Source organism: Trachypithecus francoisi, unplaced genomic scaffold (genome assembly GCF_009764315.1).
Source record: "Trachypithecus francoisi isolate TF-2019V2 unplaced genomic scaffold, Tfra_2.0 Lachesis_group9, whole genome shotgun sequence".
In the NCBI taxonomy this organism is placed as follows: Eukaryota; Metazoa; Chordata; class Mammalia; order Primates; family Cercopithecidae; genus Trachypithecus; species Trachypithecus francoisi.
The window spans coordinates 13,617,536-13,689,624 of NW_022681474.1; the positions used below are offsets into that span (position 1 = coordinate 13,617,536).

Genomic DNA, 72,089 nt, shown 5'->3' on the forward strand with positions numbered 1-72,089 from the left:
GGAGAGGTAGCCCTACTAGACCTACAGGAATTAGCATTCTGCAATATTGGCAGAAAAATAAAGAGCTAAATCATCAGAAAAGGTTCGTTTTCCCAGAAGCAAATGCTAACAGAGAAAAACTTAGTGAGTAACAATAAAAGGACAATTAATTCAATAAATGATGTTGAAAAATTTGTAGATTCGGCTGGAGGGGAATAAATTAACATCCTTAATTCATGCCATATACAAAAATAAACTGAAGAAGAATTAAATAGAAAATGTAGACAGCTAAAACATTAAATATAACAATTTTTTTTTGGAAAGTGGAACATTTAATGGATGTGAAGAAGAAAAAAAGACTTTCTAAGCAGATAATTAATGGAAGAAATTATGAAACAAAACACAGACATTTGGTTACTATTCAGGATCAGCAGCAATATCACCAAAGCACTGGCCTTCTCCTGGTTGCAACTTTCCTTAGTGCTGGTCCTGGCAGCTCGTGCAGTCAACAGCCACTGAGCTCGGCCACAGGAGCAGCCGAGAGAAAGCCTTGTGCATCCTGAGATTTCATACACTGAGGTAAAGTAAAAAGCTTAAGTCTAAAAACCATTATTGTCAAATAACTAAAAGGTATTACACATAAAAAACTGGGAAACTATGTGCCACAAAGATTATAGGCAAACTGTTTCCAGTGGAAAGGCAGCCCAGTGATTACACACAGAAAATGAGAAATGAATAAAAAGTTCCTCAACCTCACCAGTAAGGAAAGGAAACTCGAATTCTTACAACATTGAGATATCACTTTGTTTTCTTCTTGCCTAACAAAGGGTGCAACCCTTTATTCTCTCTTTCTCTCTCTCTCTCTCTCTCTGTGTGTGTGTGTGTGTGTGTGTTGTTTTGTTTTCTTTTAATAAAACTCCCCATTGCTGCCAGAATTTGTGGTAGATGGACAGTCTCATTCACTCCTGGTAGGGGCCTAACTTGGTGCAGAATTTCCAAAAAACTGATGTTCTAATTTGTACCAATAGATCTAAAATTATCCATGCCCCTTCATCGGGTAACTCCATTTCTAGGAATATATCCTAATAAATAACATGACTACCTATGAAGATGTATGGGCAATAATGTTTGTTCTAGCTACACGGAACTGTTAATATCAGAAATAGTCAACACGAAGAGAATGACTAAATAGTTTTGGCATATTGTTAAGATAAAATATTATGTGGTTGCTAAAAATTAAAGTTTTGAATTATTTTTAATTATTGGGAAGGCTAGGTGAAAAAAAGACAAGCTCTAACACTGAGTGGGCAGTCTGTTCACCCCCATGTCGATATAATTTCATATCGAATTTTCACACACAGGGAACAGCTACTCACTTTCCCACAGCAACGAGGGCTGGGGGTACCTCCCACCCCGAAATAACTGAGCGGTTGTTACGGCTGAGTTTACCTAACACATGTATTTTTATTTCCTCTGTGATATTTTGTCTGTATTTTCCAACTTTTCTCAAAGGCCATTTATCATTTACACCAAGAAGTCAATCCATAGGGTTTTCTAAAGAGGTATCTGTGATGAAGTGACTCAGGCCTATCCACAGCCCTCCTCCTCCTCCGTCCTGTTTCTGTCCTTCTCTAAAGGGTGCCAGGGGACCCTCTAGCTTGGGCATCTCCTTTTGTGGATGTGGGCGGTGTCTGTGGAGAAGACCGTCAGAGATGAGGGCCCTGTGTGTGCGGGGCGGGAGCGGGGTGGGGGGTCTGTTTAAACGACAGTACAAGACCACGTATGGCCTACAAGTATTTTCCCAAATTCTTCAACTGAATAAAGTTTTTTGAAGATGTAGTGAGAGAATGCACACACACACACACACACACACACACACACTGTTAAGGAATAAGTTGTGTCTCCGGTTTTCATGTGCTGAAGTCTGAACCTCCTGGGAAGGTGAGCACTGTCGTGATGGGGTCTTTCCAGCGTTAACTGAGTTAAAACAGGGTCACTAGCATGGGCTCCTGTCTGATCTGACTGGTGTCCTTGTAAGAAGAGGAGATGGGGACACAGAGGATGATGGTGTGAGGATGCCGGGAGAAGATGGTGTCTACCAGACAAGAGGAGAGACCTCAAGAGGAACCAACACCTTGATCAGGATGTCCAGCCCCAGGGAGTGTGAGAACCTTTGCTCCCACTGTTGAGGCTGCCTGGTCCGCGGTGCTTGGCTGTGGCAGCCTTGGGAGATGCGTGCACCGGGCTTCAAAGGCAGCTAGTCCCTCAGCACCTCTGCAAGACAGAGTCTAATGTCAACTGCTAAGGGGGAGTTTCCAGTTGCATTAACTCCATCTCTTCCTTCTTGGTCGTCACTGTGAATACACAGCTCCAAGCCTCTGGTCCGACCCTTGACATGAAGCATGTGGCTGTCCTGTGAACATCTCTGTGGTGAAAAGTGTGTTATCTCTGCATGGCCTATATTTCCCATGTCCAGAGTTGAAGGAATGGGCATTAAACTTCCAGCTCTCATCTCCTCTCTCTCCATGATCCGTTCCAGATTCCACACCAAGGAATGTAGGGAATAGAGGCAAGGTTAGTGTAACTCGGCCTCCAGGGACTGATGTGCCCTGGGTCAGCAACTGACCCTCACAATGATGCTCTGGATGGTGCTGAGGGCCTGTGCGTGCTCCGGCTTGATTTTCAGAATACTGTGGGGGGAAATAGCCGAGAACACGCTGTTTTCCTTAAAATCTCAAAGGACTGGTGGCCGCAGACCCTCTGAAGCTACCAGGAGTCTTCATGCATGTCTCCAGGAGTGTGACATGTTTTCATGCCACATCTCCGTGCTCCAGTGGACTCATGAAGTTGGGAGTCCTCTGCCACCGCCTCTGGGACTGCCTGGGGAGATGGGGCTGGAGAAAGTGAACTGCACCTGGCCTGTGCCTGCTTGGAGATTTCTGAGTGTAGATGAAGTGTGAGAGGAGTCCATGTGGGCTGAGCTCTGGTCACCTAGGCACCAGCATCTCATTTCACTTACAGCACAGTTCCAGGAAGCGCACGGGCACCACAAGGCCCATTCCTCCTGCTGAGATCTCCCCTTGTATTAGCAAGTGTGACTCATGGCTTCCAGCTCTGACACAAAGCCTCTAATGAATGCCAGCTAACAAGAAGCAGAGTGATGGCTTTCTTTAAGTATATTCCAGAAAGTTCTGGCAAGTTTAAGAAAATTGCAATGCCACTAAGTCATTGGCTCTGACCGAGCCAGAGAACAAGCCAGTGAAGAGAGGCAGGGGTCACGAGCCTGCTGTGGCACCCAGGCCACACACTGGTTCCCAGAGACAGCTATCCTGCACGGTAACAAATCATAGACTGCTTTCCACTGAGAAGGTCCACCAGGCAAACCTGGGGCCCTGATCTGACCTCCTCATCGGCTGAGATCACAGTGCCTGAATCCCCGTTCTGCAAAACCCACGGTCCACAGCTGACACTGTGAGAGAGGCTCCAGGATCATGGGAATGGGAAGACATTTTATGTAATCGGAGAGCAGAAATCTTCCTCCTGTGTTTGCATTAACTGAGAATGCCTGGAGGGTTTTGTAATTCGAGTAGGTTGTTAAAAAGAAAACATCCATTTTGCTATGTGTGTCACCCAAATTCAAATCTCTGTCTTCTTTTCTAAAGAGAAAATAGGCTAAGAAATGATGCCATTTCTCTTACAATGCCGTGTTTAGTCAGGATCCACTTCTGTGAAGATCCAGTGACGTAATCGACAAATATTTACTTAAGAACTAAATGAACATGCGTGGAAAATACTGTATCTTTGATGTATAATAGTAATAAAAGTGAACAACAATGTCTTTGCTCTGGCATTATTGGATAATGATAACAACAGCATTGTTACACTTTGCAGTTATGGCCAATGCCTGCCCACTTCACAGGGTTTGTTTTTGTCTCTGGAGTGAAATCATGGGATTGAGAAGCAGAAGGCTCTGAAGTCGGGTTAGAGCAGCTCAGGAACATGGTGGAACTTCAGATACACATCAAAATAGGGTCTCTGTGCAATGAATGATACATTGCACGAGACACACAGACAGCAGCGACAGACAGGCTTGTCCCCTCACAAGCAGCAGACATACAAAACCAACACTGACCATACAGAGGCTGCTGCTGCTGCTGTCATCCTTGAGGGTTTGTGATCCCCAGTTCTGTCATCTGCCCCTCCACACCCCATCTGAGTGGTTGGGGAAACTGGCAGCCTCACCTGTGCCTCAGTTTCCTCATTTGTCACGGGGTGGGAACAATCCTACCTCTCAGGGGTATTTATGAGCCAACCATATATGTAAAGGGCTAAATGGTGCCTGGTGTTTAGGAAGGCCTCAATTAGCTATAGAGGGAATGTACAGAAACAGAATTTAAGGCTGCCCTGAGGTCAAATGGTGAAGGACGGGAACTGTGATGGGAGGCCACCTGGCCGGGTGTGGAGCATGTGGAAATAGGTAATTCAGTCAATGGCAGGGGCAGGTGTCTGCTGTTAATGGAAACCAAATAAGCGTCTGGTCCATTTTGTGCCCAGCACGGTGCCAGACACTGGGAGGATACCAGAGCTTTGGGACGACACTTTTTTACAACAGCCCAAGGCTAAAGTCAGGAGGACCAGATCTCTTAAATGATGTCATGCAAATACAGTAGAAATGCAGGAAAGAGCTTCATGCAGAGGTCAAATTTTAATGAGGTATTAAAATATAGATAAAATATTGTGAAAAAAGTAATTTGAATAGGTGTAAGATCAGAAATTAGAATAATGAACCTAGACAGCACAGAGAATTAAATTATGAAAATGCCTAAGAACCGTCAATCCCAAATTTGAGGCTCAAGTTGAATAATTTGGTCTTAGAAAAACATAAAGTTCAAAATATTGTACTGAACTTACACGAAAGCAGAATTTTTCATAGTATCTTAATTTCTTTTTTCGAATTCTATTTTGTCCCCAAATAGATAACTGACACAAATGTGCTGCTTCTCTTTTTGACTAAGAGTGGAATATTTTTAAGCCAAGATAATTCAGTTTCGAACTTTCAAAGTGTAAATTTGAAATTATCTTGGTAGTAACTCCAAAAAGCACATTAAATTATACAGCAGCAACTATAGGCAGATTAAGGGTAGGTATTTCAGACTCTAAATACTGCTATTGTTTTTTGTTGTTATGGCTTCATTGTTAGGGGACTATACATGATTTATATTTTATTTTCTTTATGGGAATGTTTTTGGTTCAAAGGATTTCTGTGTTTTCAACAAAAGTCATTTCATTTATTCTTACAGCTATCTCTGGAGGGTCTTGAAGAAAGAAGAAATTCTGTATTATCCTAACAGATGGTTCAGAGGATCTACTTTCAACCTTCCATGTTACGTGCTATGAATCAAGTCATCTTCACTCTACCATTTACCCATTGTCTCCAAGAGCTTTTGATATATAAAGAAAAGGGGAAGTCCTACATATGGAAAAGTGTAAGGATTGTAGTGGTGAGATGTGTGTTCCAGACCCTTCGGATCCAAATCCCAGCTCTGCTACTTATGAGTCAGCGACTTAATTGCATTCGCTTTCTCATCGGTGACATCGGGACAATAATAGTTTCTTATTGCCAGGGCTGCTATGAGGATTATAAGCAACATGCAAAAGGCTTTTGTAACTAGACTCTGCTTATGTCAAGAAGGCTACAAATACAAGTAATCTGGGTGCAGGGAAGTTAGGAGAGAACAGGGGAAGACTCATTAAGAGAGAACAGGGCAAGACTCACTGATGTGTTATTTTCATTCTGCAAAAGTTTAATGAGTGATTACATAGCAGGAGCTACATTAAAGGCCCAGAATTTTAAAAGAATTAAAATACCTTGTGTATTTGAGTAAAATGATATATGCAGTTCCTTACAAGGTAAGGTACAATGCAATTAATCCAGTATCTTCAAAGCACCCTTGCAGCAAGGAGAAGGAATCCATGTTCAATTCACATAAAAGTAAACGTATGTTGCTACAGAGAAGTGAATGTTTGATTATGTTCTGTAGTCCAAATTCAGTATCAGAAAGATCCAGATAAAAGGGTACAAAACAGGCCTCAAATGGTGGCCCCGGGGCAGCGGTGGGTTTCTGCAGCAGGAATAAGATGCACAGGCTCCTGGCAATGGAGGGCAACACGGCCTGGCTGGCAGGGGTTTACTCACAATCAGGTGAAGCTTCTACGACAGCACATGGGCAGGGGTGTGGAAGGCCCTGGGAAGGGCACAGGAGGCCCCATGGCCCCACATTTGGTGTCCTAGGTCCCACCAGCCCACAGCCACCTGAAGTGCCTGCTGCAGCCTTTCCGCAATTAAGCACAGTATTCCCAGGCCTGTTTTCTGTAGGATTTCGGCCCTGCCCTTGCCTTGGTGTGAGCTCTGAGGTCAGTGTGGGTGGGGGGCAGTGCCAATCGTGGGGACAGAGCCCGAGACCTGGTAGAGCATCTCCTGCCCAGGCCACTGAGAAGGTACTGTTGGATGAGAAGGAAAGTCAACCAGAAATCTAGCCCATTTCAACTTCTAAGAGCAAAATTAGAAACAAAGTCGCTTGAGACCTAACACAGGACAGACCATGAGGCCTTTTAGAAGGCTCAGGGCTTCTACAGACCGAGGCCACCCTGGGGCCTCTGCTCTGGGCCCACGTGGGCTGCCGAGGAGCCCAGGCCACTCTAAATGCTGTAAGAACACATCAAGTGTTCTGCAACGGTCAGGGTCCGGTCCACGTGATTTGCACTCTTCCCGGGCACACCAGCTCAGAGCTAAATCCAGCTTCAGAGTGCTTACCTGCAGCCATTAAATAATTATCAGTGTGCAAGCTTTTAGAGTTAGGCTGTTGTGCTTTTATATTCTTTTTTTTTTTTTTTTTTTTTTTTTTTTTGAGACGGAGTCTCGCTCTGTCACCCAAGCTGGAGTGCACTGGCCAGATCTCAGCTCACTGCAAGCTCCGCCTCCCGGGTTCACGCCATTCTCCTGCCTCAGCCTCCTGAGTAGCTGGGACTACAGGCGCCCGCCACCTCGCCCGGCTAGTTTTTTGTATTTTTTAGTAGAGACGGGGTTTCACCGTGTTAGCCAGGATGGTCTCGATCTCCTGACCTTGTGATCCGCCCGCCTCGGCCTCCCAAAGTGCTGGGATTACAGGCTTGAGCCACCGCGCCCGGCCTGTGCTTTTATATTCTAAACATACTTTCTGATTTTTTTTTTTTTTTTTGCATCAAAGCAGATTAGGAAATGTTAATTTTTATACCACCCATGGGATACTGGGGTGTGGCTGCTCCTAGCAGGAGGTCACCAGCTGGAGGTTCAGCTCCCAGGCTCCCTCCAGCTGCCCAATGGCTGGGGCTCAGCATCTCTACTGCCTATAACCCACTCACAGCACACAGCACCTGGGCAACACGGCAGGAAGGTTCTGACCTCTGCAGCAGACCCCTGGACACAGAGCTCCACTTCTTCTTATTCTCTGTTAATCTGTGCTGCCCTGTTTTATTTTAAGCATTGTTACCAGGTTCTTAAGACTATAAAAAATAAAAATTAAATAGCCCCAAACTAAAACTCACTTCATCAACATGAAAAGAGATATGTGTGTCCGGAGGAAACAGGATCCTTTCTCTCCAGCTTTCCCATTTTTGAGTGATAAAGAAATATGTCCGTGGACTACGTTTGGACCCCTCTTTTTTATTAGTGAAGAAATGTAACCGGAGCACAGCTGGTGTCTGTTTAGGATACGGTAACTAGAGGCACTGGAGCGGAGCCAGGGGTTAATGAACTTCCAGGAAGCCGAGGAGCCCGTGGTCAGAACGTGCAAGTACCATTTCTGTCTTACTGATATTAGAGGAATGGACTGTGGGTGAACAATGGGTCGCAATATCCACAAAGAATCCGTGGGAGCTGCCGCAAGTCTGCGGTGAGCACTTTGCCTGTGGGACTTGAGTGGCCAGGCAGCTCTTCAGATGCACAAGGCCTGGTGACCCAGGCAGGAGTGATGACGCCATCACTTTCTTCTCGCTGTGTTGTCATGCAGCGGGTCACAGCGGTCACTGTTGCCCCAACTACGGGCTGTTTACATTTTGGGGCAATTCAATGAGCTAAATACTGTTAAGGTTCAAGTCCTTGTCACTCTGAGAATCCCAAACCTCTCCAGAACCTTAAACAATTAAGATTCCTCTCACAGGCTGCTGCAAAAGTCAGGTTTCATTTCTAACATCTTAGAAATAACAGTCTTCTGGGGGTGGGTCAGTTTATGATTTTAGGAATTCCACTCCGCTGTATTAAAGAAGAGGTGGTTACCTTTTAAAGCTTGAGAATTTTTTTTTCTTGGAGTACAAATTTAGGAGCTTATTTTTCTTTATTTGTGAAATTTTTTCTTTGACTATACAATGCAAATAAAACTTGGTAAAAAGTCAACTATTAATCCAAGTAAATGAGAGTTTTCGGCATCTTATTACTCGTTCTGTGAATACTTTGACTCACTACATTTATGGAACACCCAGCAGGGGCCAGGCCATGACAGGTAATAGGATGATGGGGAGAATAAAATGGGTTAGGGTTATGCTTAGGAGAGCGCACAGATTCCATCAGGAGTGCACAGCCCAAATAATTAGATTTTTTTTCAGTAAATTGTCTCGTTAGAGTACTACCATGATACATTAGTCAAAATTCTTAGTATCATACAGACTTAACCTTTTCTTTCGTTTTCTAAACTGTATGTCCATGTGTGAAGCTCTGGGTGAAGCACAATGGAGGAAGGTGCAGGCGGGCAGCGCATGGACTCCATGAAGAGGATCAGGGAGGGAGGGGCATGGACTCCATGAAGAGGATCAGGGAGGGCGGGGAGTGGACTCCATGAAGAGGGTCAGGGAGGGAGGGGCGTGGACTCCAAGAGGAGGGTCAGGGAGGGAGATGCGGGGACTCCATGAAGAGGGTCAGGGAGGGAGGGGCGTGGACTCCAAGAGGAGAGTCAGGGAGGGAGATGCGGGGACTCCATGAAGAGGGTCAGGGAGGGAGGGAGGGGGACTCCATGAAGAGGGTCAGGGAGGGAGGGGCGTGGCTCTTGGGGTACGTAACTATGACTCAGATGTTTACTTTTGTCTAAACATATGCAAAAGGAAGTCAGGCTCCACCGAGTAAGAAGCACTTCCAACCCGACAGTGTCCAGGTGTGGAGAAAGCGCCCGTGGACACTTTCTAAGAGCTCCTTAGGCATGACCTTCAGTGCTCTCCCCTTCCCTCCAATCACAGACAGATGCCTGTAGGGAATTCCGTGTCCTCCTGTCTTGTGCGAGAAACGACCATTGGTGGCCCTTCCCTGCCACCTGCCCACGGCAGGCATTGGCCACAGCATCGGGGGAGAACTTCTCGTGTCCCCCCAGTGCCCGGGCCTTATTGGATCAAAAGCTGTTGTTTCTCACTCCCTTTAATTTAACCACCTGGGAACGGGGCTCTCCTCTCTGCCTCCCTCTGTTATGGAGACTGTTTATAGTGCCTGAAGGCTTTCCTCTCTGAACCTGACTTCAGGAATGAGAGAAGACATCAAGACACTGAGGAGGCAGAAACCTGTCCAGGTCCTCCAAGGAGCCCAAATCCCTTGTAAATGCGTTCCTCTCAGGAATGTTCCCAAGAAGACCAGCGTGAACAAGACAGGGCACAAAAGACATCACAGCGTACAGCCTGCTCCTGGGACAGGAGCCATGCTAGAGTCTCTGGCCAAAATGTGGGTGATAAGAGTCAGTTGAGGAAGCTCAGCTGGGCAGCCCATCCCCTTCACACACAGTGGCAGCTATGCCAGCCACAGAGTCCTAGGGAGGATGGCAAGTGATTACTGTGCACGACCTGAAATGCACCATCCTGGCCAGGGTGGGGAGGGGCAGGTAGGGAATCAACTGCTGGGTCTCATGGTGCCTGCACTGTGGTTGCCCTGGAATCCAGTCAACTCTCAGCAAACCAAGGAGACAATATCCACAGAAGGGTATTAGTATTACAGTATAGTATATGCTATAGTATAGTATAATAGTAGAGTATGTAGTGTAGTATAATAGTATAGTATACCATAATATTATATATAGTGTATATATAAGTGAATAGTATTATAAATATAATTCAAAAGATGTGTATCCATTAATTCCAGTTTGCTTAGATCTTCCTGAGATCAATTGTGCAGCCTTTCCAAAGAAGTGAATATTAAGTCTCCAGTCCATACAGCAACTGCAAGATTAGAACAGCCCACCAGTGTACATCAAACATTTATCTACCTTAAGCTTCTACAAAAGAAAACCTTATTTTTTCTCACAGCGGTACATGCTGCCCATGCATAAACAATCAAAATTAAACTGAGAAAAGATGGATACACATGGAGCTGCTACTGATTGGGAAAGGATTTGGTTATTTTATTGTTTCATAATCCTGAGCTGTGATGGACCTGAGGACATCTGAGAAAAAAATTGCCCAAATGAAAAAATAAATAGCTTTAGAAAAAATGCATAAGTTGTGTACATCCAAATGCACACACACGCACATGCATGTATGCACATATGCACTGACATCCATGCACACACATGCACAACATGCATGCACAACATAAATGCACACATATGTGCACATGCAAAGAGATGCCCACATATGACACACACATGCATGCACACAAATGTACACACATGTATGCACACATGCAAACACATCCATGCACACACATCCCTGAATACACATGCACAGCATACATACACAACTTGAGTGTACACACGTGCACATGCACACACATGTGCATGGATACACATTCACACATGTGCATACACTATTTCTGTCTCTGGAAAGCAGATTCCTCTTTCACTATAAAGATACAGTGAAGTGTTGGTGGCAGCACTCTGGGTGCAGCAATGTGTGGAAACAAAGGAGAGACGGCAGGTATAATTTATACAGCAGAGGGACAACTGCCTTCTCTTCTGTATGAGTCCAAGCAACAGGGAGAGGGCTGTAGTAAGATATTTTTTTAAAATGATGAGAGTGATGTTGCCTCAAACAGGAGTCAATGCTGTGACTAGGCATCAGAAAAAATAGAAATCTGTAGCTGTTTTCTCCCACTTGACAATTTCAGATGACGTGTTCGACTCGGGTCCTTGTACATGGGTGCGTACAAACTTGTTATGTGCACAAATTTATTTTCAGTTGCATGAAGCCTTGTATCCTGTGCATCTCAGGTGTCCAGTCACAACTCTCAAGACTGGAAGAGCCCACCTCTTCTTCTCGGGAATTAACCACAGCGGTGAAGGGTCTAGAAACTTCTCTGTACAACTAACAAGAGAGAGGGCAGGAGGATGTGCCAGATGAGAATGAACAGGCTTAGAGGGAACTTAGTCACCCTTTTCAAATATTTTAAGTGATGCCAGACAGGAGAGGAGGCAGACTGATGCTTTAAATCACCAAAGGAAAGCTCTAGGAGCCATGGATGGAAGCTCCTTGGAAGTGGATCGTCACTCAGCAGAAGGAAGAATGTTTCAACGTGGAAGAGCCCCAAGGTTTTGGCAGCAGTGAGCTTCATGTCCCTGTGTAATGCCTTGGATGATCTCATCCCCAAGCAGTAAAATTCACTGGCAAGCTAATTGAATTAGGATCAAGTTAACACGACACATAAATATTTGATAAATGCATCAAATCTAGTTGATAAAGTAAAATAATCTGACTATTTTCACAGAGCCTGAGCATTAACTGAATCCAGTGGACTATATCACTAATACATAATAGCAGATGACTAAGGCTGAATCCAATGGACTATATCACTGATATATAATAGCAGATGACTAAGGAAGTGTTGTTGATGGATCTTTGAGTCACACCTTGAAAACCCAAGCTCATTGTCCAATTCATGAGCCTGGCCTCTACTCTCTCCGGCTGTGTGGTCCACACCCCACATGCTTGCTGGCTGATGGCAAAGCTGTCGCTGTGCTGTGAAGGGGCCAGTGTAGACGGCGGGGATGGAGTTCAGACCACTGCCTTGCCTTTCTGCAAGGACACGAGGCCAGTGTGAATCCTGGGGTAATAGCAGCATCCCGGCTCACGTGCCCATCTTGATGAGAATTCTCTGGTTAAAGGCACCAGTCAAACAAGTGTGTGGCAAGTCAGGTGTTTGAAGTGAGAGAAGCCTATTGCTATTATCTCTGAATGTGAAACCAGAGGCCTTATTCTTAAACAATCCTACTTGGAAAAATATGACCTTAAAACATCATCACAACTGAAAGCCAACCAACTCTTGAACAAGTGCTGACTTTCCCAAATGCCTGCTTCATCAGCTTTCTTGAAGGAGAAGCTAAGAAGTGGAACCTTGGCTATACATGATTGATGGCAACAAAGCTAAGGAAACCCTCGCTCTCTAACACAGGTGCCACACCTAATTTACATGGCCCGGGGAATCCAGCTACACTGGATTCAAATACAAGATCCATAGTGATGGCATCTGCTGTGCTCTCTGCATTTTGAATTCACCAGCATTTGAACGCATTCTTTGGGCCTCTGCTAAGATTTTCTTGTCTGACTGAGGGGATGCCAGCCTAATCAGGGAGAAAACGAGAGAGAGAGTCAGCAGGTGCTGTCCTGTGGGTCAGGGCTTTAGGTGAGAGGCTGAGAGAGCAAGGCCAGTCAGAGGAAGAGGAGGAGCGAGGAGGACTCCCCAGGCATTCTAAGCTCTACCTTCTGCTCTCCTGGGCCAGAGAATGAATACAGGTCTATATTAACTTCCAGGAATAACTTGGACCTAAATCTGGGAAGAGCTCGTTTGTGGTGATGGTGTTTTTAATCACTTTCACTGTAACAGTTGGTTATTTTTAAAATAGAGCTTCCTGCTGTTAATCTTGGAATCTGCAGGAGAAGCAAGTTAGAAAACCTCTAAGAGAGGATACAATGTTTCAGAAGGAAAATGCAGCAAAGACCAGCCAGTCAAGCAAGGAATTCCCATAAGTCCTATCTTATCCTTTTCCTCTGGGCTTGGGGACCTTTCTGCTATTCCGTTCTTATTCTTTTTTTTTTTTTTTTAATGAGGAAACTGATCTCACAGCCACGTGCATTGCAGTATGGAAGGGATATTTGTCTAAGAAAGAAATGGAGACCTCCCTTGTCCAGTGAGATCACTTAGTGATTTATGCTCATTGAACACTTCTCCCTGATTCCAGGACTCTTGTTAGCTCCAATGCTGTGGTGGGTTTGACCCTGAGTGAGTCCAAGAAGCCACTGACATCACCATGATCAATACCCCATGGAAAGTTCCTCTGTCCCTTAGAAGGAAGAGAGAGAAGCCCGGATGTGTGGAAGGAAGCTGGGCCACTCCCACTGGACACTGCTACAGCCTCTGAGCTCACCTGAGAGTTAACTGGGAGGGAATGTTCCCAAAAGTCTCATCAGCATGAGGATAGAATTTTATCACAATGATAAAGCATATGATATGATTATTTGTCCTAAGGCACTGCTTAGAAATTGTCACTATCGGCCTGGCGTGATGGCTCACACCTGTAATCCCAACACTTTGGGAGGTTGAGGTGGGCAGATCATGAAGTCAGGAGTTTGAAACCGGCCTGTCCAATATGGTGAAACCCCATCTCTACTAAAAACACAAAAATCAGCCCAGCGTAATGGCAGGCGCCTGTAATCCCAGCTACTTGGGAGGCTGAGGCAGGAGAATCGCTTGAACCCGGGAGGTGGAGGTTGCAGTGAGCCGAGATCGTGTCATTGCCCTCCAGGCTGGGAAACAGAGCAAGACTCCATTTCAAAAAAAAAAAAAAAAAAAGAAATGGTCATGATCTAAGACTTCTGTCACTTGAGTTCTATAACCCTTGTATAAATGATCAGTGATGCCAGCCACGGGCATTCACAGCTTGCGTTCTGCCTAAATGTGCTACTGGCTCTGGCTCTCTTTCGAGAGAAATCTCCACCCCACCCATGTCATCATCCCCATCTTTCCCTTCAGCTGCCTATAAATAGAATATCCTAATCCCATATACCAGCCGGGTCACAAGACGTAGTGAAGAAATCGTTTGTAGTCAGAAGAAAAGAAATGTTGTATGCAAAAATTAAGGATAAAAACAAATTAGGGAAAACATACGTGTTTCTGCCTGTCCTGATGATGCACTTGCAAATTCAGAAAGTCAGCACACCTAAGGAAAAAGAAAGAAAAAGACCACAGAGTGATTCAGGGACACATATTTTCAAGTGGAGAAGCAAAAGAAAGACAGCTTTAAATGTGTGATTGCACTTGGACTCAAAAGAGCACAGAATATTGGAAAGAGGAGGCTCCGACTTCTTTCTACAGATGGGAACACGAAACCCCAGTAAACCCAGATCCTTATCTCAACAATTCTAAAAGAGAAAACCATATGGAACCCCAGAGGGGTGGACACACCCCGGGGCTGCTCACATACACAGATGCTGTCACACACATTCTCCTAGAATCTGTTTGTTTTGTGTTCCGTTTTTCCCTTTAGTTAGCTTGGGGTGTATGGAATGGAGGATGAAGTCAGCATTAAAGTAACGGTGAGAGAGGAATAAACCAACAGCCCTGGAAGAGCCACTGAGTTTTTAAAGTAAAAGTCGCTTTAGTTTATCTTGCATTCACTTGTAACCCCCTTGTAGACCCTATCTTATTGCAAAAATGGTGGGAGAAAGGGTAATACACTCATTTTTTTTTTCGTTAGTTTTTATGTATAATTAATGCCTCCAGCTGCCTGTAAAATGGGTTTGAGGTCCCATTGGTCCTGGTTAGTCGACCAGCTGGGAACTAAATTATTAAATAATCATTTGAAAATTAAAAGAACTTCATTTCATTTCTCCTTGTACTAGGACTCGTTAGTACTTTCCACAGCATTTCAAATTTTGATCTAAACAGCAGCAATAACTATCTTCAGATTCCCCAAACACTGTAAACGCAAAAAGTTATTTCATCCAGACATGCTGGATACAGATGAGAGAAGTCTCACGTCTAACGTTTAACAGGCAACTGTCCTCCCAGGGAGGGGAGCATCTGCACCACAGCCCTCACAGGCACCAAGAAACATTTAGCAGTGCAGGAAGGAAATCAATCATAATGATAATAAATTTAGGTATGTGTTTGTGGTATTTGAGGACAGACTTATTTTGAGAAAACATATACTGTCATTGGTGGGATATGAAGAAATGGAAATAACAGGACTTAGAAGTGTTTTAAAAGGATAAAAGGATAAGTATGAGGTTAGGGGTTTACCCTGATACTCAAAGTTTGCATCAGTTAAAAAAGCTGGAGTCAAGATAGAAAAAAAGAGAAGGTATTTGAAACTGGATAGAGCAAAGTTTGATCTCAAAAGCAAAAAGCCAGTTTTGAAAAAGATTTAGAAGTTGCTCTGGAGTAAAAAAAAAAAAAAAAAAAAAATCCTTCTTCTTTGATTTTGAAGCATTTGTTTTTCTCCAGGGAAATTAGAAATTTCTTAGAAATGACCTCTGTTGGAGCAGCACCATGGAAAAATATCTTCACCACAAACAACTCCATTTCTCAAGTATGTAGAGCCATTGATGCAAAATGCATTTGACTCATTGTTGGAGGAGACGTTATATTTAGTGGTGGAGCTGGTAGGATATTTTTAGAAATAGTAAAGTTCATAGAATTGTTAATGTGTTGAATGTCTTTAGAAGATAAGGTTTTTAGGGGATGTGCAGAAGTGGCCATTCCCCATCGGGACTGGAAGGCCTAATTCCTGTTCCATAGTCACTGGATGCCTTGATAGCCAGACCCTGAGACCTGCCTGCAAGTCATCTCGGACTGGATACAGGGTGAAACTCAAGCCCATCCTTGGGGTGATCTGGGGCTGGGTGTGTAAAATCCCAGGCCGCTGCAGACTTCTTTCAAGAGCCTCCAGGAACACTTAGTTCTTTGGAGAAGAAACTGTCCAAATTTCTGAGCCAGAAGGACATTAACAATCCATACCATGGGCACTCATCTCAACTGGGGCTCAAGGACCCCAAGGTACAGAGACCCAGTGGCCTCACGTCAGGCAGCCCAGAGCACTGATGGGCCCCCCAGGCACATTCCTCACATTCTTCACAACAGGGCTGCTCTTGTTTCTCACCAGATGAAGTGAAGGAACCAGGGTGCTGCGGAGGGTGGGCAAAGTCCTCACCACATACAAGAGTCATGCGTTCTTGGCGAAAGCTGGGCTGTGGCTCCCTGAGCCTTGTGCTGTCTGGTCACCTTGCAGCTTTCCACTCAGAGTCGTGCAATTTTCCACGGTACAGATTTTAAAAAGCATCCCTCTTCTGAGGAAGATGAGTCAGATGCCCCCCAGTTCTACCCTTCTGGGAACTCGTCTGTCCACCTTGGCTCTCTTCTCCCATGGAGTTTCCCTGTCTCTCCTCTCTCACAGAACTTCCCTGGCTCTCCTTTGTTTATGACTCACCATCGCAGTTGCAGATGTACTCTTCCCGGACCGTAAGTCACTCCATGTGACAAGTCACCATCCATGTTCTCCTGAGGCCACCTATAGCCGCTAGCATGCATGCAGGACAAAACCGAGGCACAGCCACGTGCAGAATCCACCTTTCTGTCCTTTAAAAAGAAAGCCCTTATTTCTTTTTTCTATTCCGATAGCTTTAGATATGGAATTGGTTTGTGATTACATGGGCAAACTGTATAATGAAGTCTGAGATTTTAGTGCACCCATTACCCTAACAGTGTAAATTGTGCCCAATATGAAGCTTTGTATCCCTCACCCACAGCCACCTTCCCCACTTCTGAGTCTCCTATGTCCATTATTCCACTCAGAAGCCCTTGCATACCCCTAGCTCAGCTTCTACTTAAAAGGGAGAACATACGGTGTGTGGTTTTCCATTTCTGAGTTACTTCGCTTGGAATAATGGCTTCCAGTTCCATCCAAGTTGCTGCAAAACACATTATTTTATTTCTTTTTATGGCTGGGTGGTATTCCATCATGTCCATATCTCACATTTCCTTATCCACCCATTGGTTGGTGGGCACTTAGGTTGGTTCCATGTCTTTGCAATGATGAATTTTGCTGTAATAAACATACACGTGCAGGTCCCTTTTTGCTATAGCAACTTCCTTTGGGTAGATATCCAGCAGTAGGTTGCTGGATGAAATGGTAGATCTACTTTTAGCTCTTTAAGGGATCTCCATACTATTTTTCATGGGGGTTGTACTAACTTACATTCCCACCAGAAGTGTATAGCTGTTCCCTTTCCACTACATCTGCACCAACATCTATTGCTTCATGTCTTTTTAATTATGGCCATACTGGTTGGGGTAAGGTGGTATCTCATTTTGGTTTTAATTTGCATTTCCCTGGTGATTAGTAATGTTGAGCATTTTTATGTTTGCTGGCTGTTTGCATATCTTCTTTTGAAAAATGTCTATTCATGTCCTCTGCCCACTTTTTGACAAAATGATTTGTTTTCTTCTTGCTGATTTGTTTGAGTTACTTGTAGATGCTGGATACAAGTTTTTTGTTGAATGAATAGTTTGCAAATATTTTCTCCTATTCTGTGGGTTGTCTGTTTACTCTGCTGATTATTTATTTTGCTGTGCAGAAGCTTTTTAGTTTAATTGGTCCCATTTATTTATTTTGGGTTTTGTTGCATTTGCTTTTGTGGTCTTAGTCATAAATTCTTTGCCTAGGCCAATGTCTTAAATAGTTTTTCTTAGGTTTTCCTCTGGAAATTTTATGGTTTCAGATCTTAGATTTAAGCCTTTAATCCATCTTGAGTTGGTTTTTGTCTATTGTGAGAAATAGGGATCCAGTTTCTTTCTGCTCCATGTGGCCAGCCAGGGAAACCCTCATTTCACTCTGATTCAACAAGAACTTATAAAGCCAGAAAGTAACAATGAATTTAAATATTTGATTCCTCTTATCAATGTTTCACTCTCTGCAAATTGACCTTTACAGAGGTAGTTCTTTTAAGGTACATAAAAAACAGATCCTGTACAAACGACTGAGCCACCAAGTTACACTGGAGATGTATTCTAAAGCCATCTCTAGGCCAAATGGCTTGCCCTTGGTATTTTGAATTTTTTTTTTTTAAGATGGAGTTTTGCTCTGTCACCCAGGCTAGAGTGCAGTGGCACAATCTTGGCTCACTGACTGTAACCTCTTCCTCCCAAGTTCAAGCAATTCTCATACCTCAGCCTCCTGAGTAGCTGGGATGACATGTGCGCACCACCACGCCCAGCTAATTTTTTGCATTTTTACTAGAGATGGAGTTTCGCCATGTTGGCCAGGCTGGTCTCGAACTCCTGACCTCACGTAATCCACCCACCTTGGCCTCCCAAAGTGCTGAGATTACAGGCATGAGCCACTGCATCCAGCCTTTGGACTATTTTTTCCTTACTTGTTTCCCATTCCATTGTAATCATTTACCGCACTTTATTTATTTATTTATTTTTTACGCAACTAAGATATGAGCATATCACTGTATTTTAGATCTAATTATTTATCTGAGATGTAAATAAAGGCTTTGATTATTAGGACTTGGTAAGGAATGTCTGAAGATTCATAGAACGTGCTTCATCATGAGAGCTACAAAACAAGGAATGTGAAATTGCAGACATACAGTGTGTTCACAGACGTGACCCATCCAAACCAGAGTCCTATTTCCAAGTGGGATTTGGAGCTGCTGGTCACATCTGAGTTCTGATCAAATGCAGACTGAGAGCTGGCCACCCATCTGCAAGTTCCTGGTTTCTCCAACCATGTACTGAGCACAGCGTTAGATATCCTGGCATAACTCAGGCTTTTGAAAGTTCAGATAGTTAAATAACATATATTTCAGTTTTGTTTCCGAAAATAGATTCAGGAAAAAAAAATCACTTCCAACCACCACCACAACAAAATTTACCGTGCTTAGTTTCCTGATGTACCTCAATAGTGAGACCAGCGTCGTTTTATGTGACTGATGGTTTTGGTTTCTCATCCTATGGGGTAGAGCCACTTTATAGCACAGAGGACTCAGCCGTGTGAATAAGCATCAAATCCATGAGATCCATTTCTACACCATGCCCAGACCCCACCGAAATCACGCTACCTCACCCCACCTCCCAGGTGGTCTCATCAACAAGTCACAAAAAATCCCTGGGAAATTTGGGGATTGGCTAGTGTTACCTACAATCTTGAGAGGTCATTTAAATGGACGTACACCAAAGAGTTGGCCTGGGATCCTCACTGCATTCAACTTCAAGTCGTGATATGCAGGAGAGAATGCAGATGTCTTTAGAGTGGTAGGTTCAGGACCTGAGGCCTTCTTCTCATTTGTCATGAAGCCCCCTCCCTGGGTGATGGGATCCAATCTCATGGCTTAAAATCCTCTGTCAAACTTACATTTCTCTGTTAGACTGTCTCCTACATTCCGGATCACACATCAGACCACTGATTTCACACTCCCAGGTGGTCCACTGGCGTCTCAGAATCCCTGAGCTAATGATCATTTGCTGCCACTCTGTGCACCTTCCAGCCGTCCCCACTTGTACCAATGGCAAGTCCATCCTTGCAGGTGCTCAGGACAGAGACATGGAGTCAAGGATGACTCTGTCTCCGACGCCTACATCTGAGCCATGAGCAAATCCCGCACATACTCAGATCCCAGCACGCCTTCCTGTCACTGCCAGAGTTACTGTAGTGGTCTTCTGCTTAGTCTCTCTGCTTCTACCCTGTGGCTCATCAGTCCATTCTTGACACAGAAGTCAGAGTGGTTCTTTAAATTTAAAAACAAGTCAGCCAGGTGTGGTAGCTCCTGCCATAATCCCGACACTTTGGGAGGCCGAGGTGGGAGGCTCATTCGAGCTCAGGAGCTTGAAACCAGCCTGGGCAACGTAGTGAGGCCACATCTGGACAAAAATATAATCATTTGTAGTAGTTTGGGAGGCTGAGGCGGGCAGATCACTTGAGTCCAGGAGCTGGAGACCTGCCTGGGCAACAAAGCGAAACCCTGTCTCTACAGAAAATACAAAAATTATCCAGGCGTGGTGGCATGTGCCAGTAGTCCCAACTACTCAGAAGGCTGAGGTGGGAGAAGCACCTGAGCTCAGGAGGTCGAGGCTGTGGTGAGCCGTGATTGTGCGACTGCGCTCCAGCCTGGGTGACAGAGTGAGATGCTGTATATATACATACATATATACACACACACACTATATATATAATATATACTATATAATATATAAAATAATATACTATATATAGTGTATAGAATATAGTATATATAATATAGTATAAAATTATATATTATTTTTTATATAGTATATAGTGTGTGTGTGTATATCCAGGCATTGTGGTGCACACCTATAGTCCCAGCTACTTGGGAGAGAGAATTGCTTAAACCCAGGAGGTAGAGGATGCAGTGAGCTGTGATCATGCCACTGCACTCCAGCCTAGGTGACACAGTGAGACAGTGAGACCTTGTGACACAGTGAGACCTTGTCTGTCTTGCTCTTTTTATACATGGTAATTGGCTGATGAGAGCCCTCCTTTCATGACCATCTCGCACCACCAGAACACCAGCGCTGCAGGGTGGACACCTTCATTTCTCTTGTTCGCGGGTGTACCTCGAGTGCCCGGAACGGGCAGCAGGTGCGCATTTAATATTTGTGGAAGGGATGCATGTTTCTATATGATCACAAAGGCTCTGAAGGATGCAAGGGATTTCATCTCCACTCTGGATTTTGCTAAAGGTGTTTGCCGTAGAACAGAACTCCCTCCTTTTTGTGCCAGAAACTGATGCTAAAACAGCTCTGCTTTGTGCTATTCTCCATGGATAACAGTTTTCCTCAAAGACTTTCAAAAACTCAAGAAAGCAGAAGACATTGTGAGCAAAATGTGAGCAGGACTTCAGGGGAGGGGCAGAGCGGGTTAGAGCCGCAGCCTGGGGTCTGCAGTCCGCTGCTGGGTGCAGAGGCTGCTCCGCCCTTGTCTCCCTTGCTGAGCAAGTTAATGCCTCTCTTTCCTCATCTGTGAATGGGCCTAGCGGAGCACTGTGTGGGGATGAAATGGGAAAACCGATATAAAGCCCTTAGCCGACTTCCCCAGAGTGCCCAGTCGCATGAGCTACCTTTCTTATTTCCGAGGTTAAAAGACACGGTTTTTATCGCAGAAGAAGCCTCTAAGCTGAGTATCGGAGCTGAAGCAGCGTAAAGTGGTTCTCCTGCAGGAAAGATACTTGAGTGGTTTCTGTGGAGATACACGCCCCTCCCAGGGTCCCTCTGGCCTTCCTGTCCCCTACAGGGCACGTGGTTGGATGTCCTGCTCTGCCAGTCTGGCCAGGCCTTGACTCACCTTCTCAATTCTCAGCAGCTCAGTGCAGATTTTCATCCCGTATCATCTCTCTAGGCCTAAATACAGCAAGTGCTTTAGATGAAGACTTTTCCTGATGACTGGGAATTTCTCCTGAATCCCAGAAGCCAAGGTCAGAGGCACTGAGTATCCCAACATTCAACCAAGTGTTCTGGAACATTCCAGAGAGAACGCTCCAGAGCAGCCAGAGCCATGCCTTCCCCGGAACTCTGGAGGCCTGTCTTGAGCTGTGGCTCCCCTCACCCTGCAGCCCATTCGGCCAGAAGACACGAAGCCTGGAGCTTGAATTCATGTAACTGAGTTGAGGATTTTGCTCATGTTTCTGACCTCTTGGGGGTGTTGTAGCCAGTGGGTGCTCCGTGACCCCAAGCCAAAGGCCTGGGGTCTCCAGGGGAACCGATCGAAGTCAGGGTGCCTGGCACCCCACACCCTGGCTCGAGCTGGCTGAGCGCTTGGGGAACAGCAGAAGGTTAGAGACCTTCCTCACGTGGCCCCGAAGTTGGAGCAGGGAGAAAAGGTTCTGTGAAGTCCACACGGACACAGGTGCCAGCTTCTTTGCTGAAATGGGAAGCTGGCAGGGCACGAGGAGCGGGCAGCCATGGGCTGGCTGTGTCTCCCCGCCCCAGCGTTTGGGGTGGAGGTGGGCATGGAAGGACGGAACTCGGAGGGTGGCACTGAGTGTTCGTCTGTCTCCCCTGGGAATTCTCCGCGCAGATGGTAGAATTCTTTAAAAGAGAGAGAAGGGCGGATTACCGGCCATGTTTTCATAACCCACACAAAAATACTTCCACTGTTTGATGGGGTTCTTCCCAATCTTTGTTAATTCCAAATATATCATACAAAAGAGTGAAAGTGCCTCTGAAAACTAAAGCTCCCCAGTCAATGGACGCATGACAAATTGCTATTTGCAGGTAACAGGGCAGCGCCCTCTTTCTTTTCATCCATTTCCCTGCCGTGCTGGAGTGGGATTTCTGCAGCACGGTATCATCTCCATGATACAATATTTCACAGAAAAGACGCTTCAACGCTGATCAGTCTTTACACTCGCCACTGTGTAAGTACAATGTCCAGAAGTTTTATGCTGGAAGAAACGGGTCTTCTGCAATACAGCACTATTCATAGGACACCTTATCATGTAGGCATCCAAAGCGTCTAATATAAACACCAATAAATAAATAAATAAATAAACAGCTCTGTCACCAGGAAAATCACACACAATGAAGTCCAGTTTATTTAGAAGATTAATGACATCAAGGGTAACATATTCTCTTTATGTATAAAATTTTGTAGATAAACAGTATGCCCAGAATAGCTCCAAATGCCTAACAGAATAAGAGAGTATCTGTTTTCTTCCAGAGACGTATTTCATAAGACAATGAAGGAGTAAATCATTTTTAAAACAGTAACGTTGTTGGGTGAACCTAATTGAATTATTAAAAGGAAGCCCATTTTGAGTTGCTTTAAATGCTTTTTTTACCCATCACTTCACCATCTTCTACAGTCTAATATAGACTCCATTTTCAATTATGTCTCCTGCTTGAACTCGACTTTTCAAGCAGAAAGGAAACTGCAATCACTTGACTCAATCCATTTTTCAGTTGACCCAGAGTTTACCTTGTTTTCTCATGTTTACAGAGCCCATAAGTGCTGGATGCGTTTCACTTGCTGTTACTGCTCTTCCTTAATGCCCTCAGTGTTCTGTGATTCTTATTAGTCTCCAGCCCCTGTCATTTGCTGTTTGTGTGGCCTCGGGTTTTCTAATGGGTTGGATGAGTCAGTTACAAAATCTCTGAGGCCTCCAACTCTAGAGTTGAACTTTGTAGTGTCTCTCAGACTCGCAAAGACCCTTTAAAAAACAAACTTCCCCTAGTTTAATGGAAGTATCTGATTCAACCAAAATATTAGACATTAATCATGGCAGGTATTTCCTCTTTTGTTCTACTTATCAATCAATTACTACTTCAGTAATATTTCTTGCATTGTTTTTGGTGAATTCAGCATTGTTTTTTTGTTTTATTTCTCATCCATCCAAAAGCACCTCTGGAGTGGTGTGATGTGCTGTCTACGTGGTCCTGCGTCCTTACTGGCTCAGCTCCTGGATATTTTAGAGGGCCCTCTTTGTCCGGTAACAGCACAAGAGTTCATTTCTTTCCTAACGTCAGAGTGCTGTATTGGTTCTTTGGCATTCAATATGACAATTAATCATTTGCAAGGCTGACATTGATTGTGTGTCCTTACTTGCGTTGTGTTTTTGTGTGCTGCCCTGCGTTTTAACAGTGGCCGTGAGATGGGGAGATGTGGCCTTATTCACCACGGGGCACCTACTTCAGTGCTAAGGAAAATCAAGCATTAGTCGAGTGGATGGTAACGTCGCAGACGCAGATGCCTGAAAGGAGGGTGAGCGGAAGGTGTAGACTGCCCAAGGCGAGGCATTCTGTGGAAGAGGCTCGAGTTTGGCGTCACCCTGGTAATTTTTCTGTGATTCACGTCTAGTTTTCAGCCATTTCACCTGGGAATTTATCAAGAATGATGACTATAAAACACACTAGAGACTTCTAGCTCTGAATATATCTCATAAAGAAAAGCACAATTTGATGACTTAGATATTAGTGGCTGCAAGTTATGGCTATTTTTACTGAGAGTTGGGCAAAATGCCAAGGTTTCACATACTGCTTTCTGCAAATCAGTCTTATGCTGGAAAACACAGAAGAGGAGCACTCTGGTAGGGCTAGATCTCTAGCACCAAAGCTCAGGCTCTCTCGCCATTTTGCCACAGTGGATCTTCCACCAAAACTACCAATAGAAAACTCACACCATCCCAAAGAAGGTAGAATAATATTTGTGAGCATGTCATGTGGGTGAGGAGATTTCATATGCATTATCTAATTCAGTTCTCTTAGGAAGGTAACATCTTCTCCATTGTAGAAATGGGAGAACCTTCTCAAAATTACACAGTTAGCAAGTGAGTTAATACAGATACATGAAGGCAGCCTTTCCCGAGTTCTGGATATAGTCGAAGTGAGCCATGAGAAGGTCACTAACAGAACTTGTGCAGTAATTATATCAACTTAAAATTCAAAAGAGACAGACTTAGAGCCATCTATTAATGTCCTTAGAGAAAACTCAGACTGCGCGCGGTGGCTCATGCCTATAATCCCAGCACTTTGGGAGGCTGAGGCAGGTGGATCACCTGAGGTCAGGAGTTTGAGACTGGCCTAGCCAACATGGTAAAACGCTGTCTCTACTGAAAAATACAAAAATTCGCTGGGCGTGGTGGTGCATGCCTATAATCCCAACTACTTGGGAGGCTGAGGCAGAATAGCTTGAACCCGGGAGGCGGAGGTTGCAGTGACCCAAGACCACACCATTGCAGTCCAGGCTGGGCAACAGGAGTGAAACTCCGTCTCAAAAACAGAAAAAGAAAAAGAAAAAAGAAAACTCATGCTGCCTGCGAGACGAGAGCAGGTATCTAAAGAAGAAAAGCCTAGAACAGGCCCTGGAGGACGTGTTGCTGTTCTGCTCTACACATGCAATGTTGCTAGGGATGATTTAAATTAAACTCCCTTTACTTTGTGCCCAGCCAGGAATGTCACTCTCAGCCTCTCACTGGGCCTGGCTGGGAAACATGGAAACTGCCACGGGGGCCACCCCTGCTATTTATGGACACGGATGGGACAAATCACACCGGAAAAACTTGGTGTCTTCTCCCAATAGAATTGTAGGATTGCTAGAAATGCAAAAGACAACATATGACATATATGTTTGTTTTAGTAAAAAAAAAAACAAAACAAAGCATTATTTTCATGACATTTTCCTTTATAAGGAAATTCCAAATGGTTTCAGAACAATCACCATCACTTGTGTTTGAAAGTAGCTACATTGCAGTGAACAAAGAGAAATAATGAAAAAGCCAATGGAATGATGCCTCTTCCAGGTAGTGAAATACGATAACAATGAAGGGGTTAAGCTCCAGGATGCAAGCATTTAATTGAAGACAGGAAGAGGAAAAAGCACAAGATAATTTAGAACAATGATTTCAAACAGAATGAAGAGCAGATAAACTCAAGAAAGGAAGCTCAAGAGACCGAATCAGAGATCATTCCCTAAATAAACTCAAATCTAAAGGTTCCTGAAGACACCAGCCAGGTTAAAATCACATGAGTAACGCAGGAATACAGGATATTTCTCATTTCCATTTTAGATTTTCTGTTTTCCTAGCAGTGAGCCCTGCTGCCTCTTGCTAGGTCAATCTCCAAGGCAAGCATCCAATACAATAAGCCATCCTCCTTCGAGTCACGGGCTGGGCATTCACTTGCCTGGGACACTTCGAAAGTCTCCAACCCAGGCTTTCGTCACCCTCTCGCCATGCCACTGTAAACACTGAGTTTTGTTTTTTATTTTCTGCCACTAGTTTCATTTCTTCTTGTTTATTCAGTGCCAATTTTCTCTTTCTACTAGAAAAAATGTGTTGGAAGGCTCCTATTCTCTCATTTAAAAAAGAAAAGTAATTGTCCTTTACCTTCAGCAACTTGTTGGGAATTAATCCTGATGAAATGTCAACAAAGGTAACCTCATCTTTTAAAAAAATGAGACAGGGATTTGTTTTTAAGCCAAAAGCCATTTATTTATTAAAATGCCTACTTTTTTGTAGTTTGAATAGGCTACTCAACACCTCAGCCATAATCCTTTGAAACGTACCGCAAAAGATTTAGCACCAGGAGACTCCCCAGCTTTCTCTTCCCAAATATATGAAATTAGAAGATAGTCATACCAATTTAAATCAGAAAGACTTCTCATGGATTACAAGCCAAGTGATACAACTTTCTCTAATGGGTCAAATCTAAGAACTTGGCTGTCTCTGATCTCATGTCAAAGAAACTTCATGGAGACGACCACCATGTTAGCAGGAGCCCTGGCTAAGTGGACACAGAGGCTCACAGGAGAGAGAAGTCTACGCCCCCTCCCATAGCAGTCCAGAGGCAGCCCGGCGTGTGGAGGGACTGCTCCTGGAGGTCACCCCGAGACCTCAGCCCCTACCATCTGGTTGCCCCAACCTCCTGCAGGATGTCTTTTCTGTTTTGCAGAGTCGAATCTGCCGCCACCACCATGCCTGTGACCTAGTCTGCGGCCAGAGGAAGGAAAACGTAAAGGTGTGTGGAGACTGCCTGAGCTCTGGCCTTGCTCCTTCATCTAGAAAGCAGCTGTATTAGTCTCTTTCACTCTGCTGATAAAGACATACCCAAGACTGGGACAAAAAAAGAGATTTAATTGGACTTACAGTTCCACGTGACTGGGGAGGCCTCAGAATCACGGCGGGAGGTGAAAGGCACTTTCTTACATGGCGGTAGCCAGAGAAAATGAGGAAGATGCAAAAGCAGAAACCCCTGACAAACCCATCAGATCTCGTGAGACTTACTCACTACCATGAGGACAGTATGGGGGAAACTGCCCCCATGATTCAAATTCTCTCCCACCGGGCCCCTCCCACAACATGTGGGAATTATGGGAGTACAATTCGAGATGAGATTTGGGGGAGGACACGGCCAAACCATATCAGAAACCAGGAGCTCCTACCCAGATGTACCTGCCAGCATCCAGCGGGGTGGAGTGGAGGGGGTAGCAGTGAGAGGGCAGGGTCTGTTACTAAGAGAAAAACAGAGGGACACTCTGGGGTAACAATTACCCCTCCAGGTGCAAAGGCATAATAACTTAAGATCAAGATGATGCGGTCAGGACCACTTGGAAATGAGTGAAATGGCCACTTGAAATAAACTTGTGTTTCATTTTCTAATAAACACAGGAAGTTTACTAAAACTAGGAGGCAGCAGAAAAGTGGGCATTCATGCCCCAGATTTTCTTTATCAGTGTTGCCGAAATGCATCTGTTGCTCTCCAGTCTGAAGACACCACCGGTCACGTCTGGATTCTCCTGAGCGAATGCTGGATGCAGCAGCCACGGACTGTCCCCTACCCTTCGGTTTCTCCCACATCGAATTTCTTACTCAGGGCAGGGCCAGCTCCCCTTCCCAGAGCCCTCCCCAAGCTGTGTGCAGCTTCAGGGCTTCAGAGTCCCCACCAAGTCCCAGAACCCCTGCACTGCTGGGGGTCCTCCCTGTCCTCGCCCCCGCACGGACCAGTCATGGAATCTCCCCACGTGGCTGCTCAGAGACTGCAGGCAACACGCACCTGTGCACGCCTTTGAACGCTTAGGTCCCTGCGTCTTTTAATCCTTTGTTAAAAATGCTTTTCCTTTCTAATTCCTCTATACTTTCTGTTTGTGTTTGAAGTCCTTTTCCTGTTAATGACCTCACCGTAGATGTTTCCCTTAATTGAAGACAGAACAACAAAGCCTCGCACACTGCCGGCCTGCATCTCATGCCTGTGAGTTTCTTATTAAAGTCTCATGCGATGCACAAACAGCTGTTTTTAGGGTGCTTTTTACTTTAGCTCCTGACACAAAGCAAGTATAATGGCAAATCACTATTAAGCACCGCAGCAGGGAGAACTAACTGCTTTCAAAAATAATCACTCCTGATGGGGTTCCAAACAATATATATGTATATTTAGGGGAAAAAAATCCACCAGGAACATTCCTTTTTGACCAGTTGGTGAGACGGACCCAGCATAATGGCTTTCGCCCTATGAACGGCTCCACATGACTTTGCCCTCAATCGGCTACTGCACCAGCCCAGGCAAGAAAACAAATGCTCCTTTCAGAAGACCGCGTTGGAGGGCAGAAGGTGCATTGGTAATTGGAAGCCTCTCCAGGCAGAGGCCTCACTGGGGAGCTGGCTGTGGGCTGGCTGGGGGCCGGCTGACACTGCAGACAAGGACAGGTTTGTCCTGCAAGCATCCCTCTCCCTGTGCTCTGCTGAAGAACCCTGCACAGTCAGCTATCAAGGCACATCTTTGATCTCTCTCTCTCACACTTCAAAGAGCGTTTTGTTCCTTCCCTCCTAAAGTCTTAGTAATATTTCCTAGGAAAGACCCAGGATGGAGGCACATTTTACTTCCGGGTGAATCAAATCAATCTACCACCTAGACGACAGCTTTGTTCCTGAAGCCCAACCTGCCTTTGTGAAGCAGAGGCTCTGGTTCCAGGCCCACAAAACTGTGGCCACCTGTGAGTTGGGAGTAAGGTATTCTTCTAGGTAGTAATGGGAGTAATAAATAAAAGAGTATCCCTGTGTTACTGTATTAGACAAAAGTGACATCACGGTCTATAGCACGTCTAGAATAATATTAAAGTAATCAGCAAGGCACAGCCAAGCAGGTATGATTTTTTTTTTTTTTTTTTTTTTTTTTTTTTTGAGACGGAGTCTCGCTCTGCCGCCCAGGCTGGAGTGCTGTGGCCAGATCTCAGCTCACTGCAAGCTCCGCCTCCCGGGTTCACGCCATTCTCCTGCCTCAGCCTCCCGAGTAGCTGGGACTACAGGCGCCCGCCACCTCGCCCGGCTAATTTTTTTGTATTTTTTTAGTAGAGACGGGGTTTCACCGTGTTAGCCAGGATGGTCTCGATCTCCTGACCTCGTGATCCACCCGTCTTGGCCTCCCAAAGTGCTGGGATTACAGGCTTGAGCCACCGCGCCCGGCCAGCAGGTATGATTTTTAAGAAAGGTAAAAACACACCAGGCCGGGCGCGGTGGCTCACGCCTATAATCCCAGCACTTTGGGAGGCCGAGGCGGGCGGATCACGAGGTCAGGAGATCGAGATCATCCTGGCTAACATGGTGAAATCCCGTCTCTACTAAAAATACAAACAATTATCCGGGCGTGGTGGCAGGCGCCTGTAGTCCCAGCTACTCGGGAGGCTGAGGCAGGAGACTGGCGTGAACCCGGGAGACGGAGCTTGCAGTGAGCCCAGATAGCGCCACTGCACTCCAGCCTGAGCAAGACTCCGCCAAAAAAACAAAACAAAGCAAAACAAAAACAAAAAAAACACCATGAGTAAAGATAAGAAAAAATTGAACCATAGGAGCCATGTTCATTGTGGGTACTGGGAAACTGCCTTTCCTCTCCCTGGCAGAGCTTCCAGAAGTAGGTGAAACTCCAGGTTCATTCTGCGAGCATTCGTGGAAGGGGCTGAATTGAATGGAGAAAGCCGTGAGGAGGACCAGCTCTCCACAGGATCCTTCCATTCCTCTATTAGACGCCAGCAGGGCAAGCTGCCTGTCACGCAAAGCCCTTAGTTTCTCGCTTGTGTGTGTGTGGCGGGGGGCAGGGGGCGGGGGTGTTAACCATTGAAAAGCATTACAAAAAATGGCACCTTGCAGTGGTGTTGAAAATCACATTTGTGGATTTACACTCCCTTTGTGGACAAGGATAGCAAAATTCCCAGAGGCCAAAATAGGAAACCTTTCATGTTAGCTTTTAAATTTACCTTTTTTTTTTTTTTTTGGAGTAGCTCAGGATATAGAACAATAGAAAACTATGCATTTGTTTCCTTGTTTTTTTGAAAGTTCACTGATAACAGAAACATTTAATCCATTAAAACTCGAGGTCTAAGCCCATTCCTGGCTAAGCAAAGCCACCTGTAAAGTTCGTTAACTTTGCATCATTATCTTGCTGCTCCCTTGGTCTGCAGGGATGGTCCACTCTTCCTGGCCACGCCCCCACGGTTGCCCAGGGATGGTCCACTCTTCCTGGCCATGCCCCCACGGTTGCCCAGGGATGGTCCACTCTTCCTGGCCACGCCCCCACGGTTGCCCCGGGATGGTCCACTCTTCCTGGCCACGCCCCCACGGTTGCCCAGGGATGGTCCACTCTTCCTGGCCACGCCCCCACGGTTGCCGAGGGATGGTCCACTCTTCCTGGCCACGCCCCCGCAGTTGCCTGGGCCAGGCTTTCTCATTCTGGAAGAACCTCTGCAGCTCGCAGCTCTGGCAAGTCCCGCCCTTTTCCCTTCCCTCTGGCTTCCCTGCTGGGAGCTCCCTTAAATTCAACACCTTGCACCTAACACATCCTCTCATGTGTCCAAGTCTGCGTGTGTCTCCACCGAGAGGCTGTGTCTTCTTTATCTTTCTGTTCTTCACACCTGGCATGGCAGTGCTGGAGACACATGCTACGCACCCAGGTAAATATCCAGGCACTGATGGGGAACTCTGCGTGAAGCCTGCTGTCTACTTAGCTGGAGAGGACGTGGACAAGGCATCTCACGCTGGAACCTCGCGCAGACTCCAGAATCTGTGGCTCACAATCTGGGAAGCACTGATCAGGACGGGTCTAGGAAAGCATGGGATGTAATAAAAAGAGTATTGCTGCATTTTTGTATTAGACAAAGGTGATGTCATAGCCTACAGCACGTCTAGAATAACATTAAAATAATCAGCAAGGCACAGCCAGGCAGGTATGATTTTAAGATAAGAAAAAACACCCATGAGGAAAGATTGAGAAAAAGTTGAACCACGGGAGAGGTGGGTCCATGGTGCATGCCAGGCAATTGCCGTTCCTCTCACTGAAAGAGCTTCACAAAGGAGGTAAAAAAAGAAATACAGAGCTTCAGCAGAGGCTTCATGGAGGCTGAAGATGCCCCACCCCAGCCTGAAAACACCAGCACAGAGTTTAGAGATTGTATAAGTCTGTACAAAACAGCACTTTTGATTTTGTCTCCTGCTTGGAGTTGACTTTTCAAACAGAAAGGAAACTTTGTAATCACTTGGCTCAAATCACTTTTCAGTTGGCCCAGAATTTACCTTGTGTGTTAGTCCATTTTCATACTGCTGTGAAGACATACCCGAGACTGGGTAATTTACAAAGAAAAAGAGCTTTAATGGACTCACGGTTCCATGTGGCTGGGGAGGCCTCACAATCATGGTGGAAGGCAAAAGGCACACCTTATATGGTAGCAGACACGAGAGAATGAGCACTAAGCGAAAGAGGAAACCCCTCATAAAACCGTCAGATCTCATGAGACTTGGCCACTGTCATGACAACAGCATGGGAAAGACCTGCCCCCGATTCAGTTACCTCCCACCGGTTCCTTCCCACAACATGCGGAGATTATAGGGAGCTACAATTCAAGATGAGATTTGGGCGGGGACGCAGCCACACCATATTCGAGGTTCCTCCATTATTTAGGTCAGGAAACTGGTTTTCTTTCTTTTTTTTTTGAGACGGAGTCTCGCTCTGTTGCCCAGGCTGGAGTGCAGTGGTGCAATCTCCACTCACTGCAAGCTCCACCTCCCGGGTTCACACTGTTCTCCTGCCTCAGCCTCCCGAGTAGCTGGGACTACAGGCACCCGCCATGTCATCTGGCTAATTTTTGTATTTTTAGTAGAGACGGGGTTTCACCGTGTTAGCCAGGATGGTCTCGATCTCCTGACCTCGTGATCTGCCCGATTGGGCCTCCCAAAGTGCTGGGATTACAGGCGTGAGCCACCACGCCCGGCCGGAAGCTGGCTTTCTAAACATGCATCTGGGATAGCTGCAGAACCCTGGAAGCTGCCACACAGCTCGGACTGGAAGCTCATGCGTAGAGGGACTCATAGCTCACTCACAGCTACTGGGAGCTTCCTGTAGGCTAGGAAGGTGCCTGATGTGCTATTTTATGTAACTTTTCCAACAACCCTATGACACACGTGTTATTATTCTACCCTTTTTATATATGTGGAAACTGCAACTCAGGGGGGCTGAGTGACTTAAGTTCTAACATTGGGACGAGAACTTCAATGGGTGTTTATCCGTCTTAAAATTCCATCACCCTCTCTAGGAGGAAGAACATGGTCCTGTGAGAGCTTCCAACATCGCATCCCGGTGCTCCCAGGAGCATTTTGTGGATATCTCATTGATGCCTTCACACCAGGCAGCAACTTCAAAACACACCTAAGTCACAGCAGAGAGGCTGCACCATTTTCTCTTTCAGCACCTCTAGCAATTGGTATCCTCAGTTCAGGGGAAGATAGCTGGGGGAGAAGACAGGCCCCATCAGAGCCTGCCTCAGCTGTGGTGTGGGAGATGAGCCTGGAGCAGTCACTGAGTCCTGCTTCCCGAACATGAGAAGAATAGCTGAGAATTATCTGCATGGGCCATTTAAGAGCTAGCATCTTGGGGTGGGGTGTGGTGGCTCACGACTGTAATCCCAGTACTTTGGGAGGTTGAGGTGGGCAGATCACGAGGTCAGGAGATCAAGACCATCCTGGCTAACACGGTGAAACCCTGTCTCTTCTAAAAAACAAACAAACAAAAAGTACAAAAAATTAGCTGGACGTGGTGCGGGGCACCTGTAGTCCCAGCTACTCGGGAGGCTGAGGCAGGAGAATGGCATGAACCCAGGAGGTGGAGCTTGCAGTGAGCTGAGATAGTGCCACTGCACTCCAGCCTGGGCGACAGAGTGAAACTCCATCTAAAAAAAAAAAAAAAGAAGAAAAAGAAAAAGAGCTATCATCTTACATCTTTTTTTTTTTTTTGTCTTCCTGAGCAATTGAGAAAAATGGTGGAATTGGCTCTATTTTTAATCTTAATTTTGAAAAAAAAAAAAAAAACCACCAAACAGAGCCCAGAGCTGACTGTGCTGCGTGTTTATAGGAAGGTGTCTCCAGGTGTTGTGTTGCATGTGTCACGGCACATATGTGTGTGTCATGGTATATGTGCCATGTGTCCTGTGGCGTGTGCCTTCCTGTGAAGATCCAAGGGCAGAAGAACACAGGGTCCCTCTGGGCTTATCACTGACACCTGAGCTAGGAGGATGACCTTGACGCACTTACAGTTTTGGCTGTTTTCCAGAAACATACCCAAAATCTCCACGGCAGATGCTTTTTCGATTCCTCTTCTCGACAGCTTTCACTAAAGCAACGATCCCCCATTTGTGATTTTTCCATCATTAAGCGAAGACATATGGCCGTTTCTACCTGCCGCACTTCTGTGTAGGTGCCTCATGCGCTGATAGCTGCGTTTGGATCTTCATTTCTCAGCCCTGCATGATTTTTAAAATGTTGTAGCTGCATTATTCATGTCTACATTATTTTTCTTACTTACCTTTTCTAATGTAATCCTACACATGTATTCTGCCCTTTCACGAACAAGAATATAATAGGCATACTCTGTTTTGATCCTGTGTCAGGCTAAGAAAATTAGAAGATACCCTCTCATTCTAAGAATAATTTTGTATTAATAGGCAAGTATTTCAGGTAAGTCTATCTTTGGACCTGGTCCATAGTGTTTGTTCCAATGCAGAATCTTAGTTTCAATCCATTTTCTCCATTCAGTATGCGAGGAGATGACCCGGAAGTGATTGTGCTATTTCCCATGGTTCCTTGCATGGATTCATTTGTCTTCAGTCACTCATGTCAGCCCTCTATTGCATTCATCACTACCCAGTTCTCAAAGTCTGGCAGGCCTCAGGCTTGAGCTGAGATGTGCAGGTACCCGGGACAGCTCAACACTGACCTAGAAGTGCCTTCCAGTCCTCTCCCATCTTGTATAAAACTCACTGCCCTTAGCTGCCTCCAAACTATTCAAAATCCCTTCCAATACTTCGGTTGGTCTAAAAGTCGCTTATTAAGAGGAATTGCTTCTTGCATATAAAACTTAGGACTCAGTAGACCTGTTTTAAGGCAGAACAGGGGCAACGCTGGCATCCGTATGCCCAAACAGCACCGAAGGTTATGAGCAACGCTGCTTCAACAGCCTTGTATTTGTTTCTCATTGCGAATATAACAAAAACTTAATGAGTTCCAGCAACAAGAATTTATCAACCTATAGTTCTGGAAGTCAGAAGCATGAAATGGGTCTCAGGGGCTAAAAGTAGGATGCCAGCAAAGTGCATTTCTTCGGAAGGCTCCAGGGGAGGATCTGGTTTTTGCCTTTTCTAGTTTCTAGGCACTGCCTGCCTGCCTTGGCTTATGACTCTGAAGGGGAGAAAAATTATACAGTTTATTTTCTCAACTCTCATTCATAAGGTCTCAGTCGGGACACCTCTGTAACAAAAGGTAGGTTAACAGGGAAAAAAAAAAGGCATACACATTTATTAAAGTGCGTGCAGACATGAAAGTCGTACACAAACTACGAAACACAAAGGAGGGCACAGAGGGCTGAAGCCTTTACACCATCCTGAAGTTACAGGAAGAAGCAAGGCTTTTGGCGTGAGGTGAAACAGGCTATGGGAGGGCGGGAGGAGGAGAGGTGAGGCCAGCAAGGTAGTATGTGACACAGACAAAACCTCACCGGAAGAAGCAGCGCTTGGGAAGAATAGATGGTGTCCTAGGGTAGAGGTCCCTCTGTCACACCATTAAGAGTGTTAGACGTCTGGTCTCCTTTCCTGTAGTTAATCCTTCCTAAATCTGGGAAAGGGGTGCCTCAGAGAAAGCCTGTGTGCATTTGGTGTTTGTGTCTCTGATGTAGGCAAAACATTTTCCCTACAGATGCAAATCTCCCCACACAAGACAGCTTGTCAGAGCTGCTTTTGTTTCATGCAGCCCTTCTGAATAGCTGTATCAAAATACGCCCAAGAAGTCTATTTTAGGGTGAAACATTCTGGGTTTCCATTAACTCCATCCTTCCATCTTCAGAGCTAGCAGCAATGCCCAGCCAGTCCCTCTCATGCCAGCTTCTCTCTGTTTCTCTCTATTTCACCTGCCTGCTGCAATTTAAAGCACCACTGTGATTCCTTAGGACTCACTGGGAAAATCCAAGGTAATCTCCCCACCTCACGATCTTTAATTTAAACACAACTACAGAGTCCCTTTTGCCATAAAGCAACACGTTAATAGGTTCCAGGGATTGGGGCATGGACATCTTAGTGGGGTGATTATTCAGTCAACCACAGTCTGTCCTCTAGCGCCTAAAGATTCAAAATGCATTCACCACCCCCCCGTGCAAAATGCATTCACCTGTCTCAAGGTCTCCAAGTGTCTCCACCCAACACAGTGTCTCCTCAAGTCCAAAATCTCATCTGAGTCTTATCAGTTCAAAAGTCCCACATCTCATCATCTAAACTAGGTATGGGTGAGATGCTGGGCATGATCCATCCCAGGTCAAAATGTCTCTCATCTGGGAGCCTGTGAGAATTGCATTTCTCACAAAATGCAATAGTAAGACTATCCAACGTCTTCCCATTCGAAAGATACAGGCAGGAAAGAAAAAGGAGTCCTCACCAGTCCTAAGCAATTTCAGAATCCAACCAGGCAAACTCCATTAGGTTTCAAGGCCTGAGAATAATGCGCTGTGGCTTGAGTCTCTGCCTCCCGCTGAGCCCTCGGCTTCACCCTCACAAGCATCCTTCCATTTTTGCAAAGGGCGGTGTGAGTTTGCAGCTGAGTAGTTTTGTCCACCTGTTTTCTGCCTGTGGAGTTTGGAGAGTCTGAGAGTTTTCCTTCATTTCATCCCCTCTCTCTTCTGCTCGTTTCAAGGTGGCAGTGTTTCTGCTGATAGAATGTTCTCAAAAACCTTGTGGATCTCCTGCAAAGGCCACAGTAATTGGCATCTGTAGACTGTGAGAACTCTCCGCAGGTCTATCCCTGGTGACCCCATCTCTACTCCCGGGCTCTGCTACAGGGGCTGAGGGAGCTCATGAGTCACATGTTTAATTTACTCAAAGCGCCCTCGGTATGAGTGAACACTTTGACCTTTTGATCTTTCCAAGGCAGTAATGAAAGGCTGTCCAGCCATACCATACCCTTGACTTTCTCTCCGAAACATGCTTTCCTGACAGCAAGTCTCCTAATTTTGGCAGGTTTTACAGACTGGACAGGCTGAAAATTTTCCAAATCATCAAGTTCCAATTATTTTTTTGCTTAACAGCTATTCCCTGAGTTTATTGTTTTCTTCTCACATTTTACTAGAATCATTAAGAAGAAGCCAGTCCATACCTTTAACATTAGGCTTGGAAGTCTCTCAGCTGACCATCCAAGTTCATCACTCATATGGCCTACTTTCTGCAAAACAGTAGGACACAATTCCTAAACTTTCTGCTGCTGTAGGACACAATTCTTAAGCTTTCTGCTGCTGCATAAGGAGCACTTTCTTTTCTCCAGTTTTCACTAACATGCTTCTCATTTCCTTCTGAGCCATCACCAGCAGCACCTCGAAGACTCACCTTTCCACCAACCGCTGGCTCAGGATGACGTAGGTGTCTGATCATGACACAGCCTCCTCCACTGTGCTCCTCACTCCCCTCTGACCCCCATGGGCAGGGCCTTTGATGTCTGGATTTCTACTTAGGGTTTCTTTAGGGCAATCTTGCCTTTATTGTCATGCTCCTTAAATTCTTCAGCCTTTGCACATTACCTGGTTCCAAAGCCTCTCCCCCACTTCCAAAGCCACTCCCAAGATGTTGGCTGTTTGGTACAACAGCTCCCCACTTCGAGGGGCCCAAAGCTGTACAGGTTTCTGAAGAGCTGCTGTGGCGAATCCCCAAAACTATGGCTTAATACAAGACAAATTCATCATTTTACTATTCAGAAGGTCAAAAGACTAAAATGCATTTTACTGGGCTGGAATCAAGTGTTCTCAGGGCCACCTTCTTTCTGGGGACCTAGAGGAAAGTCAATTTCCTCACTTCTCCGTCTTCTAGAAGACACCTGCACTCCACGTCTCCTAGGCCTTTCCTCCCTCTTCAAGGTCCATTGCTCCAACCTCTGCTTCCCTCCTCAAGTCTCCTCTCTGACCCTAATCCTCCCACCTTCCTCTTATATAATGGGAAACTCTGTGATTAAATTGGGCAGATCAGACATCCCGGAATGATCTCCACACCTCAAGAACCTAAAGCACATCTGGGAAGGCCGTTGTATCATGTGAGGCAATACATTTGCAGGTTCTGGGATCAGGACATGGGCATCTTTCAGGGGCTATTCTTGCTTTTATTTTTTATTTATTTTCTTTTTTGTTATTCTTTATTTCAATAGATTTTTGGGGAACATGTGGTGTTTGGTTACATGAATAATTTCATTAGTGATGTTTTGTGATATTTTGATGTATCCAGTGTGTAGTCTCTTGTCCCTTACCCCTCCCTCACCCTTTCTCCCAAGTCCTCAAATCCATTGTATCATTCTTAGGCCTTTGCATTCTCATAGCTTAGCTGCCACTTATGAGTGAGAACATATGATATTTGGTTTTCCATTCCTGAGTTACATCACTTAGAATAATGGTCTCAATTCCGTCCAGGTTTCTGCAAATGCCAGTATTTCATTCTTTTTATGGCTGAGTAGTATTCCATGGTGTGTGTGTGTGTTTGTGTGTGTGTGTGTGTATCACATTTTCTTTATCCACTCATTAACTGATGGACATTTGGGCTGGTTCCATATTTTTGCAGTTGTGAATTGTGCTGCTATAAACATGCGTGTGCAAGTATCTTTTTTTTAGAATGACTTTTTTTCCTTTGGATAGATACCCAGTAGTGGGATTACTGGATCAAATGGTATTTCTACTTTTAGTTCTTTAATGAATTTCCAGGCTGTTTTCCATAGCTGCTGTATTAGTTTATATTCCCACCAGCCGTAAAGAAGTGTCCAATGGGCCTTTCTTCTACTGACCACAATACTGCACTCTGCTCTTCTGATATTTATGTAGACAATAACAAAAGGAAAGTTGGGCAATGAAGACTTCCAGATAATTAAAGTGTGCTAAAGTCCTTGTGCTGTTCCAGACAGGAAAAAAGAGACCAAGGGTGCACTCTGTTAGAAAAAAAATCTTGTGTAGAGAAATAACCACTAAACATTTAAAGATAGCCACTAAAAGATGAGAGATACCAAGTCACTGGAGAAAAAGACAGGACTATGGAATAAAGGAAACTGTCAAAATAGCAAAGGGCAAGAAAAGACGGGGAAGAAAAGGCGTGATCATGAAGGATGTACACAAATTCTAAATCCATCAGGGACCAGGAAACATACACTTCGTAATCTCACGGAAGAAGAGACAGATGTCAGTTGACTTCTCTTGTTGGTTCTGACGGTGCCAGCTGCCACATGGTGGGATGCTCTGTGGAGAGGTCCATGAGGCAAGGAATTCAGGGTGGCCGACAGCCGAAGCTCCCAGTAGCCCACCAGGGTGAGTCTTGACAACAAACTCAGTGTGGGCCCTCCTGGGAGGACTTTATGATGACCACAACTCTGTGAGGGATGGAGGATCAGAAGCCCCGGACACACTGTGCCCAGTTGCCTTACTCCAAGAATTGCTAGATCAAAAATGTTGTCTGAAGCTGCTAACTTTTAATTTTTTATTCTCAGAAAAGCTGCTCCTGAGAACTGTGAAAACAACTTTCTCAGTCTGACTCCACCTCGCTGCTCTGCAGAGCATGAAGTTTATACACCTTGTAGGACTCAGAAAGGCAGGACGCCTTTTAGCTTCCAGCCCTCCATTAGGGCCCCTATGCTCTTTGAGGGGAAGGTCTTTATGTCACTCTCCAAAGCCACACACAAATATTTTAGGGTTTTTCCTAAGAAATGATGAATCAAAACCAAAGCGTAGTGTGTATAGAAAGCAATATTACACCTACCCTGTGGAAATCTTTCCACCTCCTTTCTCACTGGTCAAATCAGTATTACCCGAGTCCTAATCAGGGGACACTCAGAAACCCCGTCCCAGGGCAAACACCAAGGGTAGAGGGCAGAGGATTCTCTGATGCTCTCAGAGGCAAGAAAGTCTGAGAAACAGTTTCTACTCTTAGGTCAAGTTCCAACTGTCAAGACCTGAAGGTCGGTAAGGTAAAGTCTTCTGCAAAATAAAGACAGACAAGCATGTGTAGAGAACCCTTGATTTTAAAATTACCCCTCTGGAGACTTGACACTGTCCTAAAAGCAAAAAAGTACATTTCCAGACTTCAAGGAAAATGCTTATCAAACAGAAAATTAAGTGCCTACCTGTTCTAAATGAATGGTTTATTCAAACAAATTATATTGCGTACTTTAGGTGATTTTGAAAGTTAGACCCCACATACATTATATAAGAATATTATATCTCTATTCATATCTGGGGAAAGAGATACAGAAACAAAAGTCTATTCATTGAAGTCAAACTGGAAATTCAATTTTGTGGGGTTTTTTTCCCAGATGGAGTCTTGCTCTGTTGCCCAGGCTGGAATGCAGTGGTGCGATCTCTGCTCACTGCAAGCTCCACTTCCTGGGTTCAAGTGATTCTCCTACCTCAGCCTGCCGAGTAGCTGGGATTACAGGCACCCACAACCACACCTGGCTAATTTTTGTATTTTTAGTAGAGATGGGATTTCACCATGTAGATCAGGCTGGTCTTAAACTTCTGACCTCAAGCAATCCACCCACCTCAGCCTCCCAAAGTGCTGGGATTACAGGCATGAGCCACCACGCCTGGCCCTGGAAATTCAACTTATAATTTAATCCGATATGGTAGCTAACAGAAAATAAATTTTGTCTGTGTCCAGAGATTCTGAAAAAAATTGCAAAGGATTTTCATACTTAAGGAAGGAGGCTATAAATGCAAGAAGAATTTGAGTTTTGTCTATGCTACTGTTTGTTTGTTTGTTTATTTATTTATTGAGACAGATTCTTGTTGTGTCCCCCAGGCTGGAGCGCAGTGGTCCAATCTTGGTTCACTGCAACTTCTGCCTCCCAGGTTCAAGCAATTCTCATGCCTCAGCCTCCTGAATTGCTGGGATTACAGGCATATGTCACTACGCCCAGATAATTTTTGTATTTTTAGTAGAGATGGGATTTCACTATGTTGGCCAGGCTGGTCTCAAACCCCTGACCTCAGGTGATCTGACTGCCTCAGCCTCCCAAAGTGTTGGGATTACAGGCGTGAGCCGCCACGTCTGCTGATACTACTGTATAGAGGAATCTACTTTGCCTCCTTGTAAGTCTTTATACCTATGCTATATGTACCCCTGCTGGCTTTCAGCTAGCTTCTGACATATGGCAAATGTGGGGAAAGGTCACAGCACAGGCTACACTCCATCATATCCACAACAAGGTAAACTCGAACAGCTAAAGCATGGGGGTATGAAAATAATCTTACAAATCATAGTGGACATTCTCGGCTCTCACATGCATGACAAGAATATTTTGGGAACCATCAGATATCAGTAAAGGGAATTTTAAAGATCATGTGGACTAATCTATTAATTTCACAGATGAGAGAACTGAGGCTTAGACAGATTAAAAAGATATGTCTAAGTTGCATGATGGTAAGGTGAGAACTAGAATTCAGTCCTCACTCGGTCCTGCACACTGTTTCTTTACCTAAGTATACATATAGAAAAAAACATAGATTCTAATAACTTTTTGGACTACAGGATTTTTCCAGTGGTACAGTCATCCAAATTTAATATATTGATATTTTCATATTTTTTAAAACTTCTAAAAATATATGCACAACATAAACACATCTTGATAATTCCTATGCATTGCATATCCAGTGCTTACACATAGAAGGGGCATTCTCTGGAGTTTGCCCTGGGTCAGAGCCTTCTCACCTCCCAGCACAAGCCAGTAGCTTAAGCCTCAGTCTCCTGGCTTCAGTGCACTGGGCAGGAGATGTGGTTCCCAGGACCACTCAGCCACGTGGTTCCTTCAGCTCTCAGCACAGCTGAGTCCAGGCTGCAGGCTTTCCATCACAAGCCAACTACAGAGTGACGCATGTCTTCTACACATGCCGTGACTGAATACGTTGTGTTCTGAAAATATTGGGGAGTTAATTCGTGTGTTATGCCTACCGCTTCCTGGACCTGTACTCATTGCATACTTACAGCCATCTACAAGGCTGTCACCATTATTTGTATCTTATTAGGATTAGAGAGGTGAAGTGACTTGCTCAAAATAACACGGTTAGCAAATGACTGAACCCAGATCCAACAGGGAGAATGTGGGAAGAAATCAACAAAGCTTATCTGACAGATATCTGCCAAGGATTGGAAAAAATAAGATTTATTGTTGCTCCACTGAGCAGAACACAGCCCATCAGAGGTTACTGCACCTTTAACAGCTTGTGCTTTTAACTGACCCATCAAAACACGGGTGGCCAAAGAGTACTAAATAATTTGACTATCGTACTTAATCTCTCTAGGGTTCCAAGAGAGGTGTAGAGTGAAATGGCCTGTAAGACCCCTGAGCCTAAAATATAATCTAATAGACTCAGCTTTAATGCGGTCATTGAGAGGATGGCCAACAACCGGCCGCCACCATGCAAAGCACGATTTCTCCACCATCTGCAGTCCACTCGCACAAATACCCTAGTGAAACACTTCTTTCTCTCCACGCACTTTGAGTAGGATTAAATGGCACATTCCATTTTCAAAGTGGGCAGCTTGCACGTATCAGCAGTACCAGGAATTTGGAAAACGATAACGTGGAACCCACGATAACTTGCTGGCTCAATTTTCTCACCCAGGTAACCCAGGTTGATTAGGGCTAGACAGCCATGGGGATTTTAAATGCCGCTTCAAAGCCAGCCAGGAGCAGAATCAGCGCTGATTTGCGTTTATGATAATGACATCTGAAAGGCTAAAGATTACAAGGTTGTTTACAGAGATGGACTTCGAAAATAATTGTATCTAATGTCTCGTAAACATAAAAGAAAGTTGTTTTGTAGTAGATGATTGAAACAAAAACTTTCCTTTAAAGAGGAAGTAAATAGAGTAGTTTCAGACAAAAACAACTTCAAAGGCAATCAGAAAATTCCGTGGAATTTTACAGAGGGAATCTCACTCAAAGAATTCTCTAAAATGGCCTAAACTTAAAAGCATTATTTTTCTTGAGACATCTAATTTAGATTGCATACCAAACCCTGTAATAAACCTCCTGCAAAGGAATAATAATAGACCATAGGCACTATATATGTTCAGTGTTCACTGTGTTTAAATACAATGACTGACCTTCCATCAACAGACAACAGGCATAACTCCATGGTAACAGAGAAATAGAGGTCACAATCATATTTTCCAAGGCAATTTTTGGCCCTCAGGAGGGACTCACTATTATACTTGGAGGCCATGTCACCTGAGAGTCAATGGACAATGATCAAATTTCACCTTGAGCAGGTTCTTTTGTTTACTTTCTAGTCACAAATAGCTTGGCCCTAAGTGGCGGCTCCCATTCTTGTAAGATGCGTTTATTCATTGCGTAATCACCAGTTCCCTGTAGTGGGGGTGTGGATGGAGCGTCAGAGGCTCCTGCTGGTCTTTAGGGTGTCTGACCTCCATTAATCCTAGAGGTAGTATTTGGAGAGATTTTTAAAAGCTTTGTTTCTGTGACCAGCAAAACCTGGGTTTGACACTGAGGTCAGCCTGTTTCAGCCAGTGACTTAACCTGTCTTTTTGTCCCTAATAAATTGTGAACACAGCACCTGATCTTAGAGTTGTTGTGAAAATTAAAGAAAGTGATGATTGGACAGCACCCAGCCCAATACCTGAAACTGTACCAGCACCCAGTGAGCATAGCCATTCCCGTGACCACCACACATTTACCTTACCTCAGCAGTGTGTCTGTGTCACCTTTTCGGTAAGAGTGAGCAGATGATAGAGACCATTTTAAACTATGAAAGATAAGTGTATTATTTAAACAATTTCCCCTTGGCTCATATAGTTTGAAACAGAAATTATTTTGTGGGTTGCGAAGTTGAACGAGACATATTACTAAGCTTTTATGTAACATAGGAATAAAAATCATTGTTATATCACTGATGCAGATACATAAAATATACAGATGCATAAATGTTCATATGTGTCTGTGTCTATATATGTATAAATTTAGTCATTTCATGGATCTTGGGTAAATGACATTAACAAGCAAAATACATAGGAGAATTTCATTTGTTCTGAATAATAAATATATTACAGAAACAAAACAGCAGCATCAAAAGACAGCACTTTAGCAAGTATGGAGTTTGTAATAAAAGGCTTTTTTGTAGGCTAACGTCAAGACATTCACAGTAGTTTAACTGAAGAATCTGCAAAATGTAGCAGTTATTCCAATCCCTTCTATGTTAAGGATTACCTTTAAATCAATATCTCATTTTCTCTCTAAAATCTATTGAAAAAGAAAAAAAAAAAAAAAACACAACAGAACCAGGATTGTTCCTCTGGCTAATGGTGTCACACATAAAATGCTCAATCACAGGGTGACTTGAAAAGGTTCAAAGCAGAACTTCCAAATTTAAGCTGCTATTGCTTTCCCTGGAAACTGAAGGAAAGAGGCCAATAGCTATTTGACAGTGAAGTTAGAATTTTTATAAAATATTTTCTTTGAAAAATCCATTATATATAATATATTTTATAAATGTATTATATATTATATATATTATATGTAATATATTTATATATAATATATATTATATATTTTATATATGTAATATATTTATACATATTATATATATAAATATATATAAATATATATATTTTAGAGTTTTGCTCTTGTTGCCCAGGCTGATGTGTGTGGTGCGATCTCGGCTCACTGCAACTGCCACCTCCTCGGTTCAAGCAATTCTCCTGCTTCAGCCTCCCATGTAGCTGGGATTACAGGCACCCACCATCATGCCCGGCTAATTTTTGTATTTTTAGTAGAGATGAGGTTTCACCATGTTAGCCAGGCTGGTCTTGAACTCCTGACCTCAGGTGATCTGCCTGCCTTGGTGTCCCAGAGTACTTGAATTACAGGCATGAGTCGCTGTGCCCAGCCAAAAATCCATAATATATTTCTATAATGTCTTCTTTACTGTGAATTCTCTAAGACAAACAACTGTGTATATTAAAACAATGATGTATATCATAAAATTTAGGTGATTTAGGTCTTTATTAAACAATCTTTCACTCTCTTCTCCTCTGAACATGATGAACCTCCCTAAGGAATAAAGTCAGGACATTTTAAGGGTTTGGGCAAATGAATCATTTTACCTTCAATTTCAGAAAATAGGTCTTAATGAAAGCAAAAAGAAATCTGATTTTCCAAGTGGTATGACACATCAGGAGAAACACAGGCTTTAGAGAATATACACACTTACAAATAGATTATTTGCAATTTTTAAGCATAAAACAAGACACAGTGTGTGCACACACGTGCACTGCTGCTTTCTGCTGCTGGACGCAGGCGCTATCTTTGGGGCTGTCGTCCTTGCTAGCTAGTCAACACTGCACTTGTGTTGCAGCCTCCAAGGCCTAACCCTGGTTTCTGACATTACTTAGCAGGGTTGCTATGGGAACAGTGACTTTGTGTGTCCCTGAGGGAACAAAGGGGGATTGCCATTAGCGGACTTCAGAGCGGGCCTGGTGCCCTATTGGTACAGGATTGCAGAACAGCACATTCAACGTTATCGCCAAGGCGAAATTCCATTCATACTCCACATGTCTTCTTCCAGCAAACACGTCTTTAGTGCATGTTATTGCCACAGCCTTGGGACAGGGGCCAGGACAACAGGGAGACTTTTCAGGGCTGGGCAGGGATTGCCCGTCAAGAGCAAGGGGCAGGATTTTGAATCATGTCTTTTGTCTTCTGAATCCCAAATGGCAGCTGTTTCCAGGAAATTTCAGTTTCTGTTGTCATTTTTTTTTAATGTTGGGGTATGTGTAAGACTAATTTTAAAGTCCATGAACAATCAGTCAGATAGCAGTCTGACTTTCCCAATTCCTGCCCAAAACCAAAATGAGCTAAACTCAGGCACCTGGCTAATGGGTACAGACCACCTTTGTGAAAAATTAAGGGCAATTAGAGAAATCTATTTAATAGATTAAATAATGATTTATTCTTTAATAATATTTAATTATGATTAAAATTAAAGCTATTATACCCAGCGAGTTCGCTCATGTAACTATATAACTGTTCACAGACAGAATATCTTCATTTAGGACATTCCCTTTATTAATTTGACCTTAAAATATTTTGACTTTATTATGCATAACATTCATATGGTAAAACACATAAGTCATAAGTATCTGATTCATTTACAGCAAAATGAGCACATAAATATAAGTATCATTCAGATCAAGTAATAGAACGTTATTACCATTCCGGAACCCTCCTTCATACCCTTGCAATCATAGCCCTTCAAAAGGTAACCAGGCAAGGCATAGTGGCCCATGCCTATAATCCCAGCACATTGGGAGGCTGAGGTAGGAGGACTGCTTGAACTCAGGAGTTCAAGACCAGCCTGGGCAACATGGCAAAACTCAGCCTCTACCAAAAATAATAATAATAAGTAAATAAATACAAAAATTAGCTGGACGTGGTGGTGTGCGCCTATAGTCCCAGCTAGTGGGGAGCCTGAGATGGGAGGATCACTTGATCCAGGGAGGCTGCAGTGAGACAAGAGCATGCCACTGCACTCCAGCCTGGGCAACAGAGTGAGACCCTGTCTCAAAACAAAATAAAACAGAACAAAACACAATAGGTAGCCACTCTTCTGATGTCTGTCATTATAAACTTATTTTACTGTGTTTTTTTTACTTTATATATATAGAGTTATATGTATCAAAGAGAGTATACTGACTCAGCAATCTGTCTTGTGGGTATTCATCTGTAGTTATTTTTCATTGCTGTCTATGTTCCGTGGTATGACTATAAACATGATATAGCGTAATACTATTCGTGGACATTTGAGCTGTTTCCAGCTTGGGGCTATTTATGGAAAAAGCTACTGTAAACATTTTCACCAATATCTTTTCTCTTGGTACGAGGCATGCTTTTCTCATGGGTGTATTCAGAGAAGAGGAATGTTTGTTCACTGGGTAAGCCTAAATTCCTTCTAGTAGCTACTGCAAAATAGTTCCACAAAGTACCCTTTCCAGGTAGATTAGGCTCTGACCAGAGTTAATGAGAGTCCATCTTTCTCAACACTTTGAATTGTCAGATTTTTTTTGTTTTTTTTTTTTTTTTTTTGCTTTTTTGTGCCATTTTGGCAGGTGTGCTATCTCATTTTCATTCATTCATTGTCATTTTAATTTGTACTCAGAAGATCCTTGGTGCTCACCATTCAGAGCACTTATTTGGGAGATGTGTGTGTGTAGTGACTTTTGAAGTTTTCAGGCCATTTTCCCTTCAATTGAATATTCTTTTCCTATTAGTTTGTAGTAGTTCTTTGTATATATTCTATGTGTGAACCTTTGTTGAATATATATACTATAACTATCTTCTACACTGTGGTTTGCCTTTTGATTCTCTTAACGGTATATTCTGTAACACAGAGTTCTAATTTAAAGCACTAGTTTTCAGTCTTTTTTTCTTCTGTGGTAAGTCCTCTGTGTATGTGTTTATTGTTTTAGAAATCTTTGATTTCTCCAAGGTCTTCTCAGTATGTTTTCATGACCGCTTTTAGAAAATATTTTTGCTGATTTTTCTCATTTCAATCCAAAACACCTGGAATGATTTTTGTTTATTGTGTGAGGTAGGGATCAAAGGCTTTTTAAAAATATGGATATACAATGGAAACAGTCCATACATATAAGAAAGATTGTTTTACCTCAATGCATAGCAAAGAGGTTTTTTTCCTTTTATTTCTTTCCCTACAAATCATGTGAATAGTAAATGTGGGTTTTCTTCTGCACTGTATTCTATAACACTGACTTATTTGTCTGTTCTCACACCAATCAGCACTATGCCATTTTCATTGCTGCAGCTTTAACATGGTTTGAGATCTGAGAGTAAAAGACCTCTAACCTTTTTTTATATTCTCAATTTGTCTTCATTATTTTTGATCCTTTTTGTTTTCATATACACTTTAGGATCAGCTTTTCAATTTGTAAAACAGAAGGACTGAGATTATGAGGAGTTACACTGAATTTTTAAATCAATTTGGGAGAATAAACTTAATTACAATATTGATTCTTAGAATCCTTCGATAATGTATACTGTTTATTTTCTTAAGACTTCATGAATATCTCTCAGTAATGTTTAGTTTTCTGTGTAAAAGACTCTTGCACACATTGCTTTTATTCCTAGAAACTTTATTTTATCTGCTACTGTAAATGTTTTCACTTTAAATAAAATTTTTAAACAGTTCATTAAAGTATATGGAAACACATTTGATTTCTCACATTAGCCTCTCATCAGTAATGCTGTTAAACTCGCTGACTTATTCTAATAATTGATCTGTATATCCGAATACATTTTCTATCCATGCAATCATGCTGACTATGCAAAATGACAGTTTTACTTTGTCTTTCTAATTCTCATGACTTTTCCTTTGTTTGCCTTATTGCAGTGAAGAGAACGTCCCATGTACTATCGTGTAGAAGTTGTAGTAGATGCTGTGGTCTTTCCAACAACAAACAAAGTAAGCTTTTGAAGTTTTATTATCAAGTATGATAACCTCTGTAGGGTTTTCTTGAGATACCCTTTATCGGATAAACAAAACCTCTCTCCATAGTTTGCTACCAATTTTATTTTGAATAGGTGTTGAAAATACCAAGTGCTCATTTTGTGCCTACCGAGATGCTCCTGTGACTTTTAATGGTAATATAATAAATCACATTGTTTGAATTTTAAATCTTAACACACATTTATAGGATAAACCCAACTTGGTTGTAATGTATAATTCTTTTTATATGCCACAGATTTGGTTTGTTAATATTTTGTCTAGGAGTTTTGTATCTCTGCTTACGAGAACAATCTGCCTCTCATTTTCCTATCTTAGCATGTCTTCGTGAAGTTTTGTTACGAAGATTGCGCTGGCCTCGTGCAGAGAGTCTGCAGCGTTCCTGCCTTTGCCGTTTTCTGGTTGAGTTGACGGACGGTTAGTGCCAGCTCTCCCTCCAGTGTGTTTAGCGATTGAATGATTCGGTCCTCTGGACTTGACTTTTCTTACTGAGAATGTTTCAAATTACAGGTTCGATTCCATCCATAGAAATGGAATTATACAGATTTTGTACTTCTTGTTTTAGTTCTGGAAAGTGGTATTTTTCAAGGAATCTGCTCATGCCATCTAAGATTTCAAATTGATTTGCAAAACATTGGTCATGATACTCTCTGCTTCCTAATCCAAAGAACCTGCAAATATGTTTTTTTACCTGGTAAAAGAAACTTGGCAGAGATGACTAAATCGAGGATCCAGTCATGCTAATATCTCACGAGTAAATATCTCTGTTGCAATCCTCTTCCCTGAGCTTGAGACCCTCAATGCCCCAGCGCAGTGCTGCTAACCAAGTGTCTTACAATCTTGGATGTTCCACAGGGAGGAACCAAACCTTTGAGCATCTATACATCTCCCTCTCCTTCCTTTCCTGGATTCCTCTATCTCAATCAGATCATCATCTACTCAGGTCCTTAACCCATAACTGGGTTTATTTTAGTTATTTGTTTAACATTTAGTGGCTTCACATTATTCCTGCAGAAAAAAGAAAAAAAAAAAGTGAATTTCTTACCCAGGTCTGCAAAAGCTTCTAAGACCTGACCTGTAGCCACCCACACCTGGAAGCTCCAGCCTTGTCTCTCCCCAGTTCACCCAGGAAGCGCTGGACACAGGGCTGAGTTGGGACTTCCTTGCCAGTGGCTTACTCTGCCTGGAAACCTCCTTTCTCTCTCCCCTCTTTCTAGGCTCCTCTTAGGTGCTATTTTACCGTAAACCCTCCAGGCTGTTCTCTCTGGAAATGCCTCTCTCTTCTTCCCTTTACCTTGCATCTGAATTACAGGATGTCTTCTTCCTAACACTCAGGACAGGTCTTCATAGCGTTTATCCTGCTTTGTCATCTGCATGCCCCACAGGGCTGAGAGCTACAAGGAGCCCGAATCACACCTCCAACTCCCCGAGAGTATGGGAACGGGTTCAGAATGTTCTTCCTGAAGGTGAGATACAACATGAAGAGTGGTTATTTCTGGGTTGTGGGATGAAGAGTAATTTTTTTGTTTTCTTTATTAGACGTTACCAAATGAACCTGCCTGGTGTTAACCACATATGGCTTTTATAATCGGAAAAACAAAACAAAACTGACAGTAAAAATACACAGAGGAAGCATTTATTATGTAAAATATTATCGTTAAAACTTCGTTGGTTTTAAATAATAGTGATTAGAGGGTATTACCTTTGTCTTCAAATTGGAAAGCCTCAGCTGTCCAGAATAATGGTTTGCCCAAACACTCCATTTAATTCGAGTTTCACTGTCTGTATTTTGTAACAAGATTGTTGCTTCTATACCCTACACATGTGCAGAGAGATGAAGGGAGGGTATGTACTTCTAATTTCATTTCTAATCTTGGGTCCAAGTCAAGGGATTTTATTTCTAATGCTTGGTCTTTACAATTCTTCTTTTTTCTCATTTCTCCTTGCTTTTCCAAAAGGGAAAAGAGTGAACTTCTGGGTTTTGTTTTCAGCATTATTCCCAAAAGACTTCAAATTGACTTACAGGACTCCGGGTTGAACACAGTTGCCTTTCTGGCCTGAGGGTATAAACTTTTTCTTAGGCAAATTCCCTGCTGACTCCCCAGAATAGCAGGTAGTAAATGTGGTCCCATATGTTTTGGGTCTAAACAGATGTATTTATGTGGATTTGTAAGTGAGTCACATCTATACTGTTATTTTACTCTAGAGTAATTGGGCCAGGCACTGTGGCTCACGCCTGTAATCCCAGCATTTTGGGAGGCCAAGGTGGGAGGATCACCTGAGGTCAGGAGGTCGAGATCAGCCTGGTCAACATGGTGAAACCCCTTCTCTACTAAAAATACAAAAATTAGCCTGGCGTGGTGGCGCACACCTATAGTCCCAGCTCCTCTAGGAGGTTGAGGCAGGATAATTGCTTGAACCAGGGTGGTGGAGGTTGCAGTAAGCTGAAATTGTGCTACTGCACTCCCGCCTGGGTGACAGAGTGAGACTCCATCTCAAAAAATAAATAAATAATACAAATAAATAAGTAGAGTAATTGGCAGAGTATTAAGGAGTCATTCTCCTGCCAGCCATGCTGAATGCACACACCCTCGTGGCAGTGAACAGCGTCCTCTGGATGTGAGCTTAGTGCTGAGGACCAGTACGCCTTTGCTAGTGTCCTCAAAGGGAAGGCCCCCAAGGCTTGGAGAGCTGACACCCTGCCCAGGCTCTCAGACTCCTGCCGCTTGGAAGTCTCTTCTCTCTTTTGTCTCATGACCACTATGGTGCAGGTTCTGTCTGCGTCTTTCCCATCCTTCCCACCTTCCCCCAACAGTTGCCCTCAAGCTTCAGTTCCTAAAGTAGAAAAGAAACAAAAATAAAGGCAAACCAGTACGATGACTCACTGGTGAGCCAAGTATAATTTTCCTTTAATACCGCACAGCATATAAGGCTAATTTTGAGACAGCTCACTTTCCCCCATGGAATAGCCAGATAAAGTCACTTTCTTGAGGAAATACAGCTGCTTCCAAATGACTTTCTCCGTGGTGATCGCCTGTTTGGAAGGTCCCAAGGCTACATTCAGTGCCCCCTTCGCCACCTCCTCCACCTGGGAGTATCGCAGGAGTCGGAATCCCAAGCGTGGTTCTTCCACAGCCTTTTTCTCATGGCCTGACATGTGCTTTTACTGGAAAACACTCTGATACGTCCTGAAGCTAAATGCTTCTTAGAATACGCTGTGATGTAACAAAGCAGAACGTGATGGAAATCACCCCGTAAAAGCCGAATGAGGGCAAGCATTCCCCAACCAGGCAGCGTGAGGCTTGCCTGACGTTCACGCACTTCTAATAAGAAACGAGGTAGCTCACACTCAACGCCGTTACTTAAGTAAGGTTAATGGAACAGCAGAGAGGAAAACGCACAAGAACTGAGGAAGACACAGAGCCACGGGCTCCCCGCCAAACACCTTCGGTGATTGCAATACAGAAACAACACAGGGAATCTGCCCTTAACTCCTTGAAAATAGGATGTGAGCAAGTTTTCGTTGTTAACAGAAACCGAGACAAAAACATTCACATATTTTGTTATCATCTGTGCTTTGGGACATGAGCTACGTTCTTGAAAATTCTGAGTTTGGGCTACATTATTTTATGAGGCAGAGAATTCACAATAAAGCCGTATATAATCATTTGTTCTGTGATGCAAATGTTCCAAGAAATAATCTCTTCCCGGGTACAAAAGTGGACATTAGGATTGACTGGAAAGATTAGCCCTCTTTATATACAAAAACAGGTTTGGAGAGAGGATTGTCGAAGAGGTGGAGAGGCAGCCTCAGAGAGAGAGAGAACCTCAGATGAGTCACTCAACTCTGCTAAACTTCAACTTATCCCAGTGAAAATGAGGATAATGATACCTGTTCTTACGATGTCAGGCAGGTGTCATGGTTATGACAGCAAATGAGATGCTTCATCTGAAAGCATTAACCAATCTGGAGACAGTATTTAATCCCACTGAAGGCAGCTCTGTTCATGAGCTTTGGCACAGAAACTGGTTTTCAGAAACAAATCCGTTAGAAAAAAGGTACTCAAAGTTTATTTATATAGAGTTTGTTTGCATTACATTCCTAGAAACAATGTTTGGTTTTCCAAAGAGCATAGATACACTATGTTTGGCTGTAGCATGATAATTGTGTTTCCAAGAAAGCTTATACTGCTAGAGATTATTTTATAAACCATTGATTCTGTGGGGAAAGTTTGGGAATGAAAGTTGGATGGTTTCAGATTTACTACTGAAACATTATTTTGCAGATAGGCATTTTAGTAAGTAGGAGATTCAGTATCACAGATGTATAGAGGTAAGCCTCCACATCACGGAGTGATTCTTTCACTAGAATGCACTGATGCTTCCCACACAGAGTGGCCTTTGCCTCCAATCTACACCAGCACCATCATTTTACAGGCATCTCACGCATTCTAGATAATTTTCTCACTCACTATTACAATGTTGAACGCACAGAGCTACTCCAAGTGTCTCTATGGCCTGGACAATAACCCTGGGTAGCAACCAATCACTGGCTTCTCAGGCCAATTCTGTTCCCAGAATAATCTACCTCTTTTTAGCCATTTAAAATAATACAACCTCTTGCTGTAGAATTAATGTCTGTATTGACTTTCATTTCAATTTTTAAAACAAATTAAACTTCCCAAAACCCATTTCCAGGTTAGACCGAATAGCAACAGTGGCAATGATAATAATAGTAATAAAATGGTTCTTACTTATTGAGTGCTTACTCTAATGCTTCAGTAGCATTGCAGTGTCACTGGTGAAGGTCATTTGGTATTGCAGTATTTGACAGTGAACAAGCACATCAGAAAACCGCTTCTCTGTGGTTCAGCTGCAGTCTATATTCCCCGAGCTACTAAATTATAGCCACAAACCAGGGATCCAAATAACAACAAGAACACCTCTAATCTCTGAGTGTTTGACCTGGTGAAACTTGCTAAATGTTTTGTGTATAGATTATCTTATTTAACCTGAACAAGGAAAGTTAAGAGATAGGTACAGTCATGCTCATTTTGTAGGTTAAAAACACTAAGCTTCAGAAAATTGAGCATCTCCTCTAGAATATTACAGCTAAGAACGTATCAAATCATGATTTTAACCTAGGTATGGGCAACTTCGACATTTCAACTTTAAATCACGGCTTCATTGGAGGGGAACAAAAGAATTGTTATAAATTATTTTATGTGTCTCAACAGAGCAGAATGTTTAAATTTCTATTAAACATAGATTACCCTACAAAATGGGGTATAAATTATAAAACAAACAACTTTATTAGAGCCACACTCAGTTTGCCCATATCCTAAGCTATCATCTGCTTCCATGGAACATCTGTGAATAGAGCTGGACTAGCTGTCTGAACTCAGCACAAGCTATAGACTTAAGTTGATAAAGAACTTGCACATATATTTATACACACACACATATATATGTGTATACATACACATATATACACATAGACGTATATTCAGAGGGAAAGTTAGGGCAGCAGGAACACTGTCCAGACAGATTTGGGGTCATGGAAAGAAAATTGTTTTCTGGCCCCTTGATTTTTAATATGTGTCTTTTTTTTTTAACTTGTGTTTTACGTTCAAGAATACATGTGCAGGTTGGTTATATAGGTAAATTGCATGTCAGAGGGGTTTGCTGTACAGCTTGTTTAATCACCCAGGTAATCAGTACCCAATCAGTAGTTTTCTCTACTCTCCCTCCTCCCACCTCCACTCTCAAGTGGACTCTGATGTCTGTTGTTTCCTTCCCTGACTCTCTGTGTACTCAGTATCCAGCTCCCACTTATAATTGAGAATATGTGGTATTTGGTTTTCTGTTCCTGTGTTAGTTTGCTTAGGATGATGGCCTCCAGCTCCACCCATGTCGCTGCAAATGATATGATCTTGTTTTTTTTTTAATGGCTGCATGGTATTCCATGGTGTTTACGAAACATTTCATCTTTACCTGGATTCAAAAAGACTTCTAAGTAAACTAAAGCTTTTCCCAGCCCCTCGCTGACCACACCTCCTCAATTCAGAATAGAGACATAAAGCTCTTATTTCTGCAGCTGCCAGGAGGAAATAGTTTAGGATCTAAAACCAGTGTGGAAGTTGTCTATATCCAATAACACTGTGGAGCAAATAAATTCATTGCTTAATTAGGGGTACCTCTGGTAACTTCTTTATCTTCATCAAAGTTTCACTGGAAAACTACACTGCTTCAAAGCTGATCATGATGGAGATTATTTTGATATATGTTAATGCCTCCATGAGCAAATGCTATGGGCAGTTTTAAGACGTCCCAAATTAAATCATCACAGCCATACTCCTATAACAGTATTTATGGATCATAAACTATATGATTTATCTGCACTATCAGGTATCTATATAGGCACTAATACCATTCTCAATTAATTGATGAAGCATTTGAGACTTATATAGGTAACTTGCCTTGAAATAAAAAACTACATTCTTAACCAACAAGTTAAACTTCACCATTCAATTTTTACGGTCCATAATGTGAACTTGGGGCTGAAATGACTGAAATGACCCAATTATTTGCAATTCTTTGCATGAGGGTTATAGTGACCAACACTTGCCTTCTGTTTCACAGTGGCAAGTCTGTGCAAACCTGCCCCCGAAGTCCAAGGAGGCTGAGAGGTCAAAGAAAGAGGCTGGCAAATCCAGTCTCTTAAAAAGAAACATTTAACAGCGTCTTACAAACAGAAGTCACATCTGTGTCTTTAGGGGGCTAGACAAGAGAATGGATCCCTGCCATTAGCTCCAGACCCAGAGCTCATGTACCAGGGAAAGAGTGGTTCAGAAGAGAGATGCAGGACAACTGAAGTATGATAACATCACAGTTGTTTGACCTAAGGGCAGGATTTATGCTAAGTGCCTGCCCTAACACAAGGAACAATTGATAAACTGGAAATCTTGGAGGCCTTCCTGGAACTGGGGTTCATCAAAGCCAACATGGAAGATTAGCTTCCAAGATAGAGTCTCTGGGCCTTACTGGTGCTGCCTGCAGCATTCTAGCACCCACCTCCACATAAAAGCGAGAGGTGGTTCCCATTCATATTGGAGTCTTGGAGGGATCCATACATTTCATGCGATGATGTCAGTCATGGCCGGCTGATACGCTTATACAACATTACTGAGACCATAACTTTACAGTTTTTGTTCTTTCAATGTATCTCAAGACCTGATTCTGAGAAATAATACTGCTGGGGAATTGCATAAATGATATGCATTTCATTCTTCTGTTCTTCACTGCATAAAAGAAACAAACTGTGAACCTGGACGTTATCTGTCTGGCCCCAGATGGAGGAGCTTGTACTGACTTGTCATTAGTGTTGGGCTCTTGACTTACATGGAGGGATGCATTTCGACATGACGCAGAACGGTTTCCCAGGATGGGCAATCAGAGGAGGTTTGTCATCTGCTCATCACCCAGTACCTTCCCTATTAATAATACTCAAGAGCAAATTTTGTCTGAATACTTCACAACTGGTGGTGGGGATTAGGGGAGGTAAAAACAACAGAAAAGAATGTTTCATTCAAAAATGTAACCTGTGTTTTTCAATGTTCTCTTCCTTTTTATTGATGGATAATAATGGTACCTATTTATGGGGAATCTGTGATTTCTGATACACACGTACAATGTGTAATGGTCAGATAGGGTAATTAGGATGTCCATCACTGCAAACATTTGTCATTTTTTGTCATTGTGTTTCAATGTTTTCTTCCATTTTACTGATACAAAACAATGATACATATTTATGGGGAACCTGTGATATTTCGATACACACAATATGTAATGGTCAAATAGGGTAATTAGGATATCCATCACTGCAAACATTTGTCATTTCTTTGTGTTGAGAACACTTCTGTATTAGTCTGTTTTCATGCTGCTGATAAAGACATACCTGAGACTGGATAATTTATAAAGAGAAAGAGGTTTAATGGACTCAGAGTTCCACATGGTTGAGGAGGCCTCACAATCAGGGTGGAAAGTGAAAGGCATGTCTTACATGGCGGCAGACCAGAGAGAATTGAAAAACCAAGTGAAAGGGGTTTCCCCTGATAAAACCATCAGATCTCGTGAGACTTGTTCACTACCACGAGAACAGTGTGGGGGAAACCACTCCCATGATTCAATTATCTCCCACTGGGTCCCTCCCACAACACATGGCAATTATGAAAGCTATAATTCCAGATGAGATTTGGGTGGGGACACAGTCAAACCACATCATCTTCAAATCTCTTCTAGCTATTTTGAAATATACAATACATTATTGCTAACTATAGTTATCCTATTGTGCCATCAAACACTAGAACCTGTTTCTTCATCTAACTGTATGTACCCATTAACCAACCTCTCCTTCTCTCTCCACCCTTCCCAGCCTTCGGTTACCATCATCTACGCTCTGCCTTCATGAAATTCACTTCTGTAGATTCCACATGTGAGTGAGAACATGCATGACCTGTCTTTCTGAGCCTGGCTTATTCCACTTAACATATGTCCTTCAGTTCCATCCTCATTACTACAAATGACAAGATTCCCTTCTTTTTACGGCTGAATAGTATTCCACTGTGTCTATGCACCACATTTTCTTTCTCCAGTCGTCTGTTGATGGACACTTAGGTTGATTCCACATCTTGGCTATTGTGAATAGTGCTGTGATAAAATAAATATTTCTCAAAAGGAGACATACACATGGCCAATAAGAATATATTTAAAATGTTCAACATCACTAATCATCAGATACAAATCAAAACCACAATGAGCTATCATCTCACCCCAGTTACAACAGCTATTTTCAAAAGGACAAAACAATCAATACTGGCAAAGATGCCAAGAAAAGAAAACTCTTGTACACTGCTGATAGAAATGTAATCTAGAATAGCCACTGTGAAAAACAGCATGGGGGTTCCTCAAGAAACTAAAAGTAGAACTCTGATCCAGCAACCCCACTTCTGAGTATGCACCCCAAGGAAAGGAAATCAGTGTGCCAAAGAAACACCTGCACCCCTTGTTTATTGCAGCACTGATCACAACTGCCAAGATGTGGAATTAACATGTACTTTTGTGAATAGTTGAATTATCTAAATGCTTCATTGTTCCTTTTCTTCTAGCCACGTGCCAGCAACTTATATTTATCAGTGATGGAGAATACCTGGCATTCATTTCTGCATGAGTGCCCTCTTAGTTGCTGTGTATTCTTGTAGTTGATTTTTTTGCCTGTTTTTCTACATGAGTGTTGACTGCAGAGTTCCCTGATTGTCTCAAAGTACATGTTCTATATTGCCTCAAGTAGTGCTGATCATGAACACACTTTAGTCCTAGTCAGCCACTGGAACTGATTGACTGCAAAGTTCTGATGCCTCTTCTCTCAGTCCAGGGCAGATGGATGTGCTATGTGGAGCCCATGCAAAACAGAAACATGGAACTGGTGGGGCAAGAGTCAACCTCCCTTCTAGGGCCTACAGCCTCCACCAGGGCAGAGAGCAAGTTTCTCTCAGCTCCCGCTCTCAGGTGGCGACCTGGCAAGGAGGAAAGCTTGGCAGCAGCTGCAGGCATTGGACGGGATCCTCCTGGCTCCTCTCCTAACTCTGCCAGCACCTGCCATAAGGTACTCAGATCATGCAACTTCCCTGTGTCTCCATCTCTGCATCTTTAAAATGGGGCTAATAAGAGCACTTTTCTCAAAGACTTATAAAGAGAATTAATAAGAAAAATGATAAAATAATGCTTGGCTCAGAATGTGCACTCCATGAACGTCAGCTGCTACCACTTAAGAAGGGTGCGGACCCCCAGCTGCATCCACGCCAGTTCCCACTGTCTCACCCTGGACTGGCGACACCCATCTTAAGTCACAATTGACAATACAAGCAAGTCACGCTGAAATCTGCCAGAATAAAGGTCCATCTTCACAGAACAAGCCTGTTTACATTTGAACCCACAGTTTTTCGGTCACATCCAGACTTCAAGGAGGGAAGAGGGCTCCACCGCCGGCTTCCTGTAGCAAGCATGGGGGCCATGTCTGGGTCCCCTGTGGTGTTCTGTCACCATAGACCGTGACCTTCAAACAACACAGTCACTTCTCACAGTGCTAGAGGTCAGAAGTCCCAGATTAAGGTGCTGGCAGATCTGGTGTCTGGTGAGTATCTGTTTCCTTGGTCATAGATGGCAGGTTCTCACTGTGTCCTCACATGGTGGAAGGAGTGAGGGAGCGCTCCACGGTCTCTTTCAAAAGGGCGTGAATCCCACTCACGGGGGTCCACCTTTATGAGTTCATCATCTCCTAAAGCCCCCAGCTCCTAACACCATCACCTTTGGGGTGAGAATTTCAGCATGTGAATTAGGGGGAGACTCAAACATTGACACCACAATCAGGCAAAGAGCCTGCAGCTGCTAGTGAGGACACGGTATCTCCCTCCTGACAGCTGCTGGGATGGGACCCAGCAGGTTCTGGAGGATCGGGAGGTCCACCTGGGAGAAGAGCTGATTGGTTGGTAGGGGAGCTGGAAAAGCAACAGATACCTCCCTTCGTCCCCTTCCCTGGGGCCCAACTCCTGTGTGACACCCCCTGACCACCGCCACCCTGTTCTGTCTAACTCAGTCTGAGCTGTCAGGACACAGCAAAGGCATCACTTCAGGACAGCAAAGCCCCTGTCTCCCTCCCTTCCAACTCCTCAGACTTCACCCTGGTAACACATTTGTTTAAAAATACATTTGTACCCCTTGTAAAAAGATCTAGGATACATGAGGTCAGTCCAGCAGTTTAGGTATCCCAAAGAAACTGCTCTCGGAGCTAAAGTAAGAAACAGTGTGTGTCTTCAGCACAAAGAGTTGGAACAAGATAAAAGGCAGTGATCCTTCACCGGCCAATCTCCAGGTGGATCTCAGGAATCCTATGTGATGTGTGACATCACCTGGGAAAGCCCCGCTGTTGCCATGGAGGTGCACGTCCCAGGCCTCGGGAAGCAGCCCCACCTCTCCGCCGCCTTCTTCCAGACTGGTCATGGCAGGCTGTCTCCAATCTGGGTCCCAGACAGAGGGGAATTGGTTTGCCTTTTTTCTTTTCTTTTCTTTTCTTTTTTTCTTTGCTTTGTAAACTGCAGTGACCATGTGTGTTTGTATGTGTGTATGTGTGTGTGTATATATGTGTGTGTGTGTGTGTATATATATATAGAGAGAGAGAGAGAGAGAGAGAAGCAGAGTGCCCCATGACGCAATGTGCCCACCTGGACAAATACGCTGTGGGCAGACAATAAACCCTTACGAGGTTCTGGAGTGGCAGCAGCAATGGCCTCCTGCCCGCCTGGCTGGCTGGAGCCTCCACCTCGCAGGTGCGGTAGGGTTGAAACATCAGAAATGCCGAGAAACGTCTCCTTGCAACCTGATTAGAGACACCTGTGATCCATGATGTCTGCTGCTCCACTGCTGAAAAAAAGAAGGCCCTGAGTGCCTCCTCCGCTGTGGTTTCTCTCCTATTTAAGTAAAACTGGAAACTTTTTTAAAAAGAAAGCACAATCATTTAATTAGTGCAGGCTGTCTTTTCTGGTTTTCTGAGAAGGGGCATTCTCACACACATTACTCTATCTTAAACCCTTTCAACATTCTGCATGCTCTTCCTAATTCCAGAGAGACAGAATTTTTATTTCCTTCGATAGCAGGGATACCTACAATGGAATTTACGCCTCGATTAACAGCTTGACCAAGGGTTTACAAGTGGTTGAATGTAGTAAAAATGAAGAATTCGAAGCAACGCAAAGAGAGAAAGTGAACCTCCCATAGACACCTGCTCTATGCAAATAATGGACTCCTCCGCTTTATCTTAAGGAGTCTTACGCTACCTGTTTCTATGTTCTTTGCTGGTTCCCATGACAGAAATACACACATTTCAGACAAGATTAAAATACAAAATCCCAACCATAGCCTCATCTTTGCACACACTCTCTCATTTCCTGTTGGTACCAGCACTTTTCTATTTCGGTCCTGGGTATGGCTCACTAACCTACAGCAGCTTCCTTCTTTGCACCTGATGTCTTCCCAAACAGCATTTAAGGAACGGAGCACAGCCCAGAAGGCAGAAGCGAAGGACAACTGCCAACCCCCAAGTGGGAGCAGGGGTCTGGGAAGGAAGACACTCATGGTAAAGGTAAAACCAAAGAAATCACACGCCTAGGAAATCACAGATTCTTCTGCATAAAATAGACTTGTGAGAAACTAATTGCTACAGATTTTATCTCGCCCAAAATAAACCGCAGGGAGGATATCATGAGCATACTGTAACGCATAAAATCTTGACACTTGTGATCAAATACTCAAAATACACCCTGGAAGGTTGGAGCTTGTCTTCAGTGTTGGGTTCTGTAAATTATTTCAAACAGCTCGCCATATTTGTGGTATCACATTGAACCGGGTGTGAGAGGCAGGGAAGAAACAAAGTAGGCACGGCCCTTCCTTGGAGATGTCTATCCCAGAAGGCGGTTTCCGAACTGCCCAGGGGAGAGGAAAGCTCCATTTCAGGGATGCAGACATGTTGGCCAGGACCGCGGAGGGAGGTGGCCAAAGGACCCCCTTCTCAGAGGCAGGGACTTGGAATCTCTGCCCCGTGGCCTCTGGGAGAGTGGAGGCTGCTGTGGGGCAATTATCCCAAATGATTGTTTATCACTCCGAGTTCCGAGAAGGCCTGGAAAGATTACATTCCAAAGACTCGATCACTGAAAATGCCCGGGTGGAAGCTGTAATTACGGCTTTCTCAGAGCCTACAGCATCTCTCCTGGGATGATTTGCATAATGTCATTGCCTGTGGCAGTTCCTGAACACAGCAGTGCCCTCACTCTCATCCTACAGGCCATGGAGAGGGCTGCCTGGGCGAGTGTTTCAGCATAAACTTGTGCTCAGCAACCTCCATGCAGCTGCCTCTTCATAAAACTAAACGTGCGGTGGAGTTTCTCTGTCCCCCGTCAAGCCCTGCAGTTAATTATAGGCTATCTGGAGTCATCAGGTGTTCCCATGGAGAATAGAGGGAGGTGACTTTACAACCAGCAGGTTTCCATCAGAAGGTGACAGCAGTAACAGTGGAAGTGAGAGTAGAGGTGACAGTGGAGGTGAGAGTGGAGGTGACAGTGGAGGTGACAGTGGAGGTGACAGTGAAGCTCAAACTGGACTGGTGCTTCCTTACTAGAAACCAGAAGGAGAGGAAACCAGAGGCAGTGCAGGGTGAATTTCAAACAGCCGGGGCTGGAGCCAGAATGGGAACCCCAGCTCCATGTCATCAGAGCCAAATCAAATAACGAGCTACCATCAGTGGACAACACGCTATCAGGATAAAGTACGTGAAACTATAGAACCTTCAGTAACAGGGTATGAAGAAAAAAACAGAAAAATAAAGTCACAGGGCACAGAAGCAATGCATTGCTCAGTGGCCCCAACAGAGAAAGTGGAACCACGTTAGATATTTCCATAAAACTCAGTCTGCACGCTCCACCCCATCATGGAAGTCACAGGGGCTACCCCTGAAGAGGCTCTGTACATCGGACAGGAGCCTGCGGAGAAAACGGTAAGCAACTGGGAAAGAACTGGATGCGGGGGCTTGGTGGGGACAACGTCCCCCTTCTACTCACAGCGGTGTGGGTAGGGAGGAGAGCCCTGCAGTGAGATCCTGATAGGCAGAGGCCAGGCTTCCTGGTGCCTTCCTGAGGAGGAGTTCAGGAGCTTTCTCTCACTTCTCTTCTCTGAACAATGCTCTGCCTGTCATGCTGCAGCTCCCTGTTCCAAACCATATGCACATACACACATAGATGGACACATGCAGATGTACACATACAGGCAGGTACACACATGCATGCATGCCTATACACACATGTATGTATACACAGAGATGTACAGATACAGACAAGTACGTACACACATGTTCTCACGCAGACATGCACATATGCACACATATGTACATGCACATGCAAGCATGCACACACACATAGGTGTGCACATGCATGCACACATTGTACACATGTACACACATACAGATGTGTGCACACATACATGCACATGTTAACACACATATAGACATGTACATTCTTGCACACATACCTACATGCACAACAAGACTTACACATGTGTACACACATGTACATGTATGCAAACATAGGCACAGGCACATGTACTATACAGGCATCCACATACACATGTGTACACATGCCACACGGGCATGTAGACATACACACACAGAACATTCAAATTGACTTTTTTTTGAGAGAGGGTCTTGCTCTGTCACCCAGGCTGGAGCACAGTGACATGATCATGGCTCACTGCTCCTCGACCTTCTGGGCTCAAGCAATCCTCCACCTCAGCCTCCTGAGTAGCTGGGACCACAGGCCGGCACCACCACATCTGCCTAATTTTTTCAAATTTTAGTAGAGATGAGATCTTAACCTGGGTCTCACTATGATGCCCGGGCTAGTCTTCAACTCCTGTGCTCCAGTGATCCTCCTGCCTTGGCCTCCCAAAGTGCTGGGATGATAGGTGTGAGCCACCATGTCCAGCTGACTTCTTCTTTATATTAACTTTACTTACACTACTAATTATTTGTTTAAACGTCAGTCTGCCTCCTAATTTCTGGTCTTACACGCAAAGATGATGACCTAACACCCATCATAAATGACTCATGAAAACTCTGAGCTGCCAGATTCACCTTGACTTTTATCTTCAGCCACTTTGCCATGGGAGCCTCTTAGATGACCTCAGAGGATCTCAAACAAATGCTCCCCAAGAATGCACTCCGATAAAGTACAGAATGCCACAGGTTCCCAGGCAAGGACTGACGCCAGTGTGTGTCCAGCGATGCGCCGGAAAGGAACAATGCAATCTTATACACTTTCATTGGTCATAGTGCACGATTTCTTTAAAAGGGAAGACCTAAAACCCTCAGACTTAGCCTCCAAGGGAGCATCACCCGGGAAAGCTTTTCTTCCCTCTCCTGACTGTGGCACAGAACGAAAACTCTCCAATGTGCATGGGGACCTTTAACAAGGTTTCCGTGACGTCACTCTTTCTTCCCGTGCCTGGTGATTCATGGCAGGCTTTTCAGGTTTCTTTGGCTCAGCGGTCCAAATACAAACTTTATGCAGAAACAGTGGCAGGTTACAACAGGTTGCAGAAGCACATAGGCAAGACATGAGCACATTTTTTTTTTCTGACGGATGATTTGTAGCGACTAAGAAGCAGCTCCCAAGTGTGCAACATCCTCTGCCTGTCTCAGGACCATGGGTGATGCCTCGGCCGCTGTCACACAGCATCTGCCGCCCTCGCCACAGGCCCATGGGAACTTTGCAGGGCAAGTGGCCGCATCCGCTGGCTCTCCTGTTCTGTGCACCACTGCCCTCCTCTACACACAGGGAGGTGGCAGATCACTTTTCCTCTTTCCCATCTTTGTGAGATGAGAAAGTTTTCCTTGATACTGTCTCCTGTCAAATTCTAAGGAATGGGCTGATGCATGCCTTCCAAGGAAGACAGATCAAGTATCAAGGCAGCTCACCCCAGACCACCACTGAATTTCCAGCATTTCTACCCCAAACCTACTCTTTTGGGGATCTAACAAACACCCCAAATGAATTTTCACATTTTTCCCCAATTCCATTGTTATAAATATTTTCATCTATTCATTTAATTTTTTATACATTGAGCACTATTAAAAACAAAACTTTGCTCTCCCCCATAAATTCGTATGCTGAAGCCCTGGGCCCCCACGACCTCAGAATGTGACTGTATTTTCAGACTGGACATTCTAAAAGGTGACTAAGTTAAAATGGTTATTTTAGGATGAACCCTAATCCTATGTGACACTGGTGTCCTTAGAAGAAGAGGACATTTGGATATGCACAGACACACAGAGGGATGACCCCGTGAGGAGTGAAAGATCACATCTACAAGCCATGAGAGAGGCCTCGGGAGAAACCAACCCTGCCTACACCTTGATCTCGACTTCCAGCCTCCAGAGCTGTGAGAAAATAGATTTCCGGGTTTCACCTGCCCGGTGTGTAGCATTTATTATGGCAGCCTGACTAGAACAATACAAGCACTCAAGGTGTCCCTGGCATCGTTACAGGTGAAGGAGACATGTTGGTAAATGAACACCAGGCAACGTCCTCTTGTCTTATGTTCTGGTGGAAAATCCGCGTACAACTTGCTGAAGATGGTAGCTGAACGAGTGAGTGAGTGTATACATGAATTAATACATAAACTGTTTTTCCAGAGTTCACAAAAATTTAAACTTGAAGTGAGAGTATTTAGATGGTTTGTTTTCTAATTCAATATATGCCAGAGGATAAGAAATAATGAAAGTATTTTCTTCCTGTCTTCTACATGTTTCTTTTTCAACCCACAATATTCATGACTGAGATCTTGAAAATGATCAGGGCTTCCCTTCATCAATGACTTGTAGAAATGCAATGACCTGGTAGATCTTATCAGAGGCAGTGCAGTCCAAGGGTTACTTATGACGTGGCCATAATTCCCCATGTCTGCTGGTGATACTGTGGACGAGAACAGCGGTTCTCAGCCTTGGTTCCAAATAGAAGGCAGCCAGGGAGCTGTGAAATGCTGATGCCTGGGTCCTGCCCGCAGAGAGTCTGATGTGGTGGATCTGGAGTGAGGCCTGGGCATCAGAAATGTTTAAACCTCCCCCACCCCACCCCAGGTGATTCTAAGGCTCAGTCAAGACCAAGAGCTTCTGCTTTGGAACATGCTGAATGAGGTTCCGGCATTCCCAGCCCACTCCAGCTTCCCAGCAGGACTCAAAACCACCTGCCTTGTCCATCATCTTGAATGCTCGAGCTTTGCTGAGTGTCAGGCTGCTGGGTGTGGATAGCAATCCGATGCAATCCAACAAGACTTTACTAAGAGCCTGTGGTGATGGACAGTTCATGCAGGAATACTTACATATAAGGTATCCCCCTAAACTCAAGGTACTTACAGTTTTGGGGGGATGGGGGCGGCTCAGGGGCAAGTCCAGGGGGTTGAAGCAGACAGGGAGAGAAAACATACCCATAAAGCACGAGACAGTTTGGATTATGTCTTCCAAGGGAGAACTGAAGTCACAGGGAACCCGCTGTGAGTCAGCAGGTTCACCTGAAGCCATCCGTTTGTACCACAGTGCTGTGCTCTTCCTGTTATTATCCCCACCTCATAGACTAGTAAACGAAGGCCATGTCACTTTCCCAGAGCCACATGGCCAATGAGGGCAGAGTTGCCCTTGACCTTGGGTCTGAGTCGCCTCAAAGCCTCACTCTTCCAGTCATAAGACTTGGTCAATTATAGCCAGTTCTAGAAGACTCCAAAGAACAACATCGAACACAAAGGATACGTCCATGCAAGCGCATGTGCCTGTCTCTGTGGCCCATTCTTTCTAACGATTTACCCGCAAAGCTTTCCGAAAAGCCTCAGCACAGAGCTGAGCCCCAACAGGCTGGAGGCCGACGTCATCTCCTGCCTTCCGGGCTGTGCCTTGATCCTGAGGGTCCTGTTAAAGTGATCAGGAACCTCCTCAACACGATGCTCCGGGTTCTGCTCAGGGTGACTTTGTCTCTTGTTCTGCAGGCACCTTTGGGTGCCGCACTCAATCCTGTTTTACTTGTCTCTCAAATCTAGTTCCTCACATGGAGGCCTGTGATGGATTCGTTCAAGACCTTGCCCCCATGGCCTGGAGGCTGTGCTAATTCCTCCACTCCCCCTCCAGCCCCTCCCAGTCAGATGATAGCCTCATCCACAACAGCCACAGATGTGAGTGTGATGCCCCCTCAGTTGGCCTTTTGATGGTGTTTCATTACACTCTCCATAAAGCCCCAAGTACGCAACAGCTCACATCTGTCCCCACAATGACATAAATCTTCGCCTTCTCTCCAGGGTCTCAGTTCTACAGGAACTGGCTCAGCTCGAGCTTGGACTAGATATCCTCACTCTTTCTTATCTCTGGACTTTCACAGTTTCGGGGGGATACTAGGTCATTGGGCCCAACACTTTATTGACTCAAGTAATTCCTAAAAGCCCATTTCTCAGGAGAGCCTTCTTGGATGTGCGCAAAAGGCACAGTGCCTTCCACACACACACACTCATAGGATCCCCAACTCGCTCTCCTGCAGGGGAGCTGCTCACCATAGGCTACGGACGCTGGGTGGTGGATTCCATATACACACTCTTGTTTCTGTGTTTACTTGTCCACATGAGCTGTACATCAGCATGGCCCTGCCTGAGATTTTAATACTTAGAGCATGCATTCATCCCCTTGCTCCTCACCAAGATTTACACGCTTGGTGCAAAGCTGGATTATCAGGGGGATGCCCGGCAGGCAGCAGAATTGCACTCTCACTGTTCAGAGGAGAGACACTGATGGAAATACTCTTTACAGACTTTGGGGCAGAGCGAAGGGTCTCAGAAGGGGTGCTGAGGCCACTTGAGCCCAGCAATAGCAGGAAGGCTGGGGTGAGCAAGGAAGGAAATGGAGCTGCCAGCACTCGGTGGGACACGGAGCCACAGAGAAGCAGCCACCCAAGCAGTGGCCACTAACACCCTGGATGGACACAGGGGCTGCCCGTGCATTAATGCTCTGAGAGCATAGAGAAAATACCACATCCTTCCTCTTCTCCGTCCTCCTGTCTCTGGCCAGTGACTTTCATTGGCCAGCCCCACAGGAAGACAGCCAGCCAGGGAGCTGGTTAGTACCATCCTTTAGGGTCAGTCTCCCAGGACAAGATCAGGACGTCAGTCATGGAGAATGGATGAGAGACCAGGGATGGAGTGGGAAAAACCCAACACCTGTTGATTCTCAGTATAACCAGCTGGCAGAAGGTGGGGCCCTGGGGAAAGGAATCATCAGATGTTGAGTTTGCTCAGCTGTAACCTTGACTTAGGAAAAATTCCTTTTGGAATATCAGCTCCAGGGAGACTGGTTGCTGTCGTGTTACTCAAGGATGAACTCCCATCAATTCCAGCAATGCCTGGCACAGCTTACGGGCTTCATTAGTGAATTAATTAATTAAACATTTAACATGTCTTTGAGTAAAAAAAGAAAGTGTTGGGTATTTTGTGAGGGCTTCTGAAAGAACAGTAGTTTGTCCACGTTTTCCCGCTTCCATGGGGGCGGAAGTCACCGTGGATGAGTGCAATTTATGAAGGCCATGCCTCCAACTGCGTGAGGAACATGAGGCTACCAGGCTGCCTCTGAGACTAGGAGCTAAATCCTCTTCTCTGGGTCTGTATCTTTTCTCACTTCTACATCCTCTTTCCCAGAAGTATAAGTTATGATGCTCACTGAACGCGCCCAGACTCCTCCAAATCCAGAATTTTAGAATCATTTGATTTTAAGAAATGTTTTTCAAGGTGAGCAAATTCACATCGTCAACGCATGCTGGTTTTAGCCTTCAGATCCGGTCACAGCATTTCTGATTCAACCTTGTGCCTCCCTCCTACGTCAAGCCTTTGAAATATTATTTTACAAAATAGTTGCTGTTGGACATAAATAGAATTTCTCTCCTGCTCTATTCTGTGTGGCTTACTCGTATATCTACTGTGTCCCTTACCACCACTTCCTCATTCTACCTGATGAAATCTATGCTACGGGAAGACAGGCATTTTTGACTCCTTTGTTTAATAATGTATCTCAAAGAACGAGAACAGTAGCTGACTCATAGAAGTGAGCAATAAAAATGTGTTACACAAGGGAAAGGTTTCAGTGTTGACGCCACTTGAGACATCGCCCTAAATGCAGTGGGTGTTACTGTGAGAAATCATAGCCTCAACCTTTGAAATACTTGTAGTCTAGCACAGCAGAGAGGAGCAGGGACTTTATTCTCAATTATCCTCTAGCTCCTACAAGGAAAAAGAGGTGAGAGAAACATCAGAAGAGGAGAGGAAATAAATTACAAAGAGTTACCGTATTATCCTGCAGGTATTGGGCATTTGAACTCTCTTCCTGTGAAATATATATATACATCATTGTTATTTTGTAATATGTTCACATTCATTTATAAAAGTAAAGATTTCCATTATATTTATGTATCACTCTGTTACATATATTGTGAGTACGTTTTTTTCTGATTCATCATGGATCACATACTTTGTTTTCCATATCAATTGCCACAAATGTTTATTAATGAACTCATAAATAATCATATCTGTCAACATTGTTTTAGAATGAGAGAAAATATAAACAGAGAAATGTGCCCCTTGGAAGTGGGGAAGAAAAGGAGAAAGAAAAGAAGGCTCTGTAGTATATGTGTGACGCTTCCAAAACCCCACGAACTGAGCTGCTCACCGGCCGTCCCGAAGTGCCTGTCCTGGGGCCCTGTGGTCACCAGAGGGTCTGTGTGGGGTAAATCCTACTGGGAACCTGGGCTCACTCTCTCTGCGGCTCCTATCAGCCCTATTCTACCCCTGTCTCTGCTTCTGCTATTGCTGTTTTCTATGCCTGAGCCCTCTTCTTCTCTTCCATCTCCTGTTTGCCTGACAAACTCCTACTCATTCCTCAACGGCCACTCACCCATCCTTTTTGCTCATTGATCTTTTAAGAAGTTTCTACTCCTATGGTTGATAAGAACAATAGCTTACACTTCCCGAGGACTTGCTACATGCCAGTATGTGGAACAAATGAATGTCTTTATGCATTTCTGTACACTAAGTCCTCGGAGTACAGAAACCACAGCACAAAGAAGTGAAGTGACCAATTCAGCCCAAGTACACTTTGTCATTTCTCTCATGGATCTTTTTACCCATTAACTTTCGAGGGAAAGAAACGCATTGCTCATTTCCTTGTATCTTCAGAGCCCTGTACAAGCTGAACGCTTACCGGATGTGTAATAAATATTCCTTGAAGAGCTGGGTAATTACTCTCTTGAACTCCTGAGTATCTCATCCCAGCTACTCCCCCATCTCCAAGGTACCTGTTAAATTATTTTATGCCAAGGTTAAAATAGTAAAGGTTTTGGCATTTGAAAAGAGGGTTGAATACAAAATGCAGTGCTTAGCCTAAGATAAGTGGTGGAATTTTAGGTCAGCGCCACCCTGGGGGCTGCTTTCTGGAATTCTTCAAGTTACACAGCTGAGTGGATTCTTTAAAGGTGCTGCGGTTTGGAGGCTTGAGAGTGGAGCGGGGCCCTCCTGCTGGCGGGAGCTGCTTCCTTCCGCCTTGGCCCCCACACCCCACAGCATCCTAGGCTATGTTCATCAAAGCAGACAACACGCAGCTTCCAGTGCAGCTGCTACAGGAATGGAAAGCTAAATGATTCCAAGCATGGAAGGAGAACGGATGCTGAGAAATACGGCAACCACGTGGGAGAGTCTTTTGGTCCTCACCGCAGACACCATGGGTGATACACAAAGGAATCTGACGTGTAATAGAACAGTCAAGACAGCAGCAGCAGCAGCAACAACCAAAACAGCAATAATAAAAGTCAACACATACAGTAGTCACTTTTGCAAGGTGTCGCTCTCAGTTCTTAACAGGTGTCAATTCACCAAGCCATCCAATAGCCTTATGTGGTAGATACTCATTCTCATCTTATGGAGGAAGAAATTGAGAAAAAGAAAGACTATGTGACTTGCTGAATGTCATACAGCTAGTAGCAAAAGATGAAAAGTGTAAAAAGGACCCTCCCACCATCATACCCCAAACACAAGAATAAAATACTGGAAATAAAAGGAATAACTTAAGCACAGAAGATCGACATTTACACATAATTTAGAAATGGAGTACAGAATAATATATCTTTTGATATTGGCATTTATCAGAGTTAGTGACTCAGGAAGCATAAATAGAATAGGGGCAGTAACCTCGTCTTGAGTTAAGGTTTTAATATCTTATTCATGGTGGATGTTTTTGCATTCGTTTTGACTTTAAAATTGCATTAAGATATTATCTGTCTTGATTACTGACTTGTTTGGCAACCCTTTAAGTGATGTTTAAGGCATATGTGCCCAGCCTGTGCCCAGGATGGACACAGTTGGATGGACGTGAAAGCCTACAGAGCGCAGAGTATGAGGAACCGTGTTCCTGCGTGGGCAGCAGGTTCACAGAAGACAGAACAAGATGCCTGAAGGAGAAAGGGCAGAACCTTCCAGAAAGGACTGGAATCACAGGAAAAGACCGCTTGGATTCCTGCCTCAACTGCTTCCAATTCCAATTTGGTTTTTTTTTTTTTTTTTTTTTTTTACAGCTGGGGTGGAGGAAATAAAAATGCTAAATGAAGCCGAAAATTCTCTTGGGTCAGAAATTAAACATAAAAAAATTAGCCCAAGAGGAAGAATTTAATAGTTTTATAAAACTGAGTTTTAGTGTTAAGAATATTCCAGTTGGCCACCAGTACTAAATAAAAATTTTTTTTTCTCACTGGTTGATTCTCGGATTAGTTGAGAAGAACTTTCAGTTTGATAAACTGAAGTTTGTAGAAGAGGCATCTGTCTGTATTTTAGATGTGGTGTGCACACTCACACTCATGTAGACACCTCAAACTGTACCTTCAAAATACTTACCTAAATGACTACTACCCAAGTGTTAAAAACTAAATCGCTTAGGAACCCAAACTTTGCTTCTCCTAAAATTTTGTCTTAGAATTCTAATTGTTTTGTTGTCAACGCTCACTGTGTTTAATAATAGAGGTAACACATGCTTCCTAAACAGAATTTGTAAAAAGCAGAAACGTGGGTGATGTCTGTCCGGTTTTTATTTTGTCTATTCTGTGGTCAGTTAATAAGATTGTTGTCATAGCAGCAGTTTGTTTTCTTGCTTGACAAAGAAAGGACTAAATGAATATTTCTAAGTTGCCAGAGAGTGCTAAAAACACTTCAGTCCAAATTAAAATAGTTACACTATACTCGCTATAGGTTAAAAATACTGGGACTTCCATTTCTCACATATACGGTAAAATTTTATTTATATCAGACAATCTCCAGTTATCGCTGAATCTTCCTGATTCTACAAAACAAGACTCCACCTACTCCAGGGTGGTACAAAATATTTACCTTCAGAAGGTAACATACAGCAAGTGGGGGAACCCGTGTGTTGGGGACAGGGGACAGAGCTCAGTGAGGAAAGAGGGCTGCTGGGACCAAAACTGGGGAGGGGCAGACTGCAGGGGACCCTCACCCCCAGGGCCCACCTGCAGGTCTGCGCACCTTCAATATCTGGGAGGGAAATAAATAAATTCTCTGCTTTTCTTTTTTTTCTTGAGATGGAGTCTCGCTCTGTCACCCAGCCTGGAGTGCTCACTGCAACCTCTGCCTCCCAAGATCAAGCAATCGTCTCACCTCAGCCTTCTAAGTATCAAGGGCTACAGGGACTTGCCACCACACCTGGCTTTTTTTTTTTTTTTTTTTTGAGATGAGGTTTCACCATGTTGGTCAGGCTGGTCTTGAACTCCAGACCTCAACTGATCCACCCGCCTTGACCTCGCAAAGTGCTGGCATTACAGGAATGAGTCACCTCACCTGATCATTGCTTTTGTTTTTTCTTTTTCAAAGGAGACATATAAAATGTATATATTCAGGTATTTGGAGATGTTTCCTTCTGGTTAAGATACAAAACATCATAGAGAGAGACATACACAGCCTAACAGTGAGGAATAATCAGATCATCTCTAACATGATAGGCTCCTATAGCCTGTGGGAATGCTGAGGATCCAGAAGAACCTAAATGGGTCACAGTTTAGAGGGTAAGGAGCCTGCCCCAAAGGAGAAGACGCAAGCTGCCTCCCACGCCTGGTGGAGTGAGTAGGAGGTGAGGAGGTGAGAAGCCCCTGCACAATTTCTTACAAGCCCTGGTGGCCGGTGGCCACCTTGATGAACCGGAATCCCAGGCAATGCCGGTTTATCCACCAGTTGGGGTTTCACCACAAGCTGGGGTGTCACCCGCAGAGGGACAAGCACACTCCATGCACACAATGGCCTGGGGACCCTCAAGACATCGTGCCGTGCAAAAGAAAGTCGATGTAAAGAACACCAGGAGTGGCTGCTTTGAGGGCGACTGCTAAGGGGCCCAGAGAACCTTGTGCTGTGGTCTGCAGGGATGCCCACGCCCAGGGTGGCCACACGGTGTTGTGTTGTGTGTAACCAACACCTTAGCAAGGACAAAGCATTTGGGCATCCTGCCCGAAGGAAGTTGATCATGTATGAGTGCATGCATATATTTCAAGTTATTTAAAAATAATTCATTAACCTGCTTTTGAAATTGTATTATTTTATAATTTTTACGTTCATTTTTTGCTCTTACTAGAGTAAAACAAGATAGAAGCTTTAATTTACAGAAATTCCTCTTTTTTTCTTTGTAAAACTTGCATAACAGCTAAGGTTTGGATGGTGGATCTATATTTTCCAGGTGTACTATTAAGATTTCACATTCTATTGAGATCTCTATTTCACCATCTAGCACAAGTTTCTAAATTCATTGTTTTCTTTACCTTTTCATTTCTACCTTTGCCTCAGCAGCCCACACTGAAACTCAGCGTCAGCCTTCTCCCATAGACATGAGCCTGGTGAAGAGGAGAGCTAAGGACTA

At 44.0% G+C, this 72,089-nt stretch overlaps 2 long non-coding RNA genes across 2 annotated transcripts; both read left to right on the forward strand.

The window, feature by feature from the left end:
• The first annotated feature begins 42,194 nt into the window (after positions 1 to 42,194).
• Positions 42,195 to 49,185, forward strand: LOC117082552. The gene is made up of 4 exons (XR_004436666.1): positions 42,195 to 42,702; positions 45,870 to 45,920; positions 47,393 to 47,464; positions 48,521 to 49,185. It is a non-coding gene; the product is annotated as an uncharacterized LOC117082552 (long non-coding RNA).
• Positions 49,186 to 57,184: 7,999 nt separating this feature from the next.
• On the forward strand, positions 57,185 to 61,104 carry LOC117082553. The gene is made up of 3 exons (XR_004436667.1): positions 57,185 to 57,698; positions 59,602 to 59,702; positions 60,735 to 61,104. It is a non-coding gene; the product is annotated as an uncharacterized LOC117082553 (long non-coding RNA).
• Positions 61,105 to 72,089: the final 10,985 nt, after the last annotated feature.